The sequence below is a fragment of the Glycine max genome, chromosome 12 (assembly GCF_000004515.6).
Source record: "Glycine max cultivar Williams 82 chromosome 12, Glycine_max_v4.0, whole genome shotgun sequence".
Classification (NCBI taxonomy): Eukaryota; Viridiplantae; Streptophyta; class Magnoliopsida; order Fabales; family Fabaceae; genus Glycine; species Glycine max.
In genome coordinates, this window is record NC_038248.2 from 24,500,180 (window position 1) to 24,572,268 (window position 72,089).

General features: G+C 33.2%; 1 protein-coding gene and 1 non-coding gene across 9 annotated transcripts; one reads left to right on the plus strand and one right to left on the minus strand.

The window, feature by feature from the left end:
* Nucleotides 1-34,295: 34,295 nt before the first annotated feature.
* LOC100815226 (probable LRR receptor-like serine/threonine-protein kinase At1g53430) lies at nucleotides 34,296-50,690 on the plus strand. The gene is made up of 24 exons (XM_006592551.3): nucleotides 34,296-34,714; nucleotides 40,151-40,328; nucleotides 40,801-40,872; nucleotides 41,198-41,266; nucleotides 41,527-41,598; nucleotides 41,692-41,763; nucleotides 41,912-41,983; nucleotides 42,084-42,155; nucleotides 42,512-42,583; nucleotides 42,697-42,771; nucleotides 42,859-42,930; nucleotides 43,645-43,716; nucleotides 43,861-43,926; nucleotides 44,112-44,171; nucleotides 44,251-44,295; nucleotides 44,374-44,420; nucleotides 47,379-47,749; nucleotides 47,886-48,081; nucleotides 48,157-48,294; nucleotides 48,607-48,719; nucleotides 48,837-49,047; nucleotides 49,157-49,394; nucleotides 49,672-49,822; nucleotides 50,141-50,690. The coding sequence occupies exons 1-24, from the start codon at nucleotides 34,609-34,611 to the stop codon at nucleotides 50,534-50,536; spliced, it is 3,036 nt and encodes a 1,011-aa protein (XP_006592614.1). The 5' UTR covers nucleotides 34,296-34,608; the 3' UTR covers nucleotides 50,537-50,690.
* A 2,308-nt stretch (nucleotides 50,691-52,998) lies between these two features.
* LOC100782263 (uncharacterized) lies at nucleotides 52,999-60,473 on the minus strand. Of its 8 annotated transcripts, none has more exons than XR_001383884.3 (8): nucleotides 60,120-60,473; nucleotides 59,445-60,024; nucleotides 58,418-58,601; nucleotides 57,949-58,071; nucleotides 56,303-56,383; nucleotides 56,130-56,194; nucleotides 55,400-55,477; nucleotides 52,999-53,226 (listed from the first exon to the last, which is right to left on the minus strand). It is a non-coding gene; the product is annotated as an uncharacterized protein (transcript). The 8 variants fall into 8 exon arrangements; XR_001383882.3 differs by having other exon boundaries at nucleotides 59,445-59,781; nucleotides 59,953-60,471; XR_001383888.3 differs by having other exon boundaries at nucleotides 59,445-59,581; nucleotides 59,953-60,469.
* Nucleotides 60,474-72,089: the final 11,616 nt, after the last annotated feature.

The following is a 72,089-nucleotide window of genomic DNA, read 5'->3' on the forward strand; positions in this document are numbered from 1 at the left end:
AACAACACTCAGAGGGAGTTCTCGGAGAGATTTGCAAAAGATAGGATAAGGTTGCATGGACTATCACCTCTTTCAAAAGGACAGTCAATTTGTGTTTTCCAAAAAAAAAAAAACAATCAAATCAAAATCAAAATCACAAAATAGGGAAAGAATGTCATGAACATTGTACAACTTTCCATTACATTGCATTGTTTCATATGAAGTCCCCATTTACCAAATTTCACGACAAAGGTTGCATGCATCTGCATCCCTAAAAATCATGTTAACTACATAGATTTCCTACATCTAATGTCCAAATCTTGAGGATTTGGGATGACCGGCCCTCTCGATGAGTCGATCTCTTGCTTTCTCATAAGGGTGGACCCTTGGGTACTTGTACCTATCGCCTTCAGAGGACTGCACGTCCTCACCTTGAGAGGACTACACGTCCTCACCATCAGAGGGCTGCACGCCCTAACCTCCAGAGGACTACCCGTCCTCGCCTTGAGAGGGCTACACGCCCTCGCCATCAGAGGACCACACGTCCTCACCTTCGTAGGGCTACACGCCCTCACCTTTAGAGGACCACACATCCTCACCTTCAGAGGGCTACACGCCCTCGCCATCAGAGGACTGCATGTCCTCACCTTCGTAGGGCTACACGCCCTCGCCATCAGAGGACTGCCCGTCCTCACCTTCAGAGGGCTACACACCCTCGCCATTAGAGGACTGCATGTCCTCACCTTTAGAGGGCTACACGCCCTCGCCATCAAAGGACTGCATGTCCTCACCTTCGTAGGGCTACACGCCCTCACCTTTAGAGGTCTACACGTCCTCGCCAACAGAGGGCTGCACGCCCTCACCTTTAGAGGACTACACGTCCTCACCAACAGAGGGCTGCACGCCCTCACCTTGAAAGGACTACACGTCCTCGCCAACAGAGGGCTGCACACCCTCACCTTGAGAGGACTACACGTCCTCGCCAACAGAGGGCTGCACACCCTCACCTCCAGAGGACTACACATCCTCGCCTTGAGAGGGTTGCACGCCCTCACCTTTAGAGGGCTACGTGTCCTCATTTTCAGTGTGCTCCACATCCGCACCTTAAGAGAGTTTAAGGTCCTCTGTCCTTAAATGCTTAACCGAGACTTGCACTCCCGGTTAAGGGACTAGTAGTTTCCTTTTAACGATTCCTGGGCCACCCCCTGATATTGGAGGAGGGCCAACTGTGCGAGCACAACCAGAGAGGGAGGCTATCACACAGCTACTATGCATACCGGGGCAAGATTTCACCCGTGCCGCTGCAAAGAGACGAGTGCAGATCATGCGCACCAACATGACCACTCTTACACAGATATAGATGACATTGCTACTTAGCAACATGCTGCCCAGCGACCGCAATGCCAATCTCCCCCTGCAAAAGTATCAGTTGGTATGTGTCGTCCCGACATGGGTAAGTATGCATATGGTTCAACTGATTTCTGATACCATCTATTGTTTGCAGGGATCGCACCCACAGAGACACCCAGTGGACCTGAAGAAGTCCAACAGGGCCCTGGGGTTTCCAGCTCTGGTTACGGGCCTCTGTCGGCCCTACAGGGTGCCCGTCCCCCCATCAAGTTTATGCCATCATGACCTAGGTAAGTACGCACCTCTCCCCAACTGATTTCTGATGTCATCTATTGTTTGCAGGGATCATGCCCGCAAAACACTCTGTGGACCCGAAGAAGGCCAATAGGGTATTAGAGTTGCCAGCTCTAATTACGGGCCTCTGTTAGTTCTACGGAGTGCCCGTTGCCCCCAACAAGGTCATTAGGTCCCGCATTAACCGGGCTTTCATCAAGAAGTACTGCGCCCCCAGGCAGGCACAGGGCGAAACACCACGGCAGCATTGGGATGGCCGGTAGCGAGCAATAGACACACCGCCACCACCTCTAGAGTTCACCTCAGCTCATGCACAAAAAGGTTAGAGCATTGCCTACGACACATGGCCGACCAGCAGGCTACCAAGTCCAAAGCCAAAGGTAAGCAAAGTACTAGGTCCATGACCGACAAATCATTAGGCGTCCAGCTCAAGACGTTAAAGAAGCGCTACTAGGAGGCAACCTAGTAACTTTTAAATTTCTGCTTGCTATTTGATCACTTTTTATAGTAGGACACACCTAGTTGCTCATGATCCTAAGAATTTAAATAAAACGAGCACAAGCTCGGAAGGTAGTCATACCTCACAAAATATATGTATGCGTGTTTAGGTAGTGAAAAATACCTTAGATATGCATGTATGTAATTTAGGTAGCAAACAACTACCTCACAAAATATATATATGTATGTTTAGGTAGCAAGATACCTTAGATATGCATGTATGTAAACAAAAACACACTTCACAAAATATATGTATGCGTGTTTAGGTAGTGAAAAATACCTTGGATATGCATGTATGTAGCAAAAGGATACCTCACAAAATATATATATGTTTAGGTAGCAAGATACCTTGGATATGCATGTATATAGCAAAAATACCTCACAAAAATATACACATGTTTAGGTAGCAAAAATACCTCACAAAAATATACACATGTTTAGGTAGCAAAATACCTCATGAAAAAAACAGGAAAAAAAAATAAACAAGAAAAAGAAATAAACAAATGATAATGATAAAAAAAAAAGGAGAAAAAAAAGAAAATAAATTGTCTAGCTGAAAAACCAACATGCTTTTGAAAAGAGATGACTTCCAACTTTTCTTTGAAAAAATTCACTGATCATAACTAGTTTTTGAAAAAATGTGTGTGTACACCTGAAGGGTGAATGCTGTGAAATTTCCCCGGACGCCCGAAATGGACTCGGATGAATGCACAAATTGATAAAAGAACATATTTTGGAAACATTGGGTTGATTTAAAATAGAGGAAATGAATCCTGAGCCCTAGCATCACATGACCATAAAAATTTGACACTTGAGTGTCCGCATAGGTGCATGCATGACCAGTTTTGGATAAAATTTCCAAATCATCATTTTTGCATTTGTGTCATGGAAATAATGTGGGGCATCCCTTTTATCCTTGAACCAAACCAAACCCTGACATGTATCATGTCTAGCCATTCTACAAGTCGTGAGCCAAAATCCTGACTCACCATAATCCTTACCCTCGGAAGCAAAAAAAGGGAAAGAAGGAAAATTCCCAATCAAAGAGTGGGAGAAAGCAAAAAGAAAAGAAAGAAAATTCCCAATCAAAGAGTGGGAGAAAGAAAAAAGAAAAAAAGAAAATTCCCAATCAAAGAATGGGAGAAAAAAAAAAGAGAAGAAGAAAGGGAAGAAAGTTCCCGATCAAAGAAAACAAAAGAAATATGCAGAAAGGTCTTTGGACCGGACAATATCTGAACAATACAGAATTGTCACCAAATGAACAAAAAGAAGGAAAGGAAACCACGACCTAAAATGGTCTTCCCCCCTTTAATTGCCAACCAAAATCTTGTGCGCTAGCGACTTTTTCGCCCCGCACTAAACAAAAATAGAAAAGGAAAAAGCCAAAAAAATCAAAAGCCGAAAAAACTCACCAAAAGAACCCATTCCCAAGGGAAGTCCTATTGATCCATGATCACGCATGTAATTTTTGATTTGATAGGAAATAATTTGCAAAGTCAAGTCATGACATATCTATGGTTCGGAATTAGGATGAAATACTTACCTTTGCGAGATTGATACACTTTGAGTGGATTTATTCTATTTTTGTCGAACCCAGTGTTTCCTCTAAATGGTCATTTAGAAACGAAATGCTGACATCCAAAATCTCATTTATGGTTATGGAGGGGTTTCATCAGCAGACTCTCCTTCCCCGGTAAACGCATTGTTTTTCACTCAAAAAAGCATATGCTGCTCTAATCAGTTGGAATATTTATCTCTTTACTAAAGCATGTTTGCATTTTAGTGAAGAAAACACCGAGACTTTTTCAAGTCTCACAAGTTATCCAGAACTACGTAGGTCTGAGTTCCTCATTGGAGGAGACGTAGGAGCAAGAGCCTCGCTTTTGTCGACCACACCACCTTTTGTTACCATGACCCAAGAGCTGGTAGCCCGCGGAGACACCTTACGGTTATCCGCACCTCGAGTGTGATTGATAAGTGGAGGCCAATATGGTCATCTGCGCCCTTTCCGAAGATGTAGGCATCTTCTGGTGGAGACTTTTTCAAGTCTCACAAGTTATCTAGAACTACGTAGGTCTGAGTTCCTCATTGGAGGATACGTAGGAGCAAGAGCCTTGCTTTTGTCGGCCGCCCCATAATCTTTGTCATACTGACCCTGAGGTCATGTGACATGCACCCTTGTGTCATCCAAAGGCAGCGGGCCCGATGACACGCGGAGATACCTTACGGTTATCCGCACCCTTTTGTCATCCAGAGGCGGCGGGCCCGATGACACGCAGAGACAAAATTTGGTCATTCTGCACCCTTGTGTCATCCAGAGGCGGCGGGCCCGATGACACGCGGAGATACCTTACGGTTATCCGCACCCTTTTGTCATCCAGAGGCGGCGGGCCCGATGACACGCAAAGACAAAATTTGGTCATTCTGCACCCTTTTGTCATCCAGAGGCGGCGAGCCCGATCACACGCAGAGACAAAATTTGGTCATTCTGCACCCTTGTGTCATCCAGAGGCGGCGGGCCCGATGACACGCGGAGATACTTTACGGTTATCCGCACCCTTTTGTCATCCACAGGCAGCGGGCCCGATGACACGCAGAAACAAAATTTGGTCATTCTTCACCCTTGTGTCATCCAGAGGCGGCGGGCCCGATGACACGCGGAGATACCTTACGGTTATCCGCACCCTTATGTCGTCCAGTGGCGGCGGGCCCGATGACACGCAGAGACAAAATTTGGTCATTCTGCACCCTTGTGTCATCCAGAGGCGGCGGGCCCAATGACACGTGGAGATACCTTACGGTTATCCGCACCCTTTTGTCATCCAGAGGCGGCGGGCCCGATGACACGCAGAGACAAAATTTGGTCATTCTGCACCCTTTTGTCATCCAGAGGCGGCGGGCCCAATGACACGCAGAGACAAAATTTGGTCATTCTGCACCCTTGTGTCATCCAGAGGCGGCGGGCCCGATGACACGCGGAGATACCTTACGGTTATCCGCACCCTTTTGTCATCCAGAGGCGGCGGGCTCGATGACACGCAGAGACAAAATTTGGTCATTCTGCACCCTTGTGTCATCCAGAGGCGGCGGGCCCGATGACACGCAGAGACAAAATTTGGTCATTCTGCACCCTTTTGTCATCCAGAGGCGGCGAGCCCGATGACACGCAGAGACAAAATTTGGTCATTCTGCACCCTTGTGTCATCCAGAGGCGGTGGGCCCGATGACACGCAGAGACAAAATTTGGTCATTCTGCACCCTTTTGTCATCCAGAGGCGGCGGGCCCAATGACACGCAGAGACAAAATTTGGTCATTTTGCACCCTTGTGTCATCCAGAGGCGGCGGGCCCGATGACACGCAGAGACAAAATTTGGTCATTCTGCACCCTTGTGTCATCCAGAGGCGGTGGGCCCGATGACACGCGGAGATACCTTACGGTTATCCGCACCCTTTTGTCATCCAGTGGCGGCGGGCCCGATGACACGCAGAGACAAAATTTGGTCATTCTGCACCCTTGTGTCATCCAGAAGCGGCGGGCCCGATGACACGCGGAGATACTTTATGATTATCCGCACCCTTTTGTCATCTAGAGGCGGCGGGCCCGATGACACGCAGAGACAAAATTTGGTCATTCTGCACCCTTGTGTCATCCAGAGGCGGCGGGCCCGATGACGCGCGGAGATACCTTACGGTTATCCGCACCCTTTTGTCATCCAAAGGCGGCGGGCCCGATGACATGCAGAGACTGACATAGTCTTCTGCACCTTTTGTTCCTCCGTGAACAACGATTCATTTACATGCGGAGATTTTATGGTCACCCGCGACTCTCGTCAACCGAGAGGAACGAAATTAGTGTCATACCCTAATTTCGTCCGGGGACCTTTGCTTGATGACATGCGACCTTTTTTTTGGTCCTTGTGAGGTGCTTGGCACCCATCATTAGGCAATTTGTGAAATTCCGGGAACGACAAGTCATTTACATGCGGAAATTTTATGGTCACCCACGACTCTCGTCAACCGAGAGGAACGAAATTAGTGTCATACCCTAATTTCGTCCGGGGACCTTTGCTTGATGACATGCGACCTTTCTTTGGTCCTTGTGAGGTGCTTGGCACCCATCATTAGGCAATTTGTGAAATTCCGGGAACAACAAGTCATTTGCATGTGGAGATTTTATGGTCACCCGCGACTCTCGTCAAATCGAGAGGAACGAAATTAGTGTCTTATCTTTACTTTCCTTTTATCTCCAATAAAAGACAAGTAAAGAGGCGCAACTGTCATACCCTAATTTCGTCCGGGGACCTTTTCTTGATGACATGCGACCTTTCTTTGGTCCTTGTGAGGTGCTTGGCACCCATCATTAGGCAATTTGTGAAATTCCAGGACATGCCGGAAAACCGAAAAAATATTGATGCACAATCCGTAAGTTTCCGTGACACACCGGAAATCAAATGGAAGCATCGTTGCATAATTAAGTGAGATTCCGTAACATTCCGTAAGTCAAAAAGGGGATGATTATGTAATCCGCAAGGTTCCGTAACATTACGGAAAGAAAACAAGTATCGTTACGAAATTCGTAAGTTTCCGTAACTTTACGAAAAAAAGAATCACCAAAAAAAGGCAGAGGGAGGTGTACTTAGAAAAAACGGGGGTGCAAATAGCACCCAGGCCCACTTGGGCCCTCCAGAATATTCCTCCAGAAGGTTGTTACTTCTGGAGGAAGCAACCTGGCTCGCCTGGGCGAGCTGGGCGGCAACCACCTCCCCTATTTTGCTATAAATAGGGGAGGAAGTGAAGAAGAAAAGGGTTCAGCCCCTTAGGCACTTCTCTCTCTTTCGAATTTGCTTGGAAAAATTGTTTCCGTGAAGAAAATCTAAGCCGAGGCGCTTCCGAAACGTTTCCGTAACGTTTTCTGTGAAGAATTTCGCGAAGGTTTCGACCGTTCTTCGACGTTCTTCATTCGTTCTTCATCGTTCTTCGATCTTCAACGGGTAAGTACCTCGAACCAAGCTTTTCGATTCATTCTATGTACCCGTAGTGGTCCACATTGTGTTTCGTGCATTTTTATTCTCGTTTTGTTTACTTTTTATACCCCCTCTTGACGTGCTTAAGCCATTTTACTTAAGTCATTTCTCGCTTAACTTAAAAATAAAATAAATTTCCACCGAACGTTTGAATTGTATTATCCGTTAACTTCGGTTAAAATAAATTCCGACCGTTCGGTCGTGTCGTAACCACGTTGGAAATCAAAAAAGGAGGTAAAAAATAATATAATAATCAAAAAAAATCTTTTAGCAAAATAAAGCGGAAAATCAATCGGACGTTTTCTCTTTGGGATTTCTCATTCTTAATCGAATTGATTAATAACTAAAGTGAAACTAAGGCTAAAATCAACTCGCCTAGTCAAGCTCGTCCATAAAAATAGGCTTTTGAAGTTTGTCATTTCAATTTCTCACTAAGTAAAATGGATCATTTTTAAGGTCCAACGCCTTAAAATGATCACCTTTTTAAGTAAAAAAAGAATCACTTGATAAGCAAGAACTACGTAGGTCTGAGTTCCTCATTGAGGATACGTAGGAGCAAAAGCCCCGCTTTTGTCGACCACCCCAAGAGATCGTTAATGGTCCAATGCCTTAACGTTTCTCTCCTTTCAAAAACAAGAGATCGTTAATGGTCCAACGCCTTAACGTTTCTCTCCTTTCAAAATCAAAAGACCGTTTAATGGTTCAACACCTTAAATGACCTTTTGTTCAATGAAAACATATTTTGCAAAAAAGACAAAAACAACTTAACCAAACACTTTGTTCCGAAAGAACTACGTAGGTCTGATTTCCTCATCGCAAATTGAGGAATACGTAGGAGCAAAGGGAAACACCCTTGTCGACCACAAAAAAGGAAAAATATAAAAAGGGTATAAAGGATATAAGGACATAAAAGGGAACGTAAAAATCAAAGTCATGTTTGCACATTCGATTAAAGGCTGCCGTCCCTTGGGACGGACGTGTGGGGTGCTAATACCTTCCCCGTGCGTAAATACAACTCCCGAACCTTTCACTTAAAAGTTCGTAGATCGCGTCTTTTCCGGTTTTTCCGACGTTTTCCTCAAATAAACGTTGGTGGCGACTCCGCGCGTATTCCTTTCGTGGAACACGCATCCCGCGAGTCTCGCGTCGCCCTCCCGCCGAAGGGTAGGTTGCGACAACTACGCTTCCAGAACTTTGGACGTTGCCCAAGCAAATTACACTACCACAGAGAAGGAGCTATTAGTGATAGTTTTTCCTCTTGAGAAATTTTGTTCATATTTGCTTGGTACTCGTGTTATTGTTTATACTGACCATGCAGCTCTGAAGTACCTATTGAAGAAGGCTGAATCAAAGCCTAGATTGATCAGGTGGATGCTTTGGCTCCAAGAGTTTGATTTGGAGATCCGTGATCGGAGCGTTGCACAGAACCTCATGGCTGACCACCTGAGTAGGACATAGCATGCGTCTGAGGACTCACCCATTCGGGATGATTTTCTGGATGACCATTTGTACATTCTATATAATATTTCTGATTCCTTCCCCACTCCTTGGTTCGCTAATATTGTGAATTATTTGGTTGCTTCTGTTTTTCCTCCCTTAGCATCTAAAGCTCAAACTGATAAAATTAAAAGTGATGCTAAGCATTATATTTGGGATGACCCCTATTTGTGGAAGTTGTGTAGTGACCATGTTATTAGGAGATGCATTCCAGACCATGAGATTGACTCGGTCCTGCAATTTTGTCATTCTTCCGCACCAGGTGGCCATCTTGGCATACAGAGGACAACTCGCAAGGTGCTTGACTGCGGTTTCTATTGGCCCACCATCTTCAAGGATGCGTGGAGAATCTGTAGCACTTGTGAGCCTTGTCCGAGAGCAGGCGGCTCACTTTCATGGAGACAATAAATGCCTCAACAACCCATGTTGCTCTGTGAGGTGTTTGATGTCTGGGGTATAGACTTTATGGGGCCTTTCCCTGTCTCTTTTGGTTTTGTTTATATTCTCCTAGTTGTTGATTATGTTTCAAAATGGGTGGAAGCCAAAGCCACCAAAACTAACGATGCTAAGGTTGTTGTGGATTTTGTTAGATCTAATATGTTTTGCAGGTTTGGAGTCCCTAGAGCCATCGTTAGTGATCAAGGCACCCATTTTTGTAATAGATCCATGTATGCCTTGCTCAAAAAGTATGGGGTCATGCACAGAATTTCCACACCTTACCACCCACAAACTAATGGGCAAGTTGAGATTTCAAACAAGGAGATAAAAAGGATCTTGGAGAAGATTGTGCAGTCGAACATAAAGGATTGGAGCATCAGGCTGGATGATGCTCTTTGGGCGCATAGGACTGCCTACAAAGAACCCATAGGAATGTCTCCTTATCGGGTTGTCTTTGGCAAGGCATGTCATCTTCCTGTAGAGATAGAGCACAGAGCCTACTGGGCTGTAAAGACCTGCAACTTCTCTATTGATCAGGCTGGAGAGGAAAGGAAGTTGCAACTAAGTGAGCTAGATGAGATCCGTTTAGAAGGCTATGAGAATTTCAAATTCTATAAGGAGAAGACCAAGAAGTTCCATGACAGCTTGATAGCTAAGAAGGACTTTGTGGTTGGACAGAAATTTTTATTGTATAACTCTAGGCTCGGACTCATGAGTGGTAAGTTGAGGTCAAAGTGGATTGGTCCTTTTGTGGTGACTAATGTTTTTCCTTATGGTACAGTTGAGATCAAAAGTGAATCCACAGATAATAGCGTCAAGGTCAATGGACACCGGCTGAAACCATTCCTCACAAATCCCTCCTTGGTGGACGTAGTAGTGGAGGAGACCTCCTTACTTCACCTTACTTTTCTTCAGCCATGACTTAGGGAGTTTTCTTTTTCTATCTCCTTCTTTACTTTTATTGCACTTGTCCAAATTTATTGATTCTTCTTATTGCTCTTGATCTTATGATTGTGCTACATTGAGGACAATGTGTTGTTTAAAAGTGGGTGGGAAATTGTTCTTTGTTTGGGGTTTTCTAGGTTAATTTTGTCATTTTGGTTTTATGTTTTGTGTACAACATTGCATGTTTCTCTTTGAATTCTAGGTTATGTACAGGTAATGGGTAATTGTTTTTGAAATAGGATTTTCTTGACATTTTATGAATTGAAATCCTTGTTTTTCTCTACAGGTCAAGTTAGTTTCGAAAGGTTGAATTGAAAGTGATAGCTTTACCCTTGGTGAGATTTTGAGTCGTCATCATCTATTTTATTCAGTGTGTTTTGCCCCATTGATTGCTTGCACAATAGCCCTGGCTTGACTCTTGTTGATACTTCTTGGTTCACATGCATGTTGGGAGATGATTTAGACATTTTGTTCTTATAAGCCTCTAGCCAAATGAGCCTACCTTGAATTAATTCCTTTGATAGCCCCTTTGAGCCTATGTTCCCCTTTCTTTGTTTTGAAGCTCATTACAAGCCTTAAGTGAAAAACCATGATCTCACCCTACCCTTAAGGAATTTTGGAGCTTTGGAATTGTTTTGGGAATAAGTGTGTGTGTGTGTGTGGGGGGGGGGGGGGGGGGGAGGGGGGTATGTTTCATTGGATGATATGTTTTTTTTTTTTGCCATGCTTCATGTATATACATATATTGCCTAATTGTTGCTTTATTTTCCAAATATTCAAAATTCTTTCAAATGCTATTGTTCAATAAAAAAAGAGAAAAAAAGAAGAGAAAAACAAAAAAAAAGAATGAAGTTGAATAAATGAGGTATTGTTTTGAGGACTTGGACTGGTTTGAGGACTTGGTTGATTTTGTTGATATTGGAGGTTTTGGGTTTACTTTTTATGCTTAATTTTTTATTTTGGTTTTTGGTTTACTACTTTTGCTTAATTTCCACTTATTCCCCATTTCTCCTCTATTCCTTTGGGTTTTAGCTACTTATCCCATACTTTCCTCTACCTTGTCCCTGGCCCCATTACAACCTTAAAAGACCTTTTGATCCTCATGTGCATGTGTTTGTGGTGTTTGGTTGTCGATTTTAGAGTCTTGCCAAGTCTATGTGGTGTTTGTTTTCATGGGTGCTCTGAGAGTAAACAGTAAGTAGCCTAGACACTTGAGAGATAGAGTGCATATCTTGTGAGGCTTTATCACTTTTCATTCAATTCTTGAGCTGATTGACTACCTTGCCATGTTTGAGGTGCTTGGATGATTTTCATGACTGTCTTGATTCTTTAACTCTTTACGTGTTGGATGTTGCCCATTCCTTGAGATTCATTGAGAAATATGTAAATGTTTTTGTGTTTGTTTGTCTCTCTTTAATGTCGCTGGATTTGTTCCTTGATCTGCTTTTTGATTTTGCCCAGGAGTGCAAAAGGCTAAGTGTGGGGGAATTAGATGTGTCATTATTTTCTCCTATTTCTTACCCCTTTCTGTCACCATTTTAATTACTTATTAGCCTTAATTGTCAAAATTAATTATGCAATTTTATCATTTGGGACTACTTGACTAATTCTGTGTTTTAATTTAATTTCAGGAGAATTATAAGAAATTGGGTTTGGATTCGGAATAATTAAGAAGGGGGGGTTGAATTAATTATTAATGAACCTTTACTAATTAAAATTCTATCCTTCTTAATGTTACTAGATTCAATTAGGCTTTTACTATAATGTTAAGAAAGTAAAGAACAAAAATAGAAACTTAACCAAAAGTAAAAGCGATAATTAAAGTGCACAGAGGAAATTCAAGAGTGTAGGCAAGAAGAAGACAAACACAAGAATTTTATACTAGTTCGGCAACAACCCGTGCCTACATTCAGTCCTCAAGCAACCTGCGGTCCTTGAGATTTCTTTCAACCTTGTAAAAACCTTTACCAGCAAAGATCCACAAGGGATGTACCCTCCCTTATTCTCTTTAAACAACCAAGTGGATGTACCCTCCACTTGAACCGATCCACAAGAGATGTACCATCTCTTGTTCTCAGTTACAACAACTCAAATAGATGTACCCTCTACTTATACCACAAAGGATGTACCCTCCAATGTGTTAAGACAAAGTTCTCAGGCGGTTAGTCCTTTGAAACTTTGTAAAGGGGAAACAAAAGATATCTCAGGCGGTTGGTCCTTTGAAATCTTTTGTTTAAGGGAAAGGGAAGAATCAAAAGAATTATCAGACTGCGTTGTTTTGAATTCTTTGAAAAGGGAGAAGGGAGACACAAAAGAATTCAGGCGGTTAGTCCTTTGTTCTTTCGGAAAAGGGATAAGAGAGACACAAAATGAATTCAGGCGGTTAGTCCTTGTCGAATTCTTTTTGGCAAAGGGAGAAGAGAATGAAAAGATATAGCACACTTTTGTTTTCTGTGAAAGAACAATGTTTGAAAATCAGAAAACTTAGAAAGCTTTTGGCAAAGGAAGAAGAAGAAGAAGAAGAAGTTCAAAGAGATGTTCAAAAGTTGTAAGAGTTATATCAAGTACTTAAAATGAAAGTTAAGGTCTTGCTTTTATAGACTCTTCATGTCTAGTCAAAAACCAATGGAAGAGTTATAACCTTGAGAAAATCTTGAGAAAACCATTGGAAGAGTTACATCTCTTGATTTTTATTCAAAACTTGTCACTGGTAATCGATTACCCACACCATTTAATCAATTACACAAAGTATTTTATGAAAAAATGTGACTTTTCACAATTGAATTTGAATTTCAACGTTCAGACACACTAGTAATTGATTACCAATATATTGTAATCAATTACACCATTTAAAAATCAATTGGAACGTTGCAAATTCAGTTAAAAGATTTTGAAATCAAACTTTCCCACTGGTAATCGATTACTAGAGAGTAAAAACTCTGGTAACTAAGAAAATTTTGAGAAAAATTTTTCTTGTAAAACAAAATTGTGCTATGTTTGGTTTTTGAAAAATTCTTTTCAATACTTCCCTTGTGAAGTCTTCTTGATTTCTTCTCTTGAATCTTGAATTCATCTTCTCTTGAATCTTGAAATCAAACTTCTCTTGATTCTTGAATCTTCTTGATTTCTTCTCATGAAACTTGAAATTAATCTTGATCTTGAAACTTGTTGACTCAATCTTGAAATCATTCTTTGGGCTTTTTGTCATCATCTTTGTCATCATCAAAACTACTTGAATCAACTTGATTCATCATCATGAAGCTTGCTTCTACAGTCATTCCATGCACCGAATCAATTCATTGAATAAAGATTTCCATTCTTTTTTGCCAAAAAGAAAAATGTTCACCCTCAAACAAAGGAGGTTGATTCAAAGATGCACCCTCTTTGAAAGTGATTTGTTCTGAGTCCATCTTGTTAGAAAAATTGTGATCATGAGTAACTTTCAAGACTTGCTCTAATACCAATTGAAAAAAGATGATGGAACTCAATAAACCAAGAGGGGGGTGAATTGGTTTTCAAAACAAAATACACCTTTTAAAAAACAGTTACAAAAAAAAACTTTTGTATGGATCGTATCACAAAACATATATGAATCAAACGTAATCAATACTTAGTCAATCATTTCTTAAACATGATACATCTGTTATTAATGGGATGCGATACATCTGTTATTGATAAATAACAGATGTTGGTTTTTAAGAAAAACAATGTTTTTGATTAATGGGATGCGATACATCTGTTATTGATAAATAACATTATTGTTTTTATTAGACTTGTGTTGTTTGAAGACCTCGGGAGTGTGAATCTCAAGCATGAACTATATATGTATGTATGTGAGGAATGTGATTAATTGATGATATTTTTATTAATGATATTAATTGATATGAGGTGACGTTGATGTTTATGATAATGTTGATAAAGCATGATGTTGTTATTAAAGATAATATTGATAATAATTGATACGAGATGATGTTGTTATTGATGATTATGTTGATATGATGATGTTTTTGTTGTTGATAATTTCATTGAGATGAGATGATGTTGATAATGTCATTAAGATCAGATGATGTTGATGTTGATGTTGATAATGACATTGAGATGAGATGTTGAAAATGTCATTGTGATGATGTACGTTGTGTATGAGCAATGACCATAATGGGTATCCCTGGTGCGTAAAATAAAGTGGTTAAAGAGTTTTAAGCATCTTAGGAGGGGGATGGCTTAGAATCTTTAATTATCTACGGTCAATGCATTGATGGTGTCCATGTTTCATACTTCATATTGCATGGAAATAGTATAAACTTTGTTAGTAAGTACTTGTAGTTTCTCATGAGGGGGAATACATGTACTTGAGGTGATGCAATCCTATCCCGCAAGGGCATTGGGTAGAAGACTCCAAGTAGATTGGGCTAGAGATCCAAGGGAAGGCCCTAGGGTTCTCATGAACCTTAGGGTAGATTTCAAGCCCATGGGCTAAGCATGAGCCCGCTTATCTTTGTAAATATTAGAATAGGTTTTTTCTTCGTTTGGGCCTTGTATTTTGGCCATTCTAGTAGTATAGGGTTTTAGCCTTTTATTTCGGGGCATTTTGAGTAGTATTTGTAGTAAGGACTTTTTTTTTGTATTTTCATGTTTTTTGTCATCGGGGTGAGCTTAGCTATTATAGGGGGTGTGTAGCTAAGCTCTAGTTTCTCATCTCAAGGAGGTGAGCTTAGCTATTAGAGAGGTATGTGTAGCTAAGCTCTAGCTTCTTTAGGAATCTTCTTAAGGAAGCTTCTCAAGGAGGTGAGCTTAGTTATGAGAGGGGTGTGTGTAGCTAAGCTCTAGCTTCTCAAGGAAGTTTTCTCAAAGAAGCTTCTCAAGGAAGTTTTCTCAAGAAAGCTTCTCAAGGAAGCTACCTAGTCTATAAATAGAAGCATGTGTAACACTTGTTGTAACTTTGATGAATGAGAGTTTTATGAGACATACTTCAAAGTTCCACTTCTCTCCCTCTTTTATTCCTTCAATTTCGTGCTCCCCCCTCTCTCTTTCTCTCCCTCTTTCTTTTCCTCCATTGAAGCATCCTCTCCAAGCTTCTTATCCAAGGCTCATCTTGGTGGTGAAGCTCCTTCTTCCATGGCTTATTCCTTAATGGATGGCGCCTCCTCTCACCTCCTTTCCTTTGTCTTCCGCTGCATCTCCATGGTGGAAAATCACCATTAAAGGACCCCATTGAAGCTCAAAGATCCAGCCTCCATAGAAGCTCCACAAGCAAGCTTTGGATAAGAAGCTTGGAGAGGATGCTTCAATGGAGGAAAAGAAAGAGGGAGAGAAAGAGAGAGGTGGGAGCACGAAATTGAAGGAATAAAAGAGGGAGAGAAGTGGAACTTTGAAGTATGTCTCATAAGACTCTCATTCATCAAAGTTACAACAAGTGTTACACATGCTTCTATTTATAGACTAGGTAGCTTCCTTGAGAAGCTTTCTTGAGAAAATTTCCTTGAGAAGCTTCTTTGAGAAAACTTCCTTGAGAAACTAGAGCTTAGCTACACACACCCCTCTCATAACTAAGCTCACCTCCTTGAGAAGCTTCCTTAAGAAGATTCCTAAAGAAGCTAGAGCTTAGCTACACATACCTCTCTAATAGCTAAGCTCACCTCCTTGAGATGAGAAGCTAGAGCTTAGCTACACACCCCCTATAATAGCTAAGCTCACCCCCATGACAAAAAACATGAAAATACAAAAAAAAAGTCCTTACTACAAATACTACTCAAAATGCCCCGAAATAAAAGGCTAAAACCCTATACTACTAGAATGGCCAAAATACAAGGCCCAAACGAAGAAAAAACCTATTCTAATATTTACAAAGATAAGCGGGCTCATGCTTAGCCCATGGGCTTGAAATCTACCCTAAGGTTCATGAGAACCCTAGGGCCTTCCCTTGGATCTCTAGCCCAATCTACTTGGAGTCTTCTACCCAATGCCCTTGCGGGATAGGATTGCATCATGAGGGCATGTCACTCGATTTGGAACTCCCTAAAGACTTGGGCTGATCACCGTGGGGGGGGGGGGGAGGGGGGAGGGGGGAGTTGCCTGTGCACGACAGGGTGACCTCGACACTTATTGTCTAGTTTTCCTAACTAAGAGTGTCGCGTGGACACACTTAGCCTATTTCCTGACGAATGGTACCACATTGCATTTGAGAGTTGAGGTCAAGTGCATGCATCATACTGAGCATGATTGATTGGAATTATGGAAGGTTGATGATTACTTGTCTAGTGTATATTGGATTAATGGATGTTTGTGTATGATTATGGTATATGTTAATGTTTTATTACTAATCATGGTCATTTGATTTTTGTGTTAATTTCTTTTATAATAAACTCACCTTTGCAATTTTTGTACCATGTGGTTGGTACTTGTGATGATCGTGAACCTTCATTCGTGGGAGCAGATGAACAGCAGTAGACTACTTGAAGTGAGATTCTTTTATGGAGTCGTCATGCCGAAGTGATGACGTCGGGATTATTTTGGGACAGAGTTATGTTTTGTTAATCAACTCCTCTATAATTGGTTCTATAATTCTTTTAGAATTGATGATGAAAATAACAGATTTAATTATATGTATGAACTAATTTACTTTCTGTTATGTGAATGATGTGTACTAAGTTAATATGTCTATATATATATATTCATTTAAGTAATTGTGCGTTGTTTGGTGAATGTATATCGCAAAAAATTTATTCTAATTTTTCATAAGAAAATTAACGGAATTTTCATTTAAAAATTGAAATTTACGCGGTTTTGAGTGATGATATCGTAGTGATAAAGCGGGTCGTTACAATTAAAACAGAGAGTCCAATCCTAGCCCAGTAAAATAAAAAATGAAAAGAAAAGAAAAGAAAATAATATACCGACGGGCTTGGTTTGTTAAGCTTGAAATAAACTCGGCTATTTACACACCCCTTTTAACACATACACCCTCTTTCCTTTTGGGCCTAGCCCGTTTCCACTATGATTGACATAAAATAAAAACCACTATTTACACCGACCTTTTTTATATACATACACCTTTTTCATTTTGGGCCTAGCCCATTTTTGTGAAATCTAAATGAGATGAATACTGCTAGCTATGCCCCCTTTCTCCATGTACGGACCCCTGCCACCTAGGCTGATGATAAGACCTGTCACGTCATCATTCCGTCAATGTTGAATAAGGCTAAGTCAACCCTTTGACTTTAAAAATAAAAATAAAAACAAAAAAAGGAATAACTAAAATAAAGTAATAATTATAAATAAGTAGGTTATTGGACAGTTTTTATTTTATTTCTTTTTTGTCTTAATTATTTATTTTATTCTTCAATTTCATTTTCTTTTTATCATTTCCTAGTTAGTTAGTTTAATTAATAATATTTTGTAAATATTTTGTTACTGATTTATTTTACGTTCCATGCTGGGTTTCCGACTTGCTTGGTGGTGTTTCAATAACGTGAGTAAATATTCTAAATGTCATGCTAGCTCTCCGACTTGCTTGACTTCACAAAGTTTACCACAAAACTAAAATATTTTCTAAAAGGGTAAAAATTCTCAAATAAAAGATCACTCAATTCTCTTTTTTTTTTACGTTCCGCGCACTCCATGCTAGGTCTCTGACTTGCTTGGTGGTGTTTCGGAAAAGTGTGAGTAAATTTTGTGAATGTCATGTTGGGTCTCCGACTTGCTTGACTTCGCAAAGTTTACTACAAAACCAAAATCTTCCAAAAAAAGATAAAATCAATCCAACACACAAACTTTTTTTTCTACAAAGAACTACGTAAGTCGGATTTCCTCATTGCACCTGGAGATACGTAGGAGCGAGGGCAAATCCCTTCTCGACCTAAAAAACTAAAAAAATATAATATTCCTTCTTTTTTTCTAAAAATAATTTTTTTTATAAATAAAAAAAATATAACAATCATAATTAATGTTCTCAAGGAAAGAAAAATAATTAAAAAGTCACTTTATTTTTAGCACACTCAATTAAAGGCTTATGTCTTCATGATGGGCACGTGGGGTGCTGAAACCTCCCCCACGCATAAATGACTCCCTAATCCTTTTTCTCATATTGTAGACCATTTCTTATCATTTTGGTTTTCCTGAATTAGGGACACAGAGCAGACTCACCTTGCCTTGTTTCCTTGATCGCGTCATGCATTTCTTCATGGCAGCATGATGGACATATCCTTTATGCATTCATCATTTATCATGTTCATGCACCGCATTTTCATAAGTCATTGCATTTCCTATATATTAATTTAGCATGTTTTTGTTTAGACAATCACATGCATTTTGTTGTCATCATTCACATGTTATGTTCACTCATGCATGCCTCCACGGCGGGATTTTTCCCCCTGTCCATATCCTCGTGGGTCCCTGCAGTCCTTGCGGTGGCAAGGAGTACTCTCCTTGCTCGTGCCTTGCATTTTCCATTGTATTGCCAAAAAGTCACGATGAAGCGCGAAAGTTTACACCGCGTTCTTGGTTACACGCATTGGGTACCATGGTGATAGCTATAAACAAATCATGTTAGGGTTATACACGCATTGGGTCAACTAGTTTAATAAATAACCCATCAATTTGACTACTAACCTATTAATCATTGTCTCGATCGAGTTCATGGCTGGATCTATTTTCACAACACTAGTCACAAGACAAGTGGAGGGACATAGGTAGGGATGTCGATGGGGCAGAGCGGGGGCGGGGAGTACTCTCCCTCCCCCACGGCAGGATTTTTTCCCCTTGTCCCTATCCTCGTGGGTCCTTGCAGTCCTTGCAGTGGCGAGGAGTACTCTCCTTGCGGGGCCCCGAAATTAAAAAAACATTTATTTTGAATTCTAATACAAGTACATTTAAAAAATATTGTTGTTGTTTTGTAACTTGATATGTTGTATCAATGTGTGTAATTGTGTATGCGTTAATTGATTAAATGTATTTAAAATATAAACCAACCTTTAATATTTTAATATTTAAAATATAAAATAATAATTAATATAAAGATATTTATGTAATTTTATCGAGAAGGGGATCCTATAACACCCTGAAATATCACTAATTATAAATCGATGTTTAATTATATTTATCGTGTTATTTGATTATGTGATTGAATTGAATGAGTTGAGGTATGGTGTAAATTAGTCATGTGTGATTTGCTTGATGTGGATGTTGAGTTATGTGGAGTTTTATTGACCTAAGTTGAAATTATGAGATTTCAAATTTCACCTAAACCTATCCTGGTAAAACCGTGATCCTAGATTTGTTAACCGTTGGATTGTCTTCAAATTTGGATTGTAGATTCCTAACACAGGTCCCAAAAGCCGGACCGTTGGGATTTTAAAAATATTAAATTTTCATCTCTCACTTAGCGTGAGAAGTGACCTGAGAGGGAATTGCACTGAGTGAGAATTGTTGTGCTTAGCGCAAGAGGAATTGCGCTCAGCAAGAATTGTCACGCTTAGTGCAAATTCCAACCCAAGAGGGAATTGTGCTGAGCGAGAATTGTCACGCTTAGCGCCAAAAGTGGACTCCTACTTAGCGAGGCGAGATCACTAAGCGAGATCTGCATATTATAAATACGTTATTTAGCTTGAAAAACATGATTTTTTACTCTCTTCCTCTTCAAACGCCCACCCAAAACCCTAACACCTTCTTCTCCACCACCCACGACCACTGATGGCCACCACGAGCCGCTGTTGCTTACCGTCAAACCACCACACCAAGAGGAACGTTTTAATCGGAGTTGAATCCTCATAATCCACCTCAAGGATTCGATGGAGAAAAATCTCTCAATCCTTACTTTCGTAGGTTTTCTGAGGTAATCTTAACTTCTAAGCTTTTCTCTTAGTTAGGTTGAGTTTATCTTAGTGTCTCTTGTGTTTTGGGTACTGTAATAGAGTGTTTTTACACTTCCTTTGAAAAATCCTTAAAAATGAGACGTTGTAAAAGTTATCTTTTTATAAAATTGATGTTATTTTTGTGACCATCACTGAACCCCGGTCACATTGGCGTGATCAGAATTTCAAAATGATGTCTTCTTTTAGTAAAATCTAAAACACCCCCTTATCCCTTTATGTTTTGAGAAGGGTAATTAACCATGAATGTTGTCGCTAACCTTGTTTCTGAATTCTATACTAAATTTCCTTCAATTTGGTATATAGAATCTTTTGTTTGGACTGACAAACATGAACGAGAGGTCTCTGAGCGACTCAAAGAGGAACTGATGTAGAGCTCACGATAGGTGAGGGAAGTTTATTATAATTTACGACTTTCGATACCATAGTTGGGGTCAAGGAACCTAACTATGGGGATGTATTCTTGTCCCTGTTCCATGTTGGTTTTCAAGAAAAACAATGTTTTCACTAATGGGATGCGATATATCTGTTATTGATAAATGACATTATTGTTTTTATCAGACTTGTGTTGTCTAAAGACCTAGGGAGTGTGAATCTCAGACATGAACTATATATGTATGTATATACGAAATGTGATTTACTGATGATATTGTTATTGATGATATTAATTGATACGAGATGATGTTGTTATTGATGATTATGTTGATATGAGATGATGTTGTTATTGATATGGGGTGACGTTGTTATTGATGATTATGTTGATATGATGATGTAGCTCCATGTGGAGCTTGTAGGCCTTGGATCTTCTTCATCAATGGAGTCTTTTGCTTCTTGAAGATGAATGGCAGTGGAATGAAGAAGGAAGAAAGATGATTGGAGATGCCACTTCAAGGAGAAGACGAGTCAAGAAGAAGCTCACCACCATAGGAAGCTATGGATAAGAGCTTGAAGGTAGGAGAAGATGAATAGAGGGAAAGGGAGAAAAGGGGCACGAAATTTTGTGCCTCAAATGTGTTGGACAAGTGGCCTCAGATATCTTAAGAAGGGTGGGTTAAATTAAGACATCACAAACTATTCCCCAATTAAAAATTCTACTTTTAACTTAACCCAACAACCCAAGATTCCTTTTAAACAAGAACTCCTAGATAATAATGCAAATTAATCTTACTAAATAAAAATAATAAGCAATAAACAGTAAAGGAGTTTAAGGGAAAAGAAAATGCAAACTCAGATTTATACTGGTTCGGCCACACCCTTGTGCCTACGTCCAGTCCCCAAGCAACCTGCTTGAGAGTTCCACTATCTTGCAAAATCCCTTAACAAGATATGAACCACACAAGGACAACCCTTCCTTTGTGTTCATATTTCTTTACAACAAGAGACCCTCGGTCTCTTAATCCCTTTTGAGAAATAGAAAGAAGAGAAGAAGAAATCTCTCTTGAAAGCGATAGATTGTACAATTGAGCACTCAATTAATTCCTTATTGAATTGCAAGTGTATCGGCCAAGGAATTCTTAAGAGGATAAAATGATTTTGCTTTTTGAGAGGATATGACTTTTTTGTTCAGAAAAACTCTAAACAAATTCGTGTTCCAAGTCACATATAAATAGACCTTTGATGGCCATGTAAAAACCATTTGTGACCCTTGGAAATAATTTTCTGAAAATCTCCTCTGGTAATCGATTACAAGACTTGTGTAATCGATTACAAGCTTTAAAATTTGAATCAAAACATTCAGTAACTGCTGGTAATCGATTACCATCCATGTGTAATCGATTACACAATGTAAAATTTGAATTCAAATTTCTAATAGTTGTTATAAGTCATTTTGGCCACTGGTAATCGATTACCAGAGAGTAAATCTCTTGAAAAAGACATTTTTGCTTAAATTTCTTGGCCAAACCTTTTGCAATTTCAATTTGGAATTCCCTTTCTAAAACACTAGAGATCTTCTTGATGTTGTATCTTGCATTCTTGAATTTTTGTCTTGAATTAAACTTGAGAAGCACATTTTCATAAGGCATCAAATCATCACGATCATATGGCATCATCAAAACATCAAAGTCAAATTCTTTGCTTCTACATTCTCCCCCTTTTTGATGATGACAATTTAAACTCCTAAAATCAAGATACAAGCAGAGTATATGCAAGATATAATATTACGTTCACTCATTTCATACTCCCCCTATGTTTTGGAATTAGTGATCACTTGTTCACTTGATTTCTAATCTTCTAAATGCTTCTAAATTTAAACACTTAATTTCTAAAATTTCTAAACCCCGTTTCTCTCCCCCTTTGGCAACATCAAAAAGCCAAAGTGCGTGGTAAACACAAGAACATTCACATAATTCAATATAACTAAAGATCACAGAATCATTAAAACCAAATATAATCAAACATTCATAAGTTAAATATAATCCAAACATTCATAAGTCAAAACCACATATAATCCAAGCATAAAAGACTAAATACCAAATACCGAAAGATAATGAAAGTCCAGATAACTAAAAGATATAGCCAAATACACGGCTTATAATAAACGATAAGTAAGAATCTAAGACTTAGAAGGCGGTGGAAGATCGAAGCACCGATGAAGATAAGTCACATCTTCTTTAAGCTGGGTGATGCGGGTATCCATGCCTTCAAAGCGACCATCTAAGGAATCGAATCGTTCACCAACATAAGTGTGGAGACCCCATAATTCTGTAAGAACTTCAGTCATAAGGGCTGAGGAATCATCGCGCTGAGGAGGAGGAGAAGGAGTACGCTCGTCTTCTGGAGGGAGTGTGTCCTTCTTCTGCCATTGACCATTACGATCCTTACGGTAACCTAATGAAGTGATTGCACCAGCATCTATAGCAAAGGAACGCTTGACTTGAACAAAAGGTTCATCATCAAGAGGAATTTGAAAATGACGGAGAAAAAAGGTGACCAATTGAGGATATGGAAGAGGTGCATTGGCCCTTAATGCCTTATGCATTCGATACCGAACCAAGTGAGCCCAGTCGATCTGATGACCGGTATGGAAAGCCCACATCAAAATCAAGTCCTCCTCAGAGGCTTGAGCCAAATTAAAAGAACGGGGAAGCAAAATTCTAACAATAATATAGTGCATGATGCGACAATCAAAGGTTAATGATCCGGCCAGCAATCTACCGGTCATTTCTGCCTGGTCATTACAAACCATACGGTGAGCATCATGACTAGAATAATCAAACTTCCAGTCATCAACAATGGTATCCTCAAAAGGTGCACCTTGACTGGGTAATTTAGTCAATGAAAAGAACAGAGATTGATCAATGATCATAGAAATACCATGCACCTCAGAAGAAATAATACTATCCTGAATTTTTAAATTGTTGTAAAAGACTTTAAGAAGTTCAGGATAGTAAGGCAATTTTAAGGACATAAAATCAACCAATCCAGAATTTTGAAACACTTGATAACAGTCAAATGTCTCATCATTAAAGAAATCTATGTCTAGGTACTTAGGGTCTAAGATGATCCTAGAAGAAAATTGAGAATTGTACCGTATACGCTGATCATCTGAAGAAAATAGAGTTGATGATCGTGGAGATGATAAGGAAGGATGAATTGGTGTTGTGGGTGCTTCAGATGGTCCGTGGCGGCGATGGCCAGCAGCAGCGGTGGTGGAGGATGATCCCTTTCGCTTCTTTGACGATTCTGCCATTTGATGAAGTTTTAGTGAATTTCAATCGGTGGAATTGAAAGAGGAGTGAAAATGATGAAGATTGGGCTTTGTGGGACGTGTTTTGGTTAAGAATTGAGGGAGATATGAAGATTTGAAAATTTAGGGAAGTGGAGGCATGAAGGAGGAGTGTGGTTGTGCATCGCCATTGGATTTCGTGAGTATTTATAGAGGAGGACGTGATGTAATCGATTACAAGGTTTGGTAATCAATTACAAGAGTAGTAAGCCTTATGGTAATCGATTACAGGCTGTTGTAATCGATTACAGGCTATCTGTTCTTGTGTAATCGATTACACTTAATGGTAATTGATTACCATAACACAAACTAGGCTAGTTCCTTTAAAAATTATCTATGTCTATGCTAAAAACATCTAACAATATCAATCATCACTACTTATATGTATTTAATTCAATCATTCAAACATCAAACATACAATAATGCATCAATCAAACATAATAACAAGAATTTAAGCAAAATCAAGCAAAGTAACATACTTAACGCAAACAATCAATCATTAAGAATAGATGATTCAATCAATCAATCCTTATTTATCCAAATCACTAATATCTAAGAGGTCTAATTCCCTTCAAATAGAAAAGAATGTTTCTTTGGGGAGAGGTTTTGTGAAGATATCAACAAGCTGATTCTTTGTATCAACAAACTCTAACACACAGTCTCCCTTCAAAACATGATTTCTTAGGAAATGATGTCTGATTTCTATATGTTTGGTTCTAGAATGTTGAATTGGATTTTTGGATAGATTTGTTGCACTGGTATTGTCACACCTAATTGGTATATGATCAAGAAGGATTCCATAATCAGATAGTTGTTGCTTCATCCATAAAATTTGGGCACAACAACTGCCAGCAGAAATATATTCCGCTTCAGCAGTAGATAAAACAACACTGTTTTGTTTCTTACTATGCCATGATACAAGAGCAGATCCAATAAATTGACAAGTCCCACTTGTGCTCTTTCTATCAGTTTTGGATCCGGCAAAGTCAGAATCAGAGTATCCTATTAAGTTACATGTTGAGTTTTTAGGATACCATAATCCTAAATTGATTGTTCCTACTAGGTATCTTATGATTCTTTTTACTGCACTCAAATGTGATTGTTTTGGTTGGATTGGAACCTAGCACACATGCATACACTAAACATGATATCTGGTCTACTAGCAGATAAATAAAGAAGAGATCCAATCATACCTCGATATTGTTTCATGTATATAGACTGATTGGATTCATCTTTGTCTAAATAATAGCTAGTACTCATAGGTGTAGCCATGTGCCTTGCACTTTCCATATCAAATCTTTTGATCAATTCTTTGCAGTATTTTGCTTGGTTGACAAATATACCTTCTTTAGTTTGCTTGATTTGTAACCACAGGAAGTAATTTAGTTCTCCCATCATTGACATCTCAAATTCGCTTTGCATATCAAGAGAAAACTCCTTGCAAAATGAATCATTAGTGGATCCAAAGATTATATCATCAACATATATTTGAACCAATAGAATATCATCATACTTTTTCTTTATGAATAGTGTGGTATCCACTTTTCCTCTAGAAAAATCTTTCTCTAAAAGAAATTTGCTTAGACGTTCATACCATGCCCTAGGGGCTTGTTTCAAACCATATAAAGCCTTTTTTCAATCTATAACCATGATTTGGCTTATCTGATATTTCAAAACCTGGAGGTTGTTCAACATATACTTCTTCTTGAATTAAGCCATTTAGAAAAGCACTTTTAACATCCATTTGATAAAGCTTGAAATTCATTATGGATGCATAAGCAAAGAGCATTCTAATGGCTTCTAATCTTGCAACTGGAGCATATTTTCTTCATAATCTATACCTTCTTCTTGATTGTATCCTTTTGCAACTAATCTAGCCTAATTTCTAATGATTATGCCATGTTCATCTCACTTATTCCTAAATACCCATTTTGTTCCTATGATGGGGTAGTTTTTAGGTTTCTCTACTAGTTCCCACACATTGTTTCTTTTAAACTGATTTAGTTCTTCTTGCATAGCAATTATCCAATGATCCTCTATTATGGCTTCATTTATATTTTTAGGTTCAATCAGAGACACAAAAGCCATATTATTGCATAAATCTTTAAGAGAATGTCTAGTTGTTACCCTTTTTGAGATATCACCAATAATGTTGTCAAGGGGATGATCTTTTGAAGCTTTCCATTCTTTTGGAAGTTCATCATTTGATTTGACTTCTTCTGGAGGATCTTCATTGCTTCCTTTCCCTTTTCCTTTAGAATCTTGTCCATGAATGTGCATTTGTTCTAAAGATTCTGTAATATCATCTAAAATATCCTTTCTTGGAGAAATAGCATGAGACTCGTCAAAGGAAATGTGACACCCTCTACCCTTACAATTATAACTAACTAACTAAATAAATCATACAAAATTTATTTAAAAGTTTATAAACACATAATAATAAAAGAAGAAAAAAAACATGAAAAATTAATTAATAATTTTTCTTTAAACATATTTAATTTAAATCAATTCAAAAGGATAAAAGGTTCACATCCACTTAGTGAAAACATAATAGAATTTTTTTTGAATAAAAGATAAAATTGTCCCGACACAAAACAAGGTCGTCCACTCTAAATAAATAATAATTAAAAAAACTAAAATAGAAAAGTATAATGCAATTATATCATTTAGTAAATCATAATATGTGAAATAAAATCCTATGTCTCAATGTCACACTTATCAGAGCATATCCCTATCACATACTAAGTCTCTCCATCTCTAACATCTGACTCATCATCTCTAATTATGATTTGAATACAGTTTTAGTTAATTTCTTTAAATGATTTTAGCCAATTCAATTATTCAACAATCCCTACACATATGAATTTCATGATGAGAAATCACCCAGGTGAAATAAAATATAAAGTTTGTGAAATAAGAGTATCAATATATATGTACACGTATACACTGCGGTGTGAAAAAAAAATAAAAAAAAATAAAATGAACAAGATTGGAAGGCCAATATATCTGGTATAAACAAAATCACCATCACACAATTTTTATGCTAATTATAAATAATTATAATTCCTAAGGTACACACCTAACACAAGAACACATCAATTCTACAACAAACTTGCATCAAAACACCAATTAGTTCATCAAACACACTCAATCTACGATTTAACATGAAAACATAATTAAACTTCATAAACACCCCCAAAATAACCCAAAAATTAATCCTCTAGGGATCCCTACACATGTTCATTCTAATCCCCATGCGCGAGTAACTCATCCCTTACCTCGATGTAGTCGCTTAAATGTTCTCCGTTAGCAATTGTGGCGTCTCTGGTGCTCTCTAGAGCTCCTCCTCTAGTTGCTCTATTAGGGTTCTTGTGCGTCATAAAAGAATAAAGGAACAGAATGTGTTTTCTAAAAGCTGCTCTGGGTTAACATTTGGCTTATATAGTGGGAATTTATGACCTATTTTTTTTCTTATTTATTTATTTATTGATTTATTAATTTCTTATTTATTTATTAAAAGTTACGGCTGTTACAGGAAATATGAATAGATTCTTCAATAGTCATAGTTCTTTTATTATATATTCTATAAGCTTTACTATGCAAGAAATAACCAAGGAAAATTCCTTCATATGACTTAGCATCAAATTTTCCTAATTTTTCTTTACCATTGTTTAATACAAAACATTTGCATCCAAAAACATGAAGATGTGAAATGTTGGGTTTTCTACCATTAAACAATTCATATGGAGTTTTCTTTAAAACGGGTCTTATTAAAGCTCTATTCATGATATAACATGCAGTATTAACGTCTTCAGCCCAAAAATATTTTGGAAGAGGAGTGTCATTCAATAAAGTTCTAGCAATCTCTTCCAAAGACCTATTTTTCCTTTCAACAACTCCATTTTATTGAGGGGTTCTAGGTGCAAAAAAATTATGTTCAATGCCATGTTTTTCACAAAATAAATCAAATTCTTTATTTTCAAATTCACCCTCATGATCACTCCTAATAGATATAATTTTGATATTTTTCTTATTTTGAACAACTTTTGCAAGTTTCCTAAATGCTTGAAATGCATCATTCTTATGAGTGATAAATAATGTCCAAGTGTATCTAGAATAGTCATCAACTATAACAAGGGCATAGTAACTTCCTCCAAGACTCATGATTCTAGAAGGTCCAAATAAATCCATGTGTAATAATTGTAAAGGTTGAGTAGTTGAAACAATGTTTTTGGATTTGAATGAAACTCTAGTTTGTTTTCCTTTTTGACATGCATCACATAGTCTATCTTTTTCAAATCTTAGTTTTGGCAAACCAACAACTAAATCTTTTGAAATCAATTTATTTAAGTGTTCCATGTTTATGTGAGCAATACGTTTATGCCATAGCCATGGATCATCATCTTTGCTAAGAAAACATTTATTATTATCTAGTTTGACTTAAGTTTATCATATAAACATTGTTAACTCTATACCCTATATGCTTTATATTAGTATCATGTTTATGTTCAATAAGACATTTTTGAGAATCAAATGATACTAGATAGCCCTTATCACATAATTGACTAACACTAAGCAAGTTGTGCTTAAGGCCTTCAACAAGTAGAACATTTTCAATGGAGTTTGAAGAATTCCTACCTATTTTTCCAACTCCAAGAATTATACCTTTGTTGTTATCACCATAAGTAACATGCCCACTTTTCTTGGGAGAGATATGTGTGAATTTTGATGAATCTCCCGTCATATGCTTTGAACAGCCGCTATCTATGTACCATTTTTTCTTCAAAGATACATACATGATTAAGTTTGTGACTTAGGTACCCAAACTTTATTGGGTCCTTGTGTGTTAGTGTTGACTAAAGATCCTTTTGGGACCCATATCATTTTGATATTGTTGCAATTTTTCCTAAAATAACATGTAGATGTTCCATGCCCTTTTCTTCCACAATAGAAACATGTAATGAAAGGAGAATTGTATTTTTGTGAGAAAGAAAAGAAATTTTTGTAAAACTTTTGTTGTTTTTCAGGTTTGTATCCAATTCCTGCTTTATCAAAAATACATCTTTGATTTCCTAATATGACATCTAGATTATTTTTGCCAATTGAAAATTTTGCAAGTGAGTTTTTCAAATTTTTAATTTCTTCTACATATTTGCTACAACATTAACATGAATTTAATTTTTCATTAGTCATAGTAGAAACATAATCTTTATCACTAGATTTAGAGATTGAAACTTCAGTTTTAAGAATATCTATTTCTTTGTTTAATTTTGAAATTTCTTTCTCTAATTCTGAAATTGTTTTCTTAGATGAAGAGACAAGTTTTGCTAGTTTAATTGATTCACTATGAAATTCAGCAAATTCATCTTGTAACTCATCAAAAGAAATAGATTTGTTAGAAGATGTTACCTCTTCGTCGCTTTCATAATTTTTGCCCATTAGACATAGATTAACCATTTCTTTTTCAGAATCATCAGACGATTCATGTCATTGTCATCCCATGTGATATAGGCCTTCTTTGCCTTCTTATCTCCAATAGTATTCTTTTCAGACTTCTCTATCTTTCTCTTAAAGATTTGACAATCAGCCCTCCAATGTCTGGGTTGATTGCACTCAAAGCATTTTGGGATTTGAGATGACTCTTCAGTTCTTCTTTTAGGTTTGAAGTTTTGCCTTCTTTGATTTCCTCTCATTCTAATAAATTTGTTGAATCTTTTGACAAAGAGGCTAAGATCTTCATCTTCATCTAAGTCAATTGAATCTTCTATGTCACTTTCCTCTTGGATTGAAGATGAGGATTTAAGAGCAATTCCCTTCTTCTTTTTATCATTTTCTTCATTTTGATTTAGTCTTTGCAACTCCATCTCATGTTCCTGTAATTTTCCAAATAGAGTAGCAAGAGACATAATAGACAAATCTCTAGATTCTGTGATGGTTGTTACCTTTGGTTGTCATTCTCTACTTAAACATCTCAATACTTTATTTATGAGATCCTTATTTTGAAAAGTTCTTCCTAAAGATGCAAGATGATTAACTATATGTGTAAATATTTTATGCATATCTTGTATACTTTCATTTGTCTTCATCCTAAATAATTCATACTCATGAGTTAGAGTATTTATCTTAGATCTTTTGACATCAGTTGTTCCCTCATGTGTAACTTGTAGAGTGTCTTACATATCCTTAGCACTCTTACAATTTGACACCCTAAAATATTCATTCATTCCTAGGGCAAAAGTAATGATATTTTTAGCCTTTAAATTATACTGCACTAATCTTCTTTCTTCTTCAGACCACTCTTCTCTAGGTTTCTCTATTGTTGTATTTCCAGCCGCCATGGTGGGTACATAATGTTCAACTTCTATGGCTTCCCAAATGTTTAAGTCTATTGCCTCAATGAAAATTTGCATTCGGGTTTTCCAGTAGTGGTAACTTTGGATCAAGTGGCCTCGGAATAATTAAGAAGGGGGGGTTGAATTAATTATTCTTAAACCTTTACTAATTAAAAAATTACTCTTCTAAGGCTTTGACTAAGTTGTTAAGAGAATAAGGAGTAGAAGAGAAACTTAACAGAAAGTAAAAGCGGAAATTAAATGCACAGCGGAAATTAAAAGAGTAAGGAAGAAGGAGACAAATACACAAGAGTTTTTATACTAGTTCGGCAACAACCCGTGCCTATATCCAGTCCCCAAGCGACCTGCGGTCCTTGAGATTTCTTTTAACCTTGTAAAAATCCTTTTACAAGCAAAGATCCACAAGGGATGTACCCTCCCTTGTTCTCTTTGAAAAACAAATCAAAGTCTTGCTTTTATAGACTCTTCATGTTTGGCCAAGAGGACCATTTAGAAGAGTTATAACTTTTAGAAAAACTTAAAAACAATTTGAAAAAGTCAAAAACCATTAGAAGAGTTACATCTTTTGATTTACTCAGAAACAATCACTGGTAATCGATTACCAAATCAGTGTAATCGATTACACAGGCTTTTATGTGAAAGGATGTGACTCTTCACATTTGAATTTGAATTTCAACGTTCAAAGGCACTGGTAATCGATTACCAAAACATTGTAATCGATTACAACTTTTTGAAATTAATTGGAATGTTGTTAATTCAGTTTGAAAACTTTTTCAAATCCATTTTGCTACTGGTAATCGATTACCAAAGAGTAAAAACTCTTTGGTAAACATGTTTTGAGAAAAACCATGTGCTACTCAATTTTTGAGAAAACCTTTTCATACTTGTCTTGATTAAGCCTTCTCTTGATTCTTGAATCTTGAGTCTTGAATCTTGATCTCTTGAATCTTGATTCTTGATTCTTGAATTCAACTTTCCTCTTGAATCTTGAAGTGTTCTTGATTCTATCTTGAATATCTTGAACTCATTCTTTGATTAACCTTTGAGCTTTTTGTCATCAACTTTGTCATCATCTTTTGTTATCATCATTGTTATCATCAAAACATCTTTGAATCACTCTTGATTCACCATGAAGCTTTGCTTCTACAGTAACCCTCTCCATTAAAAATAGGAGGCCTATTTATTGAATTTCCTTCTGGGAATAAGAAGTTTGTTGAGGCCATTATTCTTGAAGCTTCTAACTTTATACAGGAATGAAGCTCTGATACCACTTATTGGACAAGTGACCTCAGATATCTTAAGAAGGGGGGATTGAATTAAGATATCACAAACTATTCCCCAATTAAAAATTCTACTTTTAACTTAACCCAACAATCCAAGATTCCTTTTAAACAAGAACTCCTAGATAATAATGCAAATTAATCTTACTAAATAAAAAATAATAAGCAATAAACAGTAAAGGAGTTTAAGGGAAGAGAAAATGCAAACTCAGATTTATACTGGTTCGGCCACACCCTTGTGCCTACGTCCAGTCCCCAAGCAACCCGCTTGAGAGTTCCACTATCTTGCAAAATCCATTTACAAGATCTGAACCACACAAGGACAACCTTTCTTTTGTGTTCAGATTTCTTTACAACAAGAGGCCCTCGGTCTCTTAATCCCTTTTGAGAAATAGAAAGAAGAGAAGAAGAAATCTCTCTTGAAAGAGATAGATTGTACAATTGAGCACTCAATTAATTCCTTATTGAATTGCAAGTGTATTGACCAAGGAATTCTTAAGAGGATAAAATGATTTTGCTTTTTGAGAGGATAAGACTTTTTTGTTCTAAAAAACTCTAAACAAATTCGTGTTCCAAGTCACATATAAATAGACCTTTGATGGCCATGTAAAAACCATTTGAAAAGTTGTGACCCTTGGAAATAATTTTCTGAAAATCTCCTTTGGTAATCGATTACAAGACTTGTGTAATCGATTACAGACTTTAAAACTTGAATCAAAATGTTCAGTAACTGCTGGTAATCGATTACCATCCATGTGTAATCAATTACACATTGTAAAATTTGAATTCAAATTTCTAATAGTTGTTATAAGTCATTTTGGCCGATGGTAATCGATTACATCCTCTGGTAATCGATTACCAAAGAGTAAATCTCTTGAAAAAGACATTTTTGCTTAAATTTCTTGGCCAAACCTTTTGTATTTTCAATTTGGAATTCCCTTCCTAAAACACTTGAGATCTTCTTGATGTTGTATCTTGTATTCTTGAATTTTTGTCTTGAATTAAACTTGAGAAGCACATTTTCATAAGGCATCAAATCATCACGATCATATGGCATCATCAAAACATCAAAAGTCAAATTCTTTGCTTCTACAAAATGAGGTCTGAACTTTGAAGTGTAATTCTCAAATGATAAAAGTTGAAAAAATGCACACACATGACCTCTATTTGTAGCCTAAGTGTCACACAAAATTGGAGGGAAATTTGAATTTCTATTCAAATTTCACTTGAATTTGAAATTAAATTTGTGGAGCCAAAATTTCACTAATTATGATTAGTGAATTTTAGCTATGGTTCAGCCCACTAATCCAAGTTCAAGTCCAAGATTCTCCACTAAGTGTGCTTAGGTATCATGAGGCATGTAAAGCATGAAGGACATGTCACTCAGTTTGGAACTCCCTTGAGACTCAGGCTAATCATCGTGAGGGAGGGGGGAGTTGCTTGTGCACGACAGGGTGACCTCGACACTTACTACCTAGTTTTCCTAAATGAGAGTGTCGTGTGGACACGCTTAGGCTATTTCCTTGATGAATGATACTACATTGCATTTGAGAGTTTAGGTCAAGTGCATGTATCACACTGAGCATGATTGATTGAAACTCTGGATGGATGATGACTACTTGTTGAGTGTATGTTGGACTAATGGATGTTTGTGTATGCTTATGGTAATTGTTAATGTTTTCTTACTAATTATGGTTATTTGATTTTTGTGTTAATTTCTTTTATAATAAACTCAGTCTCATAATTTTTGTACTGTATGGTTGGTACCTGTGATGTTCGCGAACCTTTGTTCATGGGAGCAGAATGACAGTAGTAGAGTACATAAAGTGAGATTCTTTTGTGAAGCTGTCAAGCCAACGTGATGACGTTGTGATTATTTTGGGAGAGAGTTGTGTTTTGTTAATTAGCTCCTCCGTAGCTGGTTTCATAATACTTTTTTTGAATTGAGGATGTAAATCACATATTTAATTATATGTATGAACTAATTTACTTTCAATTATGTGAATGATGTGTACTGAGTTACTATACCTATATATATATATGTATGTATGTATGTATGTATATATATGTATGTATGTATATGTATATGTATTCATTTAAGTAATGGTGCGTTGTTTGATGAATGTATATCGTGAAAAATTTACTTTCATTTTTCATAAGTAAATTAACAGAGTTTTCAATTAAAAATTAAAATTTTCACGATTTAGAGTGATGATATTGTAGCGACGAGACGGATTGTTACAGACCCTACGAGATGAGGGGTATGATCCAGTCCTCGTTGTGCCCACGGAAAAATATTTATTTCCATCCCAGCGGGAAAACCATTCTCGTCTATAGGGTCCCATACAAGACAATTCGCGCAAGGACCCGCTTGCGATTCCAAATTGACACTCTTAGACATAGGGATGAATTTGATAAGAAGAAGATTAAAAAAAAAATAGAAAGACTAAACATAAACATCATAGTATATTTATTATAAAAAAAAGTTGATATATAATATGTTTATGATCTTTTATAATAATTATCTTATCCATTATATCTATTATAATTTTTTTAATGACATTATAAATTTTTGATTTGACAATACATAAAATTAAACTCATAAATAATTTGATTTATTTTTTCTTTCTATGTTATATAAGTTATGATTATAATTTTATTAATATATCAATGTAAATTATTTATATTATTAATCAATAAAAACTATAATAAATATAATTTTAAAAAATTATTTTAAAATTAATAATCTTATGATAATAATTTTTAATTAAATAAAAATCAAATAACATAAAATATTTTCTTGAATCTCTTTTCATTGCATGTAAAATACATATATGCATTCACATACGTATGGGGAAAAGTGAAAAATGGAAAAGATGGGCGCCGCCGCTCTTTGCCAGGCATACAGGGAATCATGGCATCAAAATTTATGTCCAACTAATGCCGTGTGTTGACTGTGGATTAAGTCATGTCACCGAATTTGAAAACCAATAATACATATTTGGATATAAAGTATAAGTACTTCTAAGATTTTTTTTTTACTGAAAATATAAAATTTTTTCTGTTAAGAAACTTTCAAAAGCTGTTAAAGATTGTTTAGTCTTGCATCCATAGTTTATACCTTTTCTTTTATTTCTTCTTTTGTTCTCATTCAAATTCGCCTGTATTCTTTCTTATGGTATACTGTTGGTAAAATATCTCTCAACTTTCAAAGCCTCTCTTTATCCCTTAAACAAACAGACACGCACGGAGAGACAAATCCTACTACTAACTCTTGTTTATCTTAGTGTGTCATCACACTGTGGACGGTTCTGTGTCAAAACAAACCAACGATTTTGAAGGTTTGAGACAGCAACATGATGATGTTGCGGTTAGTCTATGCTCTTATCTTGGGGTTTGTGGCTTTGAATTGCTTGCAAGTGTTTGAAGAATCCAATGCTCAACGCATACCGCGAGATGAAGGTACGCTTCCGCGCTTTGTTTTGCTGTGGATTTTGTTGTTTAAAATTGGTTGGTTTGGTTGCTCGTGTATGCAGTTATTGGAACCACAAAAGAATTCTTTTGAAACTTGCTTTTCATAACTCAGCATAGAAGAAGAAACTGCCTTTTTGGCTTTAATTAACCACCCTTCTAACCGTTCTCACCTATGCAATAAAGATGAACATAGAAATTAGAAACTGAAAAAATTGAGGGTTTTGCATCATTTTCTCCTGTATACTTTGGATTAAACACAAGGGTCAAGGGTGTGTTGACTCTTTGCGTTTCTGAAACTTAGATTGTTCATGAAACTTTCAACGCTGTTTTTCCCATCTGGGTACTTTTGAATGTTATCAATGGATCATTTTCTTAGGTTTTGCATGTTACATTCTCAAATTGAATTCAATTTGGTTTACTCGGTCTCTTCTATTAATGTTGGATTCTTCATTATATCAAATTTTGCCTTTTTTATGAGATCATTTCAATTTGGGGTTTTTTCTTGTTGAGTTAATCGTCCCTTAGGAATGTTTTTTAGTGATCCCAAAACATTATGAACAATTGGTCCCCATTGATTGACACATCCCATGTGAGATGTTGGAAATCGCAATCACAAGGGTGGAGGACCACTCATGTGTTTATGTATTTATTTTTTTAACCTTTTGAATAAGGCCAATGTTTATAATATAGTCAATAAACTCAACGCTTGAATCATCCATCTGATATAATATCATATGGTTATAAGAACTTGGATAGATTATGTTCATGATTGATTTATTGAGAAGATATTTTATAATTATGGACCTTTTGTAGAGAATGCTTTTAACCAAATAGTGACATTTTCATTGACATGTGCCAGTCATGAAATTTGACAATACAACTGGGTTTGGTCAATTGGGGGTTAGCAGCAAATTTTCATTTTAACTATTGTTGTCACTGTTGAGAATGTCAAAAACAACTACAGAGTGGAGACAGTTCCACATTATTTATGGCAAAAGCAGAGGAAACAGAATAGCTCTGCTTTCATTTGCTGCAGCCCATACCTTGTACAGATAATTGGTTGGTGCTCTTTTTCATCTTACGATAGAAATTTGATTAAATAAAGTGTTTTAACTCATTTTTATGTTTTAGAAAAAATTCAAAATAGTTAGCACACATAAATATTTTTGAAACAGATTATACCGTTAGTAACATGAAACAGAAAAAAGAGCATCTAAACCAGAAGAAATATAGGGAGTCAAAATAGGTAAGGACATCCAACATATGTTTGTAGCTTAGTTTACCTAAGAGGGATGTATTGGATTAAGATTTCAAAGGATTTTAAAAGAATTTTTTATGATTAAAAAGTCTTGTGGTATTCAATCAAGACTTTTATAAAATATAAACAAATTTTGTGGTATTCAATTAAGATAATGAAGATTTTTTTTTCAGGGCAACAAAATCTGTTGGTATTCAATTGAGATTTTTTAACCAAATTTGTTTAGGAAATAAATTAGGCCAAAGTTTTTATAAAAGTTTATTTAGTTAAAAAGGTTAATTTTTTTTTTCTAAAAAGGGCTAAATATTTTTCATTTAGAAAGTCTTTTACATTTAAAAAGTTTATTTGCTGAGTTACATAAAAGATAAAAGATTTATTTTACATAAAAGTTAACAAAATAAAAGATAAATATCTCTAGGAGCATCTATTAGACATTTTACATAAAACGTAAATACTGTATAAAAAGGAATTTTTATACTGTGTATAATGGGTTTATAACAACTTACCAAAGGAATTTTTTCAAAATATTTTAAAATGTGACGATTTTTTTTATTACCGTGAATACTGTATAAAAAGTAGTCAAAATTCAAAACTACACGAACTAATGTTTTAATTTAACTTTACAAAATTATATTTTGCATATAGGCCTTATATTAAAATTATTTTTTGAATTGAGATTGATTTCTTTGCATCAATTTTAATTAATATCTAAATTTTATGTATGTATTTAAATATTATATATATATATATAAGGAATATAGGAAAAAATATATATGAAAATATTATTCATATATTATTACATTGGGACTCTTTTACTTTACTTTTACCCTAACCTCTTTGCTTTATCTTAGTGCGTGGACACTTCTTTCGGACGATGTTTTTTTTTCTTGAAAGGTACTTGCGGACGATGTTAACTACCCCTTGACTGTGCTATTTCTTAAATATTATGGATATATTAAGATTCTATGCTTCGTATTCACGATTTCATATATATTTAAGGTTTAATTATATAATTGATTCTTAATTATAATTAAAAGTTGAATTATTATTTTTTAATTATTAAAAAGTTTAATTGAATCCGTTAATCGTTACAAAATTTAATTATATTTTTAATTATTTAAAAATACTATAATTATGTTTTTTCCGTTAGTTGCATTAGTTTAATTGATAGATGTTTTTTAAATAGATATTTTTACATAATATAAAATTATATTTTTACATATTAACAATCAATGTAAAATATTGTCCTTTTAATATTAATATTAGTTATTTTGGAAACCTATGTAAAAATTTCTTACTTTACATATTTATTTTTGTCAATCACACCAAAACTGTCAAAAAGTATAGTATTTTTAATAATTAAAAATCTGATTGAACTGACAAAAAGTATAGTATTTTCGATCACACCAACAAAACTGACAAAAAGTATAATATTTTTAATAATTAAAAAATCTGATCGAACTTTTTAATAATTAAAAAATCTAATTAATTTTTAATTATAATTAAAAGAGTAATTATATAATTAAGCAGAGATTATTTGTGAAACTAATAAACAAAACAAAACCATGGACGGTAGTAATGATCCTGTCGGTTTTTCATGGGAAAAGAGTCATACATCTTCTTTGAACGAAAATTGAATTTCTTATATTCTATAGCCCACCATTCATGACTTCATTCAAAATAAAAGAAAAAAAAATGTTGCTAGTTGCAGTATTTTTTTGAAAGAATTTAAATGTTTTTCTTTTAAATTTATGATCAAATTCTATATTCTAAGAGCATCTTTCATAATAGTTCTTACATGAGTACTTAACTTTAAACAATGTTGTTTAACTTGTTTACCCATCAGAATAGTGACATGAAATTACTTATATAAATATTGTTTATATAAATAATTATTGTTTAAAATATTTATATCATAAATAACATATTTTTAAGTATTAAAAGATCCATAAAATTAAGTTAAACACTCATTTTAACTACCTTAACATTCTACCTTAACATTAGAATGAATTTCTGTATAAATTATTTAAATCTATTTTGAATTATGAGGTCCGCAAAATTAACATATACAATCCATATGTGCATTGTAGATGCTCTAAAGGCTTCTTTTTAGGTTAAATTAGTTTTTTGTCCTCTAATTTATTATTTAGAATTAATTTGGGCTTTTATTTTTTTATTCAATTTAGTCCTCTAATTTTTAAAATTGATTTAATTTTATCTTTTAATTTGTTTTGTTCAATTTGGTTTTCTAATTTTTAAAATGAATTTTTTTAAAAATGTACACTTTTTAACCGTTTAAAATTACTTAATGACAATTTTGAACCGCCACAAAATATGATTTCTTACAATTTAAATTAGGGAGCCAAATTGAATCGATTTAAAAAAATTAGATGACCAAATTGAAATTCAAAAAAGAAAAACTAAAAGAATAAATTAAATCTAAAGAATAAATTAGGAGACTAAAAACTAATTTAACTTTTTTCTATTACAAGTGCTAATCAGTGTCTTAAGGCACTACTTAAACAACTTAAAAGTATAAATATTTTTATTGAGAGATAGAAAATTACGTTATCCATTATTTTTTTGCTCTCTTATCATTTTTATGCTAAATGTTTTCTACTTATAGTTTCTTATCTTTAGCAAGACTTTTCTGCTTTTCTCCTTATATATCCCTCAAGCTCTGTTAGAGATAATCTATTTATATAATTTTTATTTGGTTAACAGTTCAAGTTTCGTTCTTGGTCACGTTGATGCAGAACAGAATCTCCAGATTTCACAATATTAAGAAATTTTCCTGCACCACTCTCATGATCAATATGTTAAAATTGTAATTGTTGAAATATTGAATTAGTGCTATACTAGAAGTTGGGCATTAAAAAAAATGAAATCTTTACCAAAACGATGCATGCCTGCACATTGAAAAGCTTGAATTTTCTAATAGATCAAAAGGAGACAATTGAACCATATTGGATGTGGCTGCTTTTGCAGTGCATAGCGGTGTAGATTACTTAATTTTGGAGAACGAAGAGAATTATGATGGATGAGAGGAGTAATAAAAAATGGGAGAAGGGAGCGTGAGTTTTTTAATGATTTAATTAAAATCATTAGATTAAGTTCAAATGAATGGATGGAATTTTGGTGTCACTTTAATTTAACATCTTGGTGTTATTTGATCTTATCTCATTATTTAACCAGTTAAAAGTTTTGTGAAATTACAAGACCTGTACCAATATGATATGAGATGGTTGAAAGATAATATTTTCTGCTAAAACATATGGTTCGGCCGAGATATACTGGAAAAAAATAACCTGTCAAGCTTTTGACAACCAGAGTTGCAAGTTTTTAGCGTGAGATTGTTGAAATATGACTGGTCAATATCTAGAATTTACCAAAAGTGACAAATTGACAATGTTAACAATTTAAAATTATATTAAAGAGTTGGTGAAAAATAATGTTTAGATTAACGTTTGATTTGTCATGAGTAAGATATAGTCATACACTTCAATCAATTTTGGTTAAGTAAGAGAATAATTTTATTAGCGGTCAACTTTTTCTTTTCCAAATTGGCGGTCAACTTTTGTTAATGATGAATCCGTGATATAACATTTTGAGTCTTTGATGAACAAATAAAACTTATCGCTAAGATGCATGAGATCAAAACATGAGAAATGCACTGAGCACATTCTTTTTATAATTTTTTTTATGCTCTCTTTATTATTAATTAAAATTTATTAAAATTATAAAATTGTGAGTTTCAAATATAACTTAAGAATTTTTTTTGATAATTTTATAATTTTTAATAATTTTAATCAATAAAAGTATGTTAAAAAATGTGTTAGAAAGTGTTTTCTGACAACTATTATCGATACTTAAATGAATTGGGGTTTATGCTTTTTAAGGTTTAACTAATTTTTAGAAGAAACACAAGTTGACGGGAACAAATTCAACGGTAAGTGAAGTCTAGAATAAATTTTAAAATAATTTTAAATAAAAAAGTTATATATTAAACTCTTTGGTCAATGTGATCTTTTTTGTCTTAAAAGAACTATTGACAAATAATTTTTTATTAATGAATTTAAAACTTTAGCTTTAGTTAGTTTATACTTCGGCAATCCTACAATTAAGTGGCTAAGAAGACAATTGATTTGTGTTGTGTTGTGTTGCAGTGAAAGCACTACAAGCAATATCGGATAAACTAGAGAACGTGAATTGGAAAGTCACAGAACGTTACTGCATAGAGGATGGAGGCTTCAATGGCAAGATTAATATAGACAATGACATCGTAAGGAATGTCACATGCGATTGCACTTTCCAAAATAAATCAGTTTGCCATGTTGATAAGATGTACGTTTTCTTCTGCGTATTTTGTACAGTTTCTATATGAACTTTGCCTAGAATATTTTCTCGAAATCAAACAGTTGTAAAAGTAGAAAAAGGAAAAAGATAAATGTCCACCCCATTTTGGGGTGGATGGAGGAGAGAGATACATAGAAAATTAAGATGAAAATGAGTTGTGAGGAAGTGGGTTGTATGATAATCAGATAAAGCAATTTTATTTATTTATTTATTTAGTGAGACATTTAAGTAATGAGTAGTTTCTAAATGCTTAACCAAGCACCTGTTATAAGTACTTACATGAGAGGTTCAAATAAACTCTGGCTCAACATTTCGTAACATTCACATTCTCTTCTGTAAAAGAAAAGCATTCACATTTTCTTCGATCTTATATTAATAAAATTCATTCGAAGGTCATCTCTTTAAGTTATTAATCTATTTTTCTTTATGGGATACTAATACCATAGTTTGGCGATGATAGCTTTCTGAAGGGTCAAAATATATCAGGAGTTTTCCCCAGTGAATTTGGAAATCTCACACAACTGAAAGAACTGTAAGTGATTGTAAATATTTTTTTTCCTGTATTTTTTCTTGTGTGTGGCCATAAATGTTGTCACTGTCATATAAAATGTTGATTATAGCTATGTAACATTACTGTTGTAGTCACAAGTCAAAACTGCGCTTGCAATATGGGACACATCTCCCGTGACTTTCTTCTCAAACTTTCTTTTTCTAAATCATGTGTGAAAATATAAAGTTGTTATAGCAGGATTGTATAGTTATGGCATTATTTTAACATTTATATGTATTTTAGACCTGTTATATTTGTTTATGTGAATGTGAAAAATTAACAATAAGAACTTTTATACCTTGTGCAGTGATCTCACTCGCAACTATCTCAGTGGCTCACTTCCAACAAATTTTTCTCCCAACTCCCTGGTCGTTTTGTAAGTCTTCCATTACCTTTCTTTTGTGTTTTTTGTCCAGCTCTTTCAATGAGGCATGCCTTTGATATTGTGTTAATTGTTATTGACCCTTTCTCCTACAAGCCTAAGCAGTCTTACAAATGGTTTTATATCTAGCAATTTCTTAACTCAGAAACGTTCTTTGAGGGATAAAAGTTCACTTAATTTTGCATAAGTAGGCTTTCATTATTTTCCATGTTTTCTTATTTGAAATGATCAATGTACAACTCACTGTGGTTCAGGTCCCTTCTGGGAAACCGACTAAGTGGACGAATTCCCACAGAAATCGGTGATATTGCTAGTCTTGAGGAACTGTAAGTGCTGGAGGAATCTAATTTTTATATTGATAAATGGTTGATATTGAAGATTGGATACTTGAATGATGATGTTGGTATTCATGTTTATAGGGTCTTAGAATGTAATCAACTTGAAGGCCCACTTCCACCTAGTTTTGGAAATTTGAGCAAGTTGAAGAGACTGTAAGACTCTTTCTTTCGAGTCCTTTTCATTTAATATATATAATCAATTTTAATAATTCACTTTTCTGTATTGACGTCCATAAATTACCTACTATTTTTTTATTTTGCGGAAGGCTAATTTTTTTAATTATTTTATACAAATTTGCAGGCTTCTTTCTGCAAATAATTTTACAGGGACCATACCAGAAACATATAGCAAACTAAAGAATCTCACTGAGTTGTGAGTAACATAAACTGATACAAATGTTCCTTTCAGTTTTTATTTTATTTTATTTCATATCTCTGTTAAATTCTAAAATTATTCATTGCATTTTCTGCAGTAGGATAGATGGAAGCAGTTTATCTGGACCAATACCCAGTTTCATTGGGAACTGGACCAATCTTATCAGACTGTGAGCATACATTTAGAACCATGCATTACTTTTTTCTTGTTAGAGGAAAACAAATTATATATTTTATATCATGCTTAATGTAAGACTAAAATGTGTTCCATTAGTATAGTTTAGTTATAGTTGATGTTAGTTAAGTCAGTTAAAAACAGTAAGAATATTATGATATTCTCGTCTGTATCTGTATTGGTATAAAGGTTTTAGAAAACAAAAAGTAAAAACTATGCATAAAGCAATTAAGAGCATTCAAAGTGTTCATAAAGTGAAATGTAAGAAATGGATGCGACATGAGACAGTTACCATTTGCTTCCTTGTTAACTTTCTTTCTATTTTCTGATTAGATGTTATGTTTTTGATAGGGATTTGCAGGGAACAAATATGGAAGGCCCGATTCCTCCCACTATATCTCAGTTGAAACTTTTGACTGAATTGTGAGGACTTGCTTCTTTCAAGAATATTCCTGAATTGGTGCATTTTATCTCGTGCATATTGTGCAATGTTCATGGAACATTTCTTGTTTCATTGATGAACATTTCTGTATCAGGAGAATAACTGATTTGAATGGTGGACCAAGTATGACATTTCCTGATCTGAAGAATTTGACAAAATTGAAACGACTGTGAGTTGAAACATCATCAACTACTTTTGTGAAGAACTATAAGATTCATTTGGGCTTACAGTGAAGTGGTATATTTCTGTGACTCAGGGAATTGAGAAATTGCTTAATCACGGGTTCTATTCCAGGTTACATTGGAGAAATGGCAAACTTGGCTACTTTGTAAGTTTCATCAATAGGGTATTCAGCTCATGTTTTCTTTTTCGCATCATTTTTTCAACCATTTAAGGTTTTCTCCTCATTTCTGCACTCCAATCATTTTAAGTGTGCACTCCATCTTAAAATTGTTTATATAATAATAGTTCTAAATGTTTGAAGAGGCACTCCATTTTGTACTGTTAATCTCTTGTTTTATTTCCCCTAATTCGTTTCAAAGGGTTTACCTTCATTAGAAAATGTTTACGTATTACTTAAATTTAAAGATTATTATAGTATTTCCAACTATTTTTTGTGAACTAATTCTGTTGGTTGTCTTCATCACTCATTTTTATGTTCTCATCTTGGGGGTTGTTGTGATAATGGTTTTCAAGGTTATTTTTAACACTATTGAACTAACTCATCCCCGTGAGATAAAAAAGATTGTCTATCCTTTATTTTGGGTAATTTGGAACATAGTTTTTTGTATGACAATAGTGTGATACATAATCAATAAACTTGTACTAATCCTTTTGGTAGGAGTAATTTGTAGAAAATAATATCCATAATATTGTTATGCTGTGCGTATGTGTTTTCACATGGCACTGAAAATGACTAGTTTCAAAATAGAAGCTTGAAAAGATTCCCAATATTTTGTTCTTAGGATTTGATGTATCAGGTATATGTCCATGACTCGTGATTCATTACCTCTTCATCATGACTATCTTGTTTTTCTTACAGAGACCTAAGCTTTAACATGTTGACTGGTTCGGTCCCAGATTCAATACAAAAATTGGATAACCTAGACTACTTGTAAGTGAACATTCCATTTCCTGACCAGAAGATTAACCAAAAGGATCTCTCTCTCTCTCTCTCTCTCTCTCTCTGTATATATATATATATATATATATATATATATAGAAAATTGGTTGCTTCTTATTTATTGAATTGATGCAGGTTCCTAACAAATAATTCTCTAAGCGGACCAATTCAGGACTGGATACTGAGCTTCAAGAATAATATGTTAGCATATTTTATTCATTGCGTTTTCTCTAATTTCATAATTTAGAACCTTTACAGAATTACACCATATACTATATTATTGATACAATGATACTAATTCTTCCAGTTCTTTCTCGTGACTAATCTTGAGTAGTAATTTAATGATGAAAAATTAAATTGAATCTTACCATATGTTTCTCTTTCAGAGATCTATCTTACAACAATTTTACAAACTCTTCTGCAACTAGCTGTCAGCTCTTGGATGTGTAAGGTTCTCTTTGTCTAGCAATATATAGGTATTTCTTTCAGCTATGCCAATACTAACCTTTTACTATAACTGAACAGGAACTTGGCTTCAAGCCATTTTTCTTCAGCAGTAACTTCGGCGTCGTAAGCTTATAGCTTATTTTCCACTTGATTTATCACCATTGCATCATATCTGTTGAAACTAACTATATCATTTTGTAGAACTTTTTGTTTGAAGAGGGACCTTCCTTGTGCAGAAAAACCCCAATGTGAGTGCGCACTTAGTAAAAAAATTTTTTGGCAGATTGCACTTTTGGTCTCCTTACTATTGTCATTTCTCAAATTTGGTCCCCTTATTTTTTAACTTTTTCTGTGAATTTGATCTTTCACTATTATAATTGTGCAATTTTAATCCATCCATTAACTTGAAATCCAATATTTAATAGAAATGCTGACATGACAATGCAGAAAAATGTCACGTCTGTAGTGGATGTGCTAACTTAGCTGTTAGGATATAAGGAGAAGGAAAAGTTAGTTAACATAGTTAGACTATTAATAAGTTAGTTAGTTAGTTAGAAGAGTTTATTAGATATAAATAGGGATAAAAGGATAGGGGAGATTCAGATTTGGATAATTTGTAATTGAGCATTAGTTCTTCGTGAAAAAAGAAATCCTTTGTGAAGGGGAAATCCTTGGAACAAAGTTTTCTCTCCTATATTTAGTTCTTTTCTTACTATTCAATAAAATCTATCTTTTCTTTCCCATTATGATTCTTGGCTCCTAAAAATTGGTTTGACCGATTGCACGATGGAGAACAAAGTCAGCGCTTTGGAGAAATTGGCCGGCGAGCATGGAAAGGTGATTACAGACTTGAAAAAAAATATGGATCTCATAAAAGAAAGATTGTTGGACATGAGGCAAATCAAGGAATTACTTCTTGAATTCAAGAAAGGAAAGACACCTTCAGATGGTGGGGAAAACTCAGTCAACAAAGACAAGAATCCTGAAGAGGAGAATAGTGATAATAACGGATCTAGTGAGAAAGAGGAATCCAATTCTTGTAGGTTGTACCATCATCCTTGAAAAGTCATCAATTCAGAGTTGAAGCATCGACAACTAAAAAGTTTAGAAAACGCTCTTGAGGTTAAAAAGGAGGAAATCATCGAGGAGGAGCAACCCTCTGAAATCAAGATCAAGAAAACCATTGAGGAAATTAAAGAGATAAAACAGATGCTACAATTGTTGATCAAGAAAAAGGGTCTTGAGTTGGAAAAAGAGGACAAACAACCCATGCTGACAGTATCAACTTTGCAGTTGGGTGTGTGGGTAACAAATTCACAACAAGACAGCGATTTAGTAAAAGCTCTTGAGGGTTCTGCCAATGAGAGAATTGAAGCCATCAGTGGGGAGGAGCTTGGTGTCAAAGACAGACTCGAAAATCGTTGAGGTCAAGGTGGTAGAGGAGATCATAGGGGAAGAGCCTGAGAATTTGTAGCAGAAAATACAGGAACAAGAAGGGGATCTCACAATTATCATCACAAGATCTTATTCTTGCGTAGTAAATGTTATTGGGAAAAACCCAAGTTTCACATCGGCTGGAGACAAGACAAAGATAGAATGCAAGCTCACATACGACCCTTAATGGGTCGTCATCATCAGAGCTACAACTTTTCAAGGAGAGGGATGGGTCTTCTTTGTTGACAAAGCTAAGGAATTTTGTCATGTAAGCTAAACCACTAAACACCAACCCACTGGAAACAACTAGTAAATCATTGTCTAAGATGCTAAGGGCAATAAAGTCATTACAGGGAATCTGGAACTGCTTTGTAGCAGTTCCCAATGAGAAGAGAAATTCAAAGCTAGAATCTACTCATTTGGAAAAGGCCAAAGAACTTTATACCAGAGTTCTGATTCAACATTCTTCTAATTTATAGGCTGCCAATGGTGCTGGGGTAGTCTTAGCAGAAAAGGGCCATTTTTATGTGTCAAAGGATATCTTTACACATGTTCAAGAAGCTTCCAGTGGGTTTGCAATGCAAAAGTTTTCAGCATCAACACTATTAAAGGCAAAGAGAACTGCAAACGAGCTGAGCGTGAATAGCAGAGCAGCAAGTAGGACAAAGACAAGAACTTACTCATTAGGTTACATACATTGCCGAGGAAGCCTAGCGAAAGGTTGAAGAAGAAAGGAAATTTCAAATGGAAAGAAAAAAACTCGAGGAAGTGTGTCATTTCAGTTTTCAAATTCCAACCTTGAGGACAACGTTGATTTTTAGGAAGGGTGTATTGTTAGGATATAAGGAGAATGGAAAGTTAGTTAGCATAGTTAGACTAATAATAAGTTAGTTAGTTAGAGGGGTTTATTAGATATAAATAAGGGAAGAAGGATAGGAGAGATTCAGATTTGGATAATTTGTTATGGACCAGCAGCTCTTTGTGAAGGGAAAATTGTTAGCACCCATGCTACTAGTTTTAGAGGAACCAGAACCTCTAGATAAAGAGGGAAAAGGCACAGAGAAAGAAAGACACAAGAGGAGTAATGGTATAATTTTCATTGATTTCCTTGCTTGTTATTTACATATATATAGGCTTCCTGTAACAGCAAATGATTCTAGAATGTTTTGAAATAACAGAATTTGTTAGTGCTGTCTCCCTAAGGCAGACAACATCAAGCAAGGATATTCCTGATTCGTGGTGTCTTTGCTGATTCACCAATCTTCCTCAGATGTAGTCACTGAGGTAAGATGGTTTAACAATCTTTCTCTTGGGTTTTGCTTCTTCTCGCACCCCCTGATTTGCTATTCTGACCTCTGGTTCTGCTGGTGTTGCCTCTGTTTCTGAGTCCCTAACAAAAATCCTTGGAGCCTGGAGAAGAGTTTTCTCTCTTATGTTTGTTCTTTTCTTACTATTCAATAAAATCTATCTTGTCTTTCCCATTCTGATTCTTGGCTCCTAACATTAGCACTACAGTAGAGTGCAACATCAACATTTTTGTTAAATATTCAATGTCAAGTTATCAGATGAACCCACATAGCACAATTAAAATAGTGGAGGATCAAATTCGTAAATGAAAAAAATGGAGGGACCAAATTTGAGAAATGATGATAAATAAGGGACTAAATCTGTAATTAAGACAAAATGTTTACATACAGTAGAATAATTTTGTGAATAAAGCTGTGTGATTGTTTTTGTTAAGATTAACTTCTGAGATTTTCACTGTCTTGCAGACAAGTCATTGTTCATAAACTGTGGAGGAGATCAAGGGGTGTTTGAAGGCAATAACTATTTTGGTGACCTCCAGCAAAATGGGATTTCAAACTTTGTTCTTAGAAATGAAGCACAATGGGCTTATAGCAGCACAGGAGTATATTTGGGAAATGCTGATGCTGGTTTTATAGCACAAAATACGTTTTCTTTGAATATTACGGGTCCAGATTACTACCAAAATGCTCGCCTTTCCCCTCTGTCGCTTAACTACTATGGCCTTTGTCTTCCAAAGGGCAATTATAAAGTGAAGCTCCATTTTGCTGAGATAATGTTTTCTAATGATCAGACTTTTAGCAGTCTAGGAAGGCGCATATTTGATGTGTCAATTCAAGTGAGTGTTGACGCAAAATACTTTGTTACTTTGTTTTGGTCCATTCTTACATTTTTGTCGTATTTCATATCTGGTATTCGAGTAAAACAAAAGTTCAGAATTAAAGATAGAAATTCTCAATGCTGCATCTTCGCAGGGTATTAGATATTTGAAAGATTTTAATATTATGGAAGAAGCTGGTGGAGTTGGAAAGAACATCACTAAGGAATTTGATGTTGATGTTGATGATGGCACCTTGGAAATCCACTTATACTGGGCAGGGAAAGGAACTACTGCCATTCCTGATAGAGGTGTATATGGACCTCTTATATCTGCTATCGAGATGATACCAAGTAAGTGTTATTATTATTTGTTCTTTCAATTACCATGTTATGTCATGTTCTATAAGCATTTCTACTTTGTTCTAGACTTTGAGAATCCTTCAAAAGGACTGTCTACTGGAGTCATTGTTGGAATTGTTGCTGCATCTTGTGGGCTTGTCATATTGATACTGGTTCTCCTTTGGAAGATGGGTTTCATTTGTAAGAAAGATACAACAGATAAAGGTAAGACTCAAATCCAAAATAAAAGTGCTTAGTTGCTGCTCTTGTAAATTGCTTTCTGTTAATAAAAGAATATACATTTACAGTGTATGATTTATCCAAATATATTATATTAAGACATTAAATTTACTTTGAAGTTCCAAAATGATGACAAATTTAAAAGAAAATGTGGATTTAGGTTCGTTGTCGTTGCAAATATTTGTTGCTTTCTCTATATTTTCTCTTTGTGTGTCTCCTTTCTCCTCCCCCCACCCCTCTTATTTGTTGATTTTATAATAGAATAGTGATTTTATTTACAAATCTTCCCTGCTGCAGAACTTCTAGAATTGAAAACGGGTTATTTCAGCTTAAGACAAATTAAAGCAGCTACTAATAACTTAGACCCTGCAAATAAGATAGGTGAAGGAGGATTTGGGCCTGTATACAAGGTAAACAAACTTAATCATCAGATATAATCCGAATATGATTTCAAAGCATCGGGGTATGCCACTTATCCCACAATACTTTTATAAAAACATAATGCCGATGCCATGGTTTAATCACAGGGTGTGTTGTCAGATGGTCATGTGATTGCTGTTAAGCAGCTCTCCTCCAAATCGAAACAAGGGAACCGTGAATTTGTCAATGAAATTGGAATGATATCTGCTTTGCAGCATCCAAATCTGGTGAAGCTTTATGGCTGTTGCATTGAAGGAAACCAGTTGCTACTAATATATGAATACATGGAGAACAACAGTCTTGCTCATGCACTTTTTGGTAAATGCTTTACGGGCAACGAATACCTTGTGTTTGTGTGTAGGTTTCTGCTTCAAAATTAATATATAACAGAAAAAATCTTCTTTCCTTCCCCCAACATTTCCCGTAGGTGAACAAGAGCAGAAGCTGCACTTGGATTGGCCCACAAGAATGAAGATCTGTGTGGGGATAGCAAGGGGATTGGCTTATCTTCATGAGGAGTCAAGGTTGAAAATAGTACACAGGGACATTAAGGCAACCAATGTCTTACTTGACAAGGATCTGAATGCCAAGATCTCTGACTTTGGTTTAGCTAAGCTTGATGAAGAAGAGAATACTCATATCAGTACACGTATAGCTGGAACAATGTTAGTACTGTGACACATCTATTAGCCTGCATCCAGGATTTAGATCATAAATAGATGATATTTTATAAGTAGCATAAAAAACCAAGAGTCCAAGACTTGGTTCATACTTAGTTGATAGTATTTCATTATTAATTTTATTAGCTTAAACAATTGGCTTGCACTGCTGTCCACAATTTGTCTCCTGCATGAAGTTATAATCAATTAAATAATCCTAGGAATACTTATGTTTCATTGTTTTGTGAAATCGCTGACTATTGGTTACTACATGTCTTAATAGTGGTTACATGGCTCCAGAATATGCTATGAGAGGTTACTTGACGGATAAAGCAGATGTATATAGCTTTGGAGTTGTAGCTTTAGAGATTGTCAGTGGAAAAAGCAACACAAAATACAGGCCAAAGGAGGAGTTTGTATATCTTCTAGATTGGGTAAGTTGAACTCTTGTAGTTTTGTGATGATAACCAGAAGCAATGTGTGGGAGCATTTGCATTCAATACTTTTGCCATGTTTATCTGAGTCTTATCCCATTTCTATATGGCTAAGCATATGCCAACTATATCTCTGGCAACAAAAGCTCATTTTCAAAATCACAGAGAAATATAGAATTACAAATTGAGAGATAAGATAAATGATATTTATTAAAGTAAAGGATTTATTACTTTTTGCTAATCGTTTTTTTTTTTATCTTTCGCAAATGATCTTGTGTTTGGATTATATTTATGGTTTGGTTAAATTTCTATTTGTAGGCATATGTTCTCCAAGAGCAAGGAAACCTTCTGGAATTGGTGGATCCAAATCTTGGTTCAAAATACTCCCCAGAGGAGGCCATGAGAATGCTGAGCTTGGCACTCTTATGTACCAATCCATCTCCCACTCTTAGACCAACCATGTCATCTGTAGTGAGCATGCTTGAAGGAAAAATTCCAATCCAAGCGCCGATAATCAAGCGCAGTGAGAGCAACCAAGATGTAAGATTTAAAGCCTTCGAATTGCTATCACAAGACAGCCAAACTCTTGTTTCTTCCGCATACTCACAAGAAAGTATGAAGCAAAGACACATATCAGAAGATGGACCATGGGTTGACTCCTCCATATCTCTTCCAAGTGGAGATGATTATTCTTCAACCAGTAAACTTGTTTAAGATTCACTTGATGTGTGACTTCATTAAAAAAATTAAAGAGGACTACTAAACGTTAAATTCCAGTTCTTTTTTGTAGGAGATAAATTTGCAGCACAGAGAGATAGCACCTACAATATACTTATCTAATAGCATATACTCTTCAACGCGTTTTCAACACATTCTTTTATAATCTTTATTAAAAATTGCAAAATTATGTGAGACTAGTTAGAAGGAGTGTTGAATCCACATGATTTCATGAGTTTAAATAAATTAGTATAATAACCCGTGCAATGCACGAGAGTATATTAAAAATATCAATATATAATAATAAATTTTAAATTTATAATATAAAAATATTAATGGCGTTCATGTTTTTAAATTTAATTTAAATTTTAAATTTATATTTAACTTAAAGTTGTGTTGACAAATATGAATAATTAATTATTTAATTCATTAATGGAAATAAATAGTAATATTATATTATGCACATTATATACTTCAAATTATGAACATTATACTAAAAATATCTTATTAATTTATAACTTATTGTTAAAAAATTATTAACATAATTTTAATATTAATTTTACTTCATATATAATATTCAATCCTTGTATAAAATAATGCCCATGATTATAAATTTATATTCTATCCTATTTAATAATGCCTATCAATTTTAAATTACACTTAACAAAATTAGTCTCTTAAAATAGATTGACATCAATTACTAAATTGTATAAAAAAAATTAATTGATTATCCTAGAAAAACATTTGAATGCTATCAGTCAAAGTATAAAATAAAATATTTATACTTTTTAAATTGATTATCCTGTCAGAGATTTTGTATCTTTAAATTGTTTTAATTAATATTCAATTTTTTTAATTAACATTGAATGTAACAATATATATTCGTACCGCATTGGTTCTTTTTTCAATTAAAATTAATTTTCAAAACAATTTACAGTTGATACTTTCTTAATATCTTTTTTTAACTTTAATTAACTTTAAATGGTTATATTTTAATGTTTTGAAAGCTGATATAAACACCCAGACTTATCTCAACCACATCTAGACTTCTGTCCAATTTCAATACCAGATTAGTTGATATAAACACCCACACACACACCAACCACCAAATAAATAGAACCTCTCCAAAACGACCAAGCCTCATCTCCTCCAAGAGTAAAATACTAGCAATCTGATTCTACACACTTATATTCCACTATTAGCATATAGCACTCTGATTTCATTTTCTTAAACATTTTAATCAGAACGCAAATGAAAATTTTAGTTAACTAATTGGTCAAAATTATTTTATTTGTTGAATTGTTTTAATTAATTCTAAAAAAAATTAATTAATTTTAAAAATAATGAATAAAAACAAACAATTTTGAGTCAAAGTTTAATTTACATGAAAAAGATAAAAACAAACATATAATAATTACTTTCCGACAATTTGGGTTATATTTCATAAACTTAGAGATTGATTTAGACCAAATTTGTCTAATAATAGGCCATACCAATTATTAGGCAACATATATTCATTTTCAAATCACTTTCATCGGGATTCTAATTGATTATAATTTCTCTAATTAGACAAATATTTTTTTATCCGTAATTAGACAAATATATTCAAATTCAATTAATTCATCCTTAATTTCTTTCAAGTGAATCAATTAATTCATCTTTAATTTTTTTTTCAATTTTTATGATTTTAGTTTATTTTTTTATCGTATTGAATCTTTTTTATTAATTATAAGTAAATAAAAAAAATATTTAAGTATGAATAATCACTATTAAGTACAACTTATATGAGTATGAATAAATTATCAATTTTATATAAAAAATAATTACAGAACAACTAATATCTAAGTAAAATTAATAATAAATCCAAATTTAAATACAAATATTTGCATTTAATTATTAATTACAACAATAAATTAAAACTAACAACATTGACCAATTAAAAACTATTTAAAACACAAAACTAATATTGGCCAATTAAAAGCACAAACAATTTGGAGTCAAATTTTAATTTACATGAAAAAGATAGAAACAAACACATAAATTAATTTCAACGTAAAAAACAGATAAATTAATTTTAATATATTATCAAGTGATTAAATTTAAATTAATTAGGTGAAAATTTCTAATCTGCTTAGATAAAAAAGAAAAAGAAGCTTGAATGAATTTGAGCAAGATACTATAAAGAAAAAATGTATCCATATTAAAATTAAAGGAATAATGAATTAGAGCTAGATGTACAAATACTATAATTTTCATAATAGATCATTCTCAATTAAACTATATTTATTACAAATTCTGACATATATCCATAAAATCCGTATATGTTTGACTTTATTATATCTTCATTTCCATTTCATGATCTTTTGTTAGTTGAGATTCACTAACTTGATCTCATAGTTTCCTTATATTTTCAATTATAATTTTCTTCTTCAATAGTAGTTGCTTTCTCAAATGGATTCTTGAGCAATAGATATTTCGTTGACAACTTAACTAAAATTTACAATAACAGGAATTGAAAGCACCATGACAATACAATAACATATCACATATGCATAAAACATAAAGTAAAATAATAGAAAAATAAGAAAATAAGAATCGTAAAAATATAGAACATATATCTCTATAAAGTATAGAATAAATACTAACTTTCCTTCTCAAAGAGCTTGCTCTAGAAACTCAAATCATGACTGCAAAATGACAATAAGTAAATGTGTATTAATTTTCAATGGAAGAAAGAAAATAAAATAGTACAAAAAAAGTTTTGTCGGACATTCATTTTGTCTAAAAAAAAAAACTATTTAGAAAGAAGACAAAATGAAATACTATATCGTGACAATAATCACCGTCCGGAAGTAAAATTTTGTCGGACTTTCATTTTCAACCTAATATTTGGCTGCCTCCCAGGTCTTACACAACGGTGTGTTTTAACTCATGCACTCATGACCAAAACACGTTGGTACCTCAAAAATAGTCATGCCCAGAGGAATACAGAATAAAATAAAAATTCTGAAGTAGAGAAGAATATTCTTGATGTCTCACACCTCCTTATATAGTGTCTCATATGATAAATCCGTTGGCTATTAAAAAAGGATAGTTGTAATGTAATTATTTTTTCTCCTTAAAAGCAAATTTAGGTGTTATGGATGGCTAATAAAGCCATAAAACCATTTGAATCAAAAAGTTGTCAAGTTATAAGAAAAATAAATGCCAGCGAATTTAACTTCTTTTTTTTTTCTTTTTTTAAGAAAACGGATTTATCTTGTAATGTGTCAATATTTTGAGTGTTAACATTAAATCAAATGAAAGGTTTTTATGAAAATTAAATGAAAAGAATAAAAATAAATTAATTACATTATTTTTCTATAGAGACGGAAAAGTCAAATCTCTATTAGTAATTGTCATTATCAAATTGATGGAAATTAAGGATGCATTTATTGATTTAATTATAATTTAAAAAATTAAGTAAAATTGAAAATAGATTATTTTGAATTAAAATTGTGTTCCAGTTTTCAAAAATTAAAAATCAATTGAAATCAATCAGTTTGACGAAAATTAAGGTTGACTGAATTGATTTACCGAATATAATTATAAATTATTTAATTGTAATTTAAAAAATTAATTTATAGATTTTTAATTAATTTTTGTTCCATATATATTAATGGTGAGACATAAATGTATTAATTTTAATTTTATTTATAATCAAACCAAACAATTACGAAATATCAAATAATGACACATGTTATCCAAATTCTGGTTTTGTTATGCATCATTTGAACTTGTTTTTAGACTCTCAAATTTATATATATAGATTCTAGTCTTCAATAGCATGTTAGAAATTGTGTCAATGATTATGTTATTATTATTTTTGTAATGTATAAATTTTTGGTCAATCTAAACTTTTTCAAAATTCGGTGTTTAGTCTATAAACTTTTGTTTGATAGATCAAAGTTCTTCAACTTTTTCATTAAGGTTTTCAATTCCTCAACTTTTAAAAATCAATTTTTACTCCTTGAAATCACATTAAATAAATAAAAATAACGACTTCAAACTTTTGTTTACGGATTAAAAATTGAAAATTTTAAAAGTTTAAGGACCTTGCCCAGTCAAACAAAAATTTAGGGACTAAAACCATTAATAAAAAAAGTTAAGAGACATTAATCAGTCAAATAAAAGTTTAGGAATTAAAAATTAAATTTTAAAAAAATAAGGACTAAAAACTTAGTCAACTCAAATTTTCAAAAGATAAGGCATTGAACCATGACACAAAATTTTAAAAATTGAACCAGTGATCGACCTGATCAAGATGCTGAGTCACTGGTCGAACTAATGAGTCACTAATTGATCCACACATCTATTAAATAATTTGAAATTTTCAGACCCTACCTTAAAAATAACTGCCTAATTTAGAACTTGTGTCTTAGTGATATATGATAAAATTATAATATTAAACGAAATACATCTATTATAATAAATTAATAATATCATAAATAAATATATTATGATATAAGTATACTACACTACTAAAAAAAAGTCTCTTTTACATTGGTTATCAATTATTGCCGTAGAAATTTTTTACTTTCTACGACGGTTCCGTGAAAACCATCTTAGAAAAAATGTCATTCTAAGACCGTTTTTCGCACAGAACCATCTTAGAATATACACTTTCTAAGATGATTTTTTAAATAATTGTCTTAAAATATCTTATTTTTAAAAATAAAAATAAAAATTCTAATAAAATAATAAAAGAAGAAAAATTCTATTAAAATAGTAGATCAGGTTAATAACAAAATTTGTACTCCCAAAATCTACCAAATGTTAGAAACAAGAACAACGAATAAAATTATGAATGATTGGTTGTACCTTCAACATCTTATAAGTTGTGCATGATTCTTCATTCTCTATCTTTTTAAGGTATCTGTCATTCTCTTTGGATCACTCCTATGCAAAAATTGAAGAAAACGAGTTAAGTAAGACTATATTGGTTATCAACTAATAAAAGAACAAAACATTTCTACTTGATTCCCTTGTAGCAAACAATTATTCCATGGATAATTTCAAATGCATATAAAAAAAAAACTTAACTAAATATGTGACATCTTAATAACATAACTCATTGACTAAAGTCCCTCCAATTGCATAGTTGTGAGAATAATTCAAAACTAAATAAATAATACTATCATGCCAATAAATAACAAATAAATACAATTTCATTCAAACTCAATGAAATATATATCAGTAATATATAGTATATATCAGTAATATATAATGTGAGTGAAGCAAATCACCTGGTAAAGTGGATCGCATGTGATTTCAATATTAACTATTTGGCTTGACTTAAAATTAGATACAATATTTTTACTAGATTAAAAAGGCATAACTTCAACATTTAAATATCTAATTGTTTTATTTAGAGGTCAGCACAACATTAATAACATTCAAGCAAAATAAACTCTTTTCCTTGGTGCATGAAAAGAGGAAAATTGATTGTCTATATTTTCCTATTTACATGATATGCTACTTATAAAAAATAAACTGGAAATAGAAAGGGGACTCAATAGACAAGTCTCTCACCAATAATTCTCATTATTACCTAAAGTATCAAATAGGGACCCCAACTTGCCAGTTTGAGCAGGTCTAATGCTTGAATTACATTCCCTGAAATTACAGCATAAAAAATTGTATAAGGTGAGCTGGAAGAACCAGTAATATATTGTAGAAGGATGTTGAAGTGGAAAGGAAAAGAAAATGAAATTAGAAGCAAACCATTTAGTTGAGTTGTGGCGATCAAAATTCTTTATTGTATCTTCCAATTCAAATGCCTCCAATACATAAGTCATATATCCACTGCAGAAACAACAAAATCACAAAATGTTTGGATATTAGTGAGAATTTAGGAAAATTCTAAGAAACCTTAGTTGACGGAAGAGCTACAACTAAATCATCAAGCTACCACATATATCTAGTTACTAATGTTTTAAATCTTGGATAGCGGAGCATAGCATAGCGGCTGGCCCAAAAACTGCTATTAACAAGATGGTCGTTATATTTAGTGTATTACATTTTTATTACTATTATATTTTATTTTATTATATTATATTATGCATTAAATAATGTATTACATTTTTATTACTATTATTGTTTAGTTTATTATATATTACTATTATGTATAATTTATATATTATGTTATGTTTTATCTAGTTTTTTATCACTATAATTTAGTTTTTTATGTTATATGTTATTCTTTAAATAGTTTATATTTTCATTACTATTATTAGTTAGTTTGCAGACCAGGGATCAGTGGATGTTGCTTTTAGGACTCCGCTGACACCTTACGAGAAATCAAAGTCTTTGGGTTCTAGGGGGAATATGGTTGCAAGGCTGAAACTTAAAGGAATTGACGGATGGACACCACCAGGAGTGGAGCCTGTAGCTTAATTTGACTCAACACAGAAAAACTTATCAGGTCCAGACATAATAAGGATTGATAGACTGAGAGCTCTTTCTTGACTCTATGGGTGGTGGTGCATGACCGTTCTTAGTTGGTGGAATGATTTGTCTGATTAATTCTGTTAACGAACGAGACCTCAGGCTGCTAAATAGTTATGTGGAGGCATTATATTATATGTTATGCTTTAAATAGTTTATTATATTTTCATTACTATTATTAGTTACTTTTATATTATATGTTATGCTTTAAATAGTTTATTATATTTTTATAACTGCTACTTTTTTAGTTTATTGTATTTTGCATTACTAATATTATTTAGTATATTTTTTATCAGATATTATTAGTCTATTAATTTTATATCATACACAATGGCTATTTAAAAACAGACAAAAAAAAAAGAAGTTAAACTAGACTCAAAATAGAGGCCCCACAAACTAAAACAAAAAAAAGGGGGGAAACAAATAAAAAGTGTTTGGACCAGCAAGAATAGTCTCACTCTCAAATAAAATGTCTCACTCTCAAATAAAAAGTCTCACTTACGTGTACAATTTAAAGTTGTAATTTTTGTCCCATGAGCCTATATCTCTCTGATGGGACATTTGCTTGCAAGTTTCGAACAGAGGGTTCAACTTTTTATACATGTTGAATCAGAACAATAGTATTTTGATGCTCTTACTCCACCATTAAGTCTCTACTTAAAAATATGAATTTCTATTCAAAATGTATTTTAGAAGGATTTTAACTTGAGTTTTCTAGTAACATTACAAAGCCTTGTAGCATAAGTAGAAATTATTGATACATAAATAATTAGATTCACAAAAGGTGTTTCCACCAATTGAACAACCCGAACAAGATGAAAGTCAATTTAATGTAAGAAATAGGTCATATTTGAAAGAAGATCAGTATTCACAAACATATACAAATGCAAGCAAATAGATTAAGTCTTGTCTCAAAGTTGTACCTTTTCTGCATTTAGCCATTGACATCCTTGATTTCTATTGGAGGAAGGATGTTCCAATCTGCATGCATGCTTCCATAATCTCTTTCTTGAATATCAACAAAGACATTGTAAAATGCAACGAGCCTTAGAATAAATGAATGGAAATGAGTCAACTTAAGTGTATTGAAAAAATGCATCAAGTAGACCATACAGAAGATAATTAAGTTTCTAGATAAATTCTCACTCATGTTATAATCCATCCAGACTCATCTAAAGCTTGATAAAATAGGTTCTAAGAAAATCTCAAGTTGAATTTAGCATACTTCTATGAAACAATCATGAGAATAGAATAACAAGGGACACTTTGACATTCCTAAAAACAAAATTTAACAGGAGTTCTCCTCTTTTGAGGGAAAGAGCCTATTTTATTTCAATATGATAGATATAAGGCAATTTATTTTGAGTTGTGTCACTAGAAGCAAGCACATACCTAATTGAATAAAGATCTACTTCTACTCGAAGCACATGTAGAAATGAACCATCAAGAGACCATGCTAATCTTCTAAATTCTAAAGAAAGATGGCACCATCTCATTATGGAAGAGATGAAATTTTGTCTTCTGCCTTAAGAAAATTGTCTCCAGAATCCTCTTACAAGAAGTGACCTCATCAAAACTAACATAAGTAAAACAAGATATAAATCAAGGTTCATAGAATATCATGACTAAATAGGTATGTCTTTTCCAAAGTAAAAATAGATCACACCAAGAGTAACAAAATTTGTGTGTGATTTTTCCAAGACACCTATGTGTTAGGGAAGCTTGTGTTTAACAATCCATCCTCGACAAGACCTTGAAGAGAGATCAAGAGTATGCTGCCACAATAATAATAATAATAATAATAATAATAAATTTTACATTTGAGTTCAGATTGAAGTCACAACTACAAAGCAACATAGTTTGATGATAGGCAGGACGACGAAGGAACAATGTTTCTATGAAAATTAGCCTGAATTTCCTTCAAATTTATGATGCAAAAACTTATAAAAATGGAATGCAATAAAGGATAAATTAATACTACCATAACCATATTCCAAACTTGTATTAAAAAAATCCATGGTTGACCTCTCAAGCTCCCAAGCCATTAGGAAACCCTTACAAGTTAATATAGGCTAATAGTTAATTCACCATTGATTTTTGTGGATTCCTTTTGATTCAATGCCTCATTTTTAATGTTGCTTTTGTCTTTTCCTACACTTTGCAACCAGAAATATGACGTCATTCATAACAAAACACACAACCATAAATTACAAATAGATCATGTTCATATATGACGGTAAATAATCTAGAAGAAATTAGGTGTGATGCAAGTTTCTTTAAGGAAACCAAATGAAGTTCGAGGGTGCAAACAATAATCTTAACCGGAAAAAAAAGGTTCAAGACAACAATAACTGTGAGCTAACATCTTACTACTAAAAAAATAAATAAATAAAACAAGTTTATGAGAATGAGAACCAACCACTTATTGTGTGTCAAAATGATAAGAACGAGTTCAAAAAAGGCCAATGGATCCAATGATTAGATAGAAGATCAAGTTAACATGTACACCAGTCTCTAATCTTTCTGATACAATGAAATCCCCAACATCTTCATAACCTTGAATAAGGGGCACCACAACCCTGCTTAGAATAAATAATTGAAACATACGAGGAAATTGGCATCTCTGCTAAGTAAAAAGCCATTTAAATATTTCCTTGCAAAAATCATGCTTATTATGTAGGCAAAAATATATGGCGCTTCTCTTCTACTGATATTCCACGGGTGTTTTGGAAAAAATTGGTCAAACTTACAACATCCTGCAAAATAAAAATAAAATAACAATATGTATGGAAAATGGTAACTCTAGGCATGCTCAAACCTCCAGTTTACTCATTACACCAGTAGCCACCACCATATTCCAACAATTTGCCATGAAAGCTTCCTAATTTAGAAAAAAATAGGGTGTGCACAAAAGTTTCTTCTTTTACCTTTGTACTCATGTTTCTTGTCATTCCTCTTCGGAACTTCCTTCTTTTCCTTGGGATAGAAGTTCTTATAATCTGTCAAAAATCGAAAAATACCAATCAAAACACTAACTGAAGAGCAGCACAGTAAGTCGAAAACCAAATTAAACGAAGCAGCTTCAATCACACACGAAGCACGCAACATCACCGATAAAACCCACTCTTCTTCGGAGCTTCATTGCAAAAAAATTGGCGAATCTTAGGGTTTGTTGCAGCAAATTTACAATCAGGCAAATTGGAAATGAAGCCATTACTACGAGCTCTGGTAGAAGACATTGAGGTCGACGTCTTCCTTAGTAGGATGTCTCCAAGGAAGGGAGAGGACATTGCGGGCAAGAGCAGAGACGAAGCGAGCTACGCTTAGGTGGTGGCTTGGGAACCCTAGAGGGAGAGTTAAATGGGAAGTTGAAGAGTGAGAGCACGAGAGAGTGGAGGGAGAAATGAATTAAAAATAGTGCAAAATATTTTAAGACGATTCTGTAAAATCGTTGTAAATCTATTGCATTTATTTACAAAAATGTCATCGTGTTCTTTCTAACTCGATTTTTTATCAACCGACGTCAAAGTAACGTCGTGGAAAGTACTTTTTATAGTAGTGCTAGGAGGATCCACCTCATGAACAAGTTTTTAATGTTACTTTGATCCTAATCTTAGTCATTCATTTTATTTCAATCCAATGGTCCATGTTAGTTCATTAAAGATCACGTGAGGTGTCTTTCTCACTTTTCACTTCCCCTTGATTTCTTATTTTATTGCTACCACGATAGAAGGCAAGAATTGTAATTTGGAGAACACTCTTTTGTTGACATCTTTCTTCTTAAATCCTTTTTTTTTTGGAAAACAAAAGTTATCAAATATTATTATTAAGAGAAAGATCTAAAGCACAAGATATGCCATATCTGAAATACAACAACGCACACAATTGTGCCTCCTCTTAAGATTGCGTACACGACTCAATAGCAAACAACTAATGAATTCCAAAATCACAAACAAAAAAGCTACCATTACAACGCAGTTATACAATCCCTGGGGAACCGGCTCCAATTCAAAATCCACACTCTTAAACCAAGTTGACACATGAAAGATTCTTCAAAATTGTAATCATTGAACAAATTCTGCAAGTTGGGATTTTATGCATTACATCGGAAAAATTAATAATCCTCACATTATTTCTAGCCCTATCACTGAAAAATAATCCTATATATTTTCACAAATACTTTTTTCTGAAACACTGACCAATTTACACTGCTAAAAAAATACTTTTTACGATGATTTTGAGGGATTTTTTTACAACAATTTTCAGTCATCATTAAAGCTACCATTGTGGAAAGTCTAACTTTCCATGAAAATTTTCAAGTCGTCTTAGAAGAATACAATTTCTAAGACGTTTTCACACCGAAATCGTCTTAGAATGTCATTTTTAAAACAAAATATTAATTGAGGATTCTACGATAGTTTTTCCAAAAATCGTCTTAGTACTTTCTAAGACGGTTTTTGAAAGAACCGTCTTAGAATATTTTTTTAAAAAAAAATTAAAAACTTGAGGATTCTAAGATGGTTTTTCCAAAAACCGTCTTATAATGTTTTTAAAAAAAAATAAAAATTAAGGATTCTAAGACGATTCTTTGAAAAACATCTTAGAATGTGAACTTTCTAATACGATTTTTCAAAAAACCATCTTAAAATATCTTTTTTAAAAAAATTTAAAATTTTAAAATATCATTTCATTTTTTTATCATCAATTTTTCCATATCAACCTCTAGATCTCTTAAACAACCAATAATCAAGCAAAAGAAACAAATAAAGTATCGTGAATGCCACAAAATAAAGAAAAAAACTACATTAAAAAAGTAAGAAAAAAACTAAAACATTTTAATTCATAAATCTACTAAATTATGTCATTGTAAAGATGGGAGCACAAACTCACCTCGGCACATTATTTCCACTTGTGCACCAGGAATTCACCAGCCAATAACTTGAATTATTATTTTTGATTTGGAAAGAAAATGTGTTGTCAAATTCTTACCATAATTTACACCCTTAAACCAAAGTAAGAGAAAACATAAAGCAGGAGAGAGAATGTGCCAACCATTCTTATTTCTTAGAAGGTAGTAATTATAATTTACTCACCTCTGCTTCACTAGAAAGACTAAGTTTCTTCACGAGGTACTTCTGAATAAACTAGACAGGCATAGTACCATCCTTGTGATGAGGTAAGAAACAAAGACTTACACAATTATCACCAATAAATTATTTTAAGGGAATATATTGAAGAAAATTAAGAGAAAAGAAAAAGGACAAGCAAGTAAAGCAACAATAGAATGAAAGAAGTCAGAAAAATCAACACAGAACCAAACAGGTTGTAAGACAACGATCTAATATGCTACTGATTTTTGAATCTATGGTTGTTCTAAAGAAATTAGTCAGTCCAAAACTAAGTTACAAAATATGGAAGATTAAATTTCACTATTTGCTTCCTGAAAAACATGGTGAACATACTTTCTTAGAAATGCAACATGGAAGTGTTTAATTGAACATCTGTTAGTAACATTTTTTTTCTAATCTTATTATTGTTTGTTAGCTTAATTTTGACACCAAAATGAGAAGAGTTATGTTCTATTCAATTCATAGGCCAAAGACATAGTCACTTAACAGAAAAATCAAGAAAAACTTAAAAAATAAAATAAAATTAGATAAAAGAATGACATTGAGAGTCAAAAGAATTACTTTATTTGTAAGTAAACATGTTGAGATCTGTGGCAAGGGAACATCTCCTTTCCTGAATAATAACATCAATTTCTTTAATGATTGCATAAGCTCAAAAATTATCACACTTACATTGTAATGGTGGAGGAAAGAATAATGAGACTCAAAAATCAAAATTCACCATGAACCAATTTATCATCATTGATCACACCAAAGCAATTTTACATAGTTCATACATAATACTTGCACTCCGCATTCCAAGATGATTGGAAATATCAATATTCACATATAAAAAGACAAATGAAAATAGAGAAAAAGACTCGTCATTTACAAATAGGATAGAAATAGTGAACCATGTACTCTAAACAAATTTTAATTTAGATAAGAAATAGTAAGAATATAAAAAAGGGAAACAAATAATTCAAATTCCAAAGCATGGTAAAAACTAATGTTGCGACAGTATACCTGATTGTGTATTCCACTGTCAGTTACATTTATCAACAATGAAACTTGAGTTGAAAGTTCAGCATCAAGCACTTCCTAGGATTCCACATAGCGTATAAAAGAATAAGATATCCTCCATAGAAAGGATACAAATAAACAGAGAAAAAAGAAACAACCTTATCAAAGAAGTTAAACATTCCAATTACTTTACATATCTGCTAGAAAGATTCCTCGAGGAAACCACTGCATATTTCATTTCCATGTGTACTAACAGACATAGTAGAAATGGTAATTTCTCATATGTAATTATTTAAAGGAGATAAGCATAATTTAACAATTGCTCATACTCATATCAGATTTTTTAAGTCAATCCTGACTTGAAACTCAATTTGGCAAAGACTAGATTGTCAAGTATGGATGTCAAAGTATTTAAAAAAAAAAATCTAATGACACTTTAATATTCAAAAAATTTAAATGAGAATTTTCTCACATTTAGTTAAAAATTAGTAAGTTTTTGTTTTCCATTGTATGGGTATTTTTAAAATATTTATGTAAAAATTATGGTAAAATGATCACATTGTTAAATAATGATGAAATCACATATTTTCAGAAAATACATGCTATAAGATTATTATCTAATAGGAAGTTTAAAATGATAGGAAAAAGAACAAATTATATTTCAAAGAAAGCTCAGGAAAAAAACAGTCAAGATGGAAATTATATACATAAAACTAATATGTTCTACTCGTATAACTGGCTTATGCCATACTAGAATCTAGGAAAAGTGTGACAAAAAAATAGGTTAAAATACCACACATCCATGGACAAACTATATATCAGTAATCAATAAAAAATTGTTTAAAAATCAGGGAAGCTTGTCCGACCTTTAAGTCCAGAGCGTTGGAAACCAAGCTTAGACTAACTTCAGCCTATCACCCTCAGACTGATGATCAAACTGAACATACCGTTCATTCCCTAGAGGACCTTTTGAGGGCATGTATCTTAGAACAAAAGAGGAGTTGAGAGAGTTTCCTGTTGTTAATAGAATTCACTTATAACAATAGTTTTCACTCTACCACTGGCATGACTCCCTACAAAGCTCTATATGGTAGAAGGTGTATGACACCTCTATGCTGGCTAGAGCCCATAGAGAACCTCACCTTAGGACCTAAAGTGGTACAACAAACCACTGAGAAGGTCAAGTTGATCCAAGAGAGGAAAAAGACTTCTCAGAGTAGGCAGAAAAGCTATCAGAACAAGATGAGGGAAGACCCAGAATTCAAGATTGGTGATTATGTATTCTTGAGAGTCACTCCAAGAATTAGGGTTGGTCAAGCATTGAAATCCCGAAAACTCATATCTCGTTTTATCGGTCCTTTCCAAATTCTCAAAATTGCATACCCTCGTCTCTTTCTAACCTTCACAATGTATTTCATGTGTCTCAATTCCATAAACATATCCATGATCCATCTCATGTGATCGAATTAGATGACGTACAAGTGAAGGAGAACTTGATATATGAAATATTGTCTTTGAGGGTCGAGGATAGGCGAACAAAGCACCTAAGAGGGAAGGGGATTTCATTGGTCAAGATGATTTGGGGAGGTGCATCAGGAGAAGATGCCACATGGTAATTAGAGAGTCAGATGTGAGAAGCTTATCCAGCCTTGTTTGAGTCGGGTAAATTTCGGGGACAAAATTTCTAAAAGGGTGGGAGAATTCTAACACCCTAAAATTTTGTTAACTATAAATCGATGTTTAAATGTATTTCTCGTGTTATTTGATTATGTGATTGACTTGGATGGGTTGATGTATTGTATGAATTAGTCATGTGTGATTTGCTTGATGTGGATGTTGAGTTATATTAAGTTTTATTGACTTAAGTCGAAATTATGAGATTTCAAATTTTACTTAAACCTGTTCTAGTAAAACCACAATCTTAGATTCGTTAACCGTTGGATTGTCTTCAAATTTGGACTGTAGATTCATAACCCAAGTATTCCAATTTTGACCGTTGGGATTTGCAAAGTAACAACTTTTTACATCTCCCACCCATGGATAATCTTGACTTTTATGTCTTTCTCCTAGTTAGTTTGAGTTTCCCTAATGTCTCTTGTATTTTGGGTACACTATGATGTTTTGACACTTCCTTTGAAAAACCTTTGAAAATGAGATATTGTAAAAGTTATCTTTTTATAATATTGATGTTATTTTCATGACCTTTGTTGAACCCTGATCACATTGGCATGATTGAAATTTTTGAATGATGTCTCCTTGTAGTAGAACTTGAAACACCTCTTAGCCCTTTTATTTTGATAGGGGGTATTTGACCTTGAATGTTATTATTAACCTTATTTTTTAAATTTATACTAAATTGTCTTCGATTTGTTATATAGAACTCTACTTTTGGACCAATGAACGTGAACGAGAGAGGTCTCTGAGCAACGTAGAGAGAAGCTGACGGAGAGCTCACGATAGGTGAGGGGGGTTCATTTTAATTTTATGGCTTTGATACCATAATTTAGGGTCAAAGAACCCAATTATGGGAATGTATGTCTATCCCTGTGCATGTTGAATTTCAAGAAAAATAATGTTTTGGACTAATGGGATGTGAAACATTAGCTATTGATAAATGATATTATTGTCTTTATTATACTTGTGTTGTTTGAAGACCTAGGAAATGTGAATCTCAAGCATGAACCATATATGTATGTATGTGCGGAATGTGATTTATTAATGATATTGTTATTGATGATATCAATTGATATGAGGCGACGTTGATGTTTACTATAATGTTGATAGAGAATGACGTTGTTATTGAAGATAATATTGATAATAATTGATATGAGACTATGTTGGTCTTTATGATAATGTTGATATGAGATGATGTTGTTATTGATGATTATGTTGATATGAGATGATGTTGTTGTTGATAATGTCATTGAGATGATGTAGTTGTTGAGAATGACATTGAGATGAGATGGTGTTGATATTGATAATGGCATTGAGATGAATGTATATTGTGTATGTACACGGGGTGCAGTTATCATGATAGATATCCCTTGTGGGGAAAGGAGAATTGTTAAAGAGTTTTAAGCATCACTAGAGGGGGATGACTTAGAATCTTTAATTATCCACGGTTAGTGCATTGATGTTGCTCATATTTTATATTTCATATTACATGAAAATAATATAAACTTTGTCAATAATTTGAAATTTTAAAATAAAAAATGAAAGGTTTAAATGATAATAGTTCATAATTTTAAAATTAAAAAAAATGTCAGTTTTTAAATAATAGTGGTTTTTTTTTTAAAAAAATCCAAAAACAATTTAGAGGGGTAGTTTGAATTTTTTATATTTTTTTTTATAAAAAGACAGTTTTTACACAATACTGGTTTATTTTATTATTCGTTATTAAAAATGTGAAGAAATAACTTAATCCAATCAAACAACTAACAAGCATGAAGCGATTGTTTTTAACAGTAAATATAAACCAATATAACATAAAATAGACATTAGAACAATATCATTGTGCTGAACTTTACACGAAAAAACAAAACCTCTTTTATGTTTTAAATAATTAAAGAATATAAGATTAAATAGTTAAAGAGATATCACCCATGTTCAAATTATCCCTATTCTCAACATTTATTATGCCTAAGTTAGTCTTAAATCCATTTATCTATGATTTATAACAATAGAAATAGAAAAAGAGGATATATTTTTTTTTAACCGCTTTGATCACCAACAATTTTATTAGTCTCATTCTTCACTTTGTTAATTACATATTCTCCCACTTAAAACAATAATATTTTTGGATTTAAAGATCTACCAATTAGTTAATTAAACTCTCAAATTTTTTTGCTATCTTTTTTCTTATATATTTTAAAACTTTTGTACCTGTTTAGATTATATTCTATTTCTTAAATTGGCGTGCTATCCTAATAAGAGAAATTATAATTTATCTTTAAAATTAATAATACAATGTGCATATTATTTTTAATTTATTTTATTAAAAATAATCTGACATATCATCCTTATAAGAGAAATTACATTTTTTTAATTTATAATATGGGATGTTTATTAATTTTAATTTATTGTTATTAAAAATACATGATACAACCACTCACATATATAACAATTACAGTAATATTTTAACACAATAAAAATGCAGATACCTAAGAATTTGTCGAATGCATTTTGTATCAGATAAAATTTTGTTCAACATTAGTTATATATAACTACATACATACATTAATATATATATACATATTTAACACATTAAAAATGTAATATTGCAATAGAAATGTTAACACACAGGCACTGTCGCGCCTGTGTTTATGCTAGTTAAACTAATAATTTTTTATTTTATTTATATATAAAAATTAAAAAAAATTAAATTAAAATAATGAGAAATACATAAAAAAAATAAACAAACAATCATAATATTTTTAATTATTTTAAATCATCAAAAGCTTTAGTAAAATAATAATTCCTATGGAATAAAATTGGTGGGAAAATCAGTAGGAAAATCAAAAACCACATCAAATACCTGCAGATATTTTTGCCGCATAAAAAACCGCAGCAAATACCTGCGGATTAATTTTCACAAATAAATCCGCAGCAAACTAACAAATTTCTAGTAGTGTAATGAACAATAAAAAAAGTTTCGATAGTATTTTTTGCAAAAATAACCTTGATTATATTAATAAGTTATTTTTCAATATTAATCTTTCTGCCAAAACAATTATAAGGCTATGTTCCATTTTATTTATTATATTAATAAGTTATTTTTAATTTTAATTCTATTTTGTTATATTTAATATGCTCCATTTTATTTGTCTTTTGGAAATAATATCCTTAGCAGCTCTTTTACTTCACGACTAATGTTGAATCCGGACATTCCTGAGGTAGTTAAGTTTAAATCAATCATGATTGACACAACCGAAACTCATTAAGCCAGTTGAACTGGAAACTAAGATGACCAATTGGATGAAGAATTTCTTATGTTTACACCAAGGGCTACTAGTCAGTCAATGAAGGAAGCCTGTCCAAAAAGTGATATGAAGGATTCTAAAGAGGTAAATTTATTAATTCATTTAAATAATATTTTCACAACATATTTATTTGTTAATTTCTATTAAATGTATGTTTGTTAGATTTGACTTCTGGCATTTTGGCTACTATTAAATCTTTTCTTAATGAGAACAATTGATATTAGACTGTGCGTTGTTGCAACAAAAAAATATCTTCTTTAGACTCTGGAAAGTACTATTGTCATAAATGTGACACACACGTCACAAATGTCATCAAAAGGTAGTTAATTCTACCTACATTTTTTATTTCAAAATTCTATATTTGGAATTAAAACCTAAACAAATTTTGATGTATACTTAATTGAATTATATATATTTCCTCAGACTACGCGTCAATCATGAGACCGCTTCCGCCACATTCGTAATGTGGGATCGTGATGCAAAAGATTTGGTAAAACAATGTTGCGCAGATTTGGTTGAATCCATGAATATGGTGGGTAGTGTTTTATTTTTATGCTATAAATCTATTAAATTACTTTTATCAATCTGCTAATCATTCTTATGCTGAAATTCTAATTGTATCTCGTTTTAAAATTGATGCATATGGTATGCCGAAGGCGTTGGCCGACCTACAAGATCAAACCTTTTTGTTCAAGGTTGGTTATGATTGAGGTTTTGGATCGAAATTTGAATCGTCCTATCTGATAAGAAAGTTACAGATGATTCTTATTTAATCCAAAAGTTCAAAGATATGGATATTAATGGGGCTATTTTGAAAAATATAATATCCGGAATAATCACAAATTATTTTATCACATTAATTTTTTAATTTGTACATTAATTTGACATAATACCACTTTTTCTGAACATATATTTTAGGCTTCACACCAAGGTGTCTAAAATTTGGACTCACACATGGCTAGCTCAAATGCAGAGGCAACTAACGAGGTTGCTCAGGTAGTTATATTATACAAAATTATAAATAATACATTTACTATATATAAATGTACGATACACAATGAACACACGTGTCCTGTTATGTTAACATGATCTAATTGGAAAATTTGATGAATCAATTGTTGACTCCATAGACGAAAAGACTGAAGCGAACCTCGTGGATTTATGTGCAGATTCTCCCAACACACAAGTGTTGAATAGGATTTGTCCTATGGAAGGGTATTCAACTCCACAGAAGATTCTTAAAAAGAACATCAAAGTTGAGAAATATTAGATTGGGTCAAATGGTTATTTTGGAGGAATATTTTTAGATGAATTGTTATTTTGTTATTGGTGATCTTTTAATTTTTCTCTACTGTTTCGGTTTAAATAAATATCAGTTCAAGCTTCTTTGTCTTGCTGATTTGACTCTATATTGTTATACTTTTTATTATTATAATTTTCTATGTATCTCAAATAAAAAATCTCTCTGATTTATTTTTCTTTTCAATGTTCAGATAATTATTTAGAGTAACTCAGTGTATTTGGGATTACATTGAGTACATCTTTTTCTAACCTAATTAAAAAATTATTTTTATTTGCCTGAAATAAAAAAAATGGAACTGATTTATTTTCCTTTTCATTGTTCGGATAATTATTGAACTTAATCCATGTGCTTTCTGGTTACATTTGATTACATCTTTTTATAACTTTAAAAAAATATAATTTCCCATTTGTCTTAAAAAATACTATCTTGAAATTATGATCGTGCTAGGATTTGGGTATAGGCGCAAGAGTTAATGTCTCTTACACATGTGATTTATGTGGATACTAATAAATAAATAATTAATAATTAAATATTTAATTGTAATTGAATTAAATGGAAGAAATTTTTAAAAATAAATTTGAAGAGAGTAATAATTTTAAAAAAGGTTAATCTTATTGATGTAAAATAAGATCTCACTATGAAAAAAAATGATTAAAAGATGAAGAAATCTTACTTTTTTCATCTTTTAAGAAAATCAAGACACACAAAAATCTTAATAGAGATTTCACTATGAACAAAGATATGTCTTATTTACTAATAATTGTGTGAAAATCATAAATTTCAAGCTCCTACTAATTTTTTATAATTTACAATCTCGAAAACCCTTAAGTGCGTTTGGATAGAGAATTTTAACTGAGGAAAGTAATCTATAGAGAATTTGAATTTCTGTAGTTTAGAATTCATTGTTTGGATACTTTTTATGAAGAATTTAAAATTTTGAAATTTTAAAACAGAATTTTAAATAACTAAAAATCTGGAATTTTAATTTCCTTCTAAAAGGTGAAAAATTGAAATTCGTTTTTTACCGTCTTCTTCAAGAAACACCCTCTGAGTTCCTAAAATATCGGTCGGGTGTGAGCATAGAGGAACACGTATAACTAGCACACCAACCATATATTTTCTTTTTTTTTCATTCATTTTTTTCATCTCATAATTTTAATTGTTTTTATCCAAATACAAAATTTTAAAAATAAAAGAATTTCAATTAAAATATTTAAAATTCTTAAAATTTAAAATTTCTCAAAATTTTAAATTTCTCCATCCAAACACAAAAAGATTTACAATAGGAAATTCTTTGTATATTCTTACTCTAATGTGACTATTAAGCTGGTCAAGAAGGATCTGTCTTGTTCTAATCACTATGGTAATGAGGTTCTGCTCATTCGTAACTTGCTGGCAAGAAGGATCTGCATTGCTTTTCTTTTTGTTTTGGTTTTTTTTACTCATCTGTAACAAATAAAAATGCTCCCTATCTTTTACAAAAATTAAAATAAAATCAACTGTTTAATGTAGACGACAATTTAATACATTTATATAACTTGCCCAATTAAGTCAATTATTTTATAACTTGATACAATTATTAAGTTATATTAAATATTTTTCTAATATCTTATTACCCATATTTTTTTTATAAAAATTCAACGGTCACAAAACTAGTTATAATATTTATTAATTGTCTCTTTAAAAAATCAGTCAAAAATATTATTTTAATACTATATTACTAATTTTTAATTATTTTTAATTTGATATAAAATTTAGATGACGTTAGATAAGTTTTCTTATAAACTATGTTAATTACATTCATATTTTTTTATCATAATAAAATTATATATTAGTCATAAGTTAATTAATTATTTTTATTCACTATATTTTTAATTTAATTTGCCTGTTCAAATAGTGTTATAGTCATAATGAAAACTTTTCATTAGGTTTAATTAAATATTTAAATTTAAATTATCTTCTTTGATATGTTAATTTAATAAATATTTAAATTTAAATTATCTTCTTTGATATGTTAATTTAAAAACAATCATTAATTGAAAAAAACATATTTACTTAATAATAAAAAGGATTATATTTTAATAATCAATATTAAAGCGATGGAGAAATGAGGTCAAAATTATGTACTCTCAAATACTTTTTACAACGATTTTGAAAAAATTAATGTTGAAAGTCATATACAACATCAATTTTTGACAAAACGGATGTTGATGTGCTATACCACATCGGCTTTGGCTTAAACCGATTTTGTTTTCAATTTTTTTAATATTTTGTTTATTTTTACAATCTATAGAATTGATTTCAAGTCCTACCATCAAACAAGCAAAGTTATTATTTCATACAAAAAAATAAATAAAAATCCTATCCTATAAAATAATCTTACAAGCTACCAAATATATATTGAAACCATTATCACACATAAAAGAGCATGGCATCAGCCCATAGGTAAAATTTAGTTCCTATATGCCATTATTAACAAGGACCAATGTGTACTAATAAGGACATATAGGGACTAAAACTTGAGTTTTTTCATATAGAGACTGATTCCTAAATGAATGTCACTTACAAGGAATTTAACCTATCTTTTAAAGAATCATGTGCTACCGAAATGAAGTTCTTAAAGACAAAACCAAAAGCAAAAGCAGCATATT

Excerpts from the sequence above, each read along its gene's own strand:
- LOC100815226 (XM_006592551.3), top strand. The coding sequence starts at position 34,609 with ATGATGATGTTGCGGTTAGTCTATGCTCTTATCTTGGGGTTTGTGGCT. Across the intron at positions 42,931-43,644 it reads ATGGCAAACTTGGCTACTTT|AGACCTAAGCTTTAACATGT; the intron begins GTAAGTTTCATC and ends TTTTTCTTACAG. Across the intron at positions 48,082-48,156 it reads TGCTATCGAGATGATACCAA|ACTTTGAGAATCCTTCAAAA; the intron begins GTAAGTGTTATT and ends ACTTTGTTCTAG.